The sequence below is a fragment of the Tachyglossus aculeatus genome, chromosome 17 (assembly GCF_015852505.1).
Source record: "Tachyglossus aculeatus isolate mTacAcu1 chromosome 17, mTacAcu1.pri, whole genome shotgun sequence".
Lineage (NCBI taxonomy): Eukaryota > Metazoa > Chordata > Mammalia > Monotremata > Tachyglossidae > Tachyglossus > Tachyglossus aculeatus.
In genome coordinates, this window is record NC_052082.1 from 55,519,377 (window position 1) to 55,588,666 (window position 69,290).

Sequence of the window (69,290 nt, forward strand, 5' to 3'; positions counted from 1 at the left end):
CCAAGCTAAACAGTCTTTCCCTCTGGCCGGGACGGACCCGCCGGGGACCCCCCTGCCCCCGACCACCTCCCAAGCCTGCACTGCCCACAGCCTTCGGACAGCGACGCCCCCGGTCCCGCCTCACTGTCCGGGGGCCCCCTCCGGCCTTCGCCCCCCGCCTCCTGGGGCCAGCCCAAACCCCACGCCACCGACCACCGCGGCCGAGCTGCCTTTCGCCACAGGAGCCAAAGCAATATCCGAAAAGCCCCCAATACCACGGGGCCGGGGGCAGAGAGAAGCTCAGACGCCAATTCCCCGGAGGCCCGGCCTTTCAGGTGACCCTAACTACCTCAGGTTTGCAGACCCTGGACTAAGCTGGTTACTCACGGGGACAAACCGAGGGGTTTCCGTTCCAACCGTCGTCTCCAAACTCAGAACCCCTTCCCTCTTGTCTTTTTCTTTTCTCTTTCCGTGCGTTTTCTAACCTGTCCCAAGGGTCCATTGGGACCGTTCCCTATCTTCCTCGGCAGGCACCTGCCTCTTTCCCAGGGCTGACGGTCCTTTACCATTCGGCTCCCTCTCCCCGACATGAATTCTAATTATTACGGTATTAAGATCTTTTCCCCCCCTTTGTATAATGCGTCGTACGTGTTTCCGATTTTTAAATAAACATTTCCACCCAGCTAGAAGGTGTCTCCGTCTTTCTCAGAAAACCATGGGAGGGATCCGACCCCCAGTGATGGTGTTGGTGCCGACAGTTAGGCCCTGAAATCGTTCCAGAAATTTACAGCTTATCAATCCAGATTATTGACTCGATTAATCAATCAAGAGTATCAATTGAGCGCCTAGTACTTCCCAAGCACTTAGTACAGTGCTCTGCACACAGTAAGCGCTCAATAAATACGATTGAATGAATGAATGAATGAACTAAGCACTTGGGAGAGTCCAGTGCAACAGAATTATTAGACACACTCACTGCTCTTAAGGAGCTTAAAGATTAGCGGGGGCGGTGACAGACATTAAAATCAATTAGGAAAGTACCTACTCTGTGTGGAGCACTGAACTAACAATTGAGAAAACAATAATAATAATTATGGTACTTGTTAAGCGCTTCAAGCAGTGCCTAGCAAGGTCTTAAATGCCAAAATTATTATTATTATAGACACTAATTGGAAGTGGGAAGCCTAGTAGGAAGAGCACGAGCCTCCCTCGGAGTCAGAGAATTTGGGTTCTCATCCTGGCTCCTCCACTTGCCAACTATGTGACCTTGGGCAAGTCATTTAACTTCTCTGTGCCCCAGTTTCCTCAACTGTAAAATGGGGATTCAATACCAGTCTTCTTTCCTACTTACACTGTGAACTCCATGTGGGACAGGGACTCTGTCCAATCTGGTTATCATGTATCTAACCCAGCATTTAAAACGGTTTTTGACATACAGTAAGCATTTAATAAATTCATTCATTTGTATGTAATAATAATAATAATGGCATTTGTTAAGCGCTTACTATGTGCAAAGCACTGTTCTAAGCGCTTGTGGGGATACAGGTTGATCAGGTTGTCCCACATGGGGCTCACAGTCTTAATCCCCATTTTACAGGTGAGGTAACTGAGGCTTAGAGAAGTTAAGTGACTTGCCCAAAGTCACACAGCAGACATGTGGCGGAGTTGAGATTCGAACCCATGACCCCTGACTCCAAAGCCCGTGCTCTTTCCACTGAGCCACGCTGCTTCCTTACTTATTGAGCGCATATTGTATGCAGAGCACTGTAGTAAGTGCTTACCCTAAATCCCCTGATAATGACATTACAAAGCTGCTATCCCAAGAGGGTGCAAAATGAAGAGCATTATAGCAGTTGAATTCCTGCATTTAGTTAGTTCCTGCCCCCAGGATGCAACATTTCCCTTCAAAGCCCTACTAAGAGCTCACCTCCTCCAGGAGGCCTTCCCAGACTGAGCCTCCTCCTTCCTCTCCCCCTCGTCCCCCTCCCCATCCCCCCCGCCTTACCTCCTTTCCTTCCCCACAGCACCTGTATATATGTATATATGTTTGTACGTATTTATTACTCTATTTATTTTACTTGTACATATCTATTCTATTTTATTAATATGTTTTGTTTTGTTCTCTGTCTCCCCCTTCTAGACTGTGAGCCCACTGTTGGGTAGGGACCGTCTCTATATGTTGCCAACTTGTAATTTCCAAGCGCTTAGTACAGTGCTCTGCACACAGTAAGCGCTCAATAAATACAATTGATTAGTACAGTGCTCTGCACACAGTAAGCGCTCAATAAATACGATTGATTGATTGATTAATTGTGGGAAGGGAATGTGTCTACCAACTGTGTTATATTGCTGTATTGTACTCTCCCAAGCGCTTAGAACAGTGCCCCGCACACAGTAAGCCCTCAATAAGTACGATCGATTGCTATTTTCATCTGAATTTGGCTCAGTGGAAAGAGCCCGGGCTTTGGAGTCAGAGGTCATGGGTTCAAATCCTGGCTCTGCCACTTGTCAGCTGTGCGACTTTGGGCAAGTCACTTCTCTGGGCCTCAGTTCCCTCATCTGTAAAATGGGGATGAAGACTGTGAGTCCCACGTGGGACAACGTGATAACCTTGTATCTACCCCAGTGCTTAGAACAGTGCCTTGCTCATCAATCAATCAATCGTATTTATTGAGCGCTTACTGTGTGCAGAGCACTGTACTAAGCGCCTGGGAAGTACAAGTTGGCAACATATAGAGACAGTCCCTACCCAAGAGTGGGCTCACAGTCTAAAAGGGGGAGACAGAGAACAAAACCAAACATACTAACAAAATAAAATAAATAAAATAGATATGTACAAGTAAAATAAATAAATAAATAGAGTAATAAATCTGCACAAGCATATATACATATATACAGGTGCTGTGGGGAAGGGAAGGAGGTAAAATGGGGGGGATGGGGAGGGCGACAAGGGGGAGAGAAAGGAAGGGGCTCAGTCTGGGAAGGCCTCCTGGAGGAGGGGAGCTCTCAGTAGGGCCTTGAAGGGAGGAAGAGAGCTAGCTTGGCGGATGGGCAGAGGGAGGGCATTCCAGGCCCGGGGGAGGACGGCGGGACAGGCGAGAACGAGGCACGGTGAGGAGATTAGCGGCAGAGGAGTGGAGGGTGCAGGCTGGGCTGTAGACAGAAGGGAGCTGAGGTAGGAGGGGGTGAGGTGATGGACAGCCTTGAAGCCGAGGGTGAGGAGTTTCTGCCTGATGCGCGGGTTGATTGGTAGCCACTGGAGATTTTTGAGGAGGGGAGTAACATGCCCAGAGCGTTTCTGGACAAAGACAACCCGGGCAGCAGCATGAAGTATGGATTGAAGTGGGGAGAGACACGAGGATGGGAGATCAGAGAGAAGGCTGATGCAGTAGTCCAAACGGGATAGGACGAGAGCTTGAACGAGCAGGGTAGCAGTTTGGATGGAGAGGAAAGGGCGGATCTTGGCAATGTTGCAGAGGTGAGACCGGCAGGTTTTGGTGACGGCTCGGATGTGAGGTGTGAACGAGAGAGCGGAGTCGAGGATGATACCAAGGTTGCGGGCTTGTGAGATGGGAAGGATGGTAGTGCCGTCAACAGTGATGGGAAAGTCAGGGAGAGGGCAGGGTTTGGGAGGGAAGACAAGGAGTTCAGTCTTGGACATGTTGAGTTTTAGGTGGCGGGCAGACATCCAGATGGAGATGTCCTGAAGGCAGGAGGAGATGCGAGCCTGGAGGGAGGGGGAGAGAGCAGGGGCGGAGATGGAGATCTGGGTGTCATCAGCGTAGAGATGATAGTTGAAGCCGTGGGAGCGAATGAGGTCACCGAGGGAGTGAGTGCGTGTAGATCGAGAACAGAAGGGGACCAAGCACTGAACCTTGGGGAACCCCCACAGTAAGGGGATGGGAGGGGGAGGAGGAGCCTGCAAAAGAGACTGAGAATGAACGACCGGAGTAAGCGCTTAACAAATACCAACATTATTATTACTATAATTATTATTATCACTGGGAATTGGGAAGTATGGACGTGACCTCGGTGGTTTTCCCGGGGCGGATTTTCCAGGGCCCGCTCTCTCCTGCCCTCCCGTGGCCGTCGAACAGATTGCCCAGGGTTTTAAGGATGTTTCCGCGAGGACTCCGGCAAATAGTCATTCATTCATTCATTCATTCATTCATTCAATCGTATTTATTGAGCGCTTACTGTGTGCAGAGCACTGTACTAAGCGCTTGGGAAGTCCAAGTTGGCAACATAGAGAGACGGTCCCTACCCAACAGCGGGCTCACAGTCTAGAAGGGGGAGACAGACAACAAAACAAAACGTAGTACAAGTTGGCAACATATAGACGGTCCTTACCCAACAGCGGGCTCACGGTCTAGAAGGGGGAGACAGAGAACAAAGCAAAACATATTAACAAAATAAAATAAATAGAATAAATATGTACAAATAAAATAAATTCATTCATTCAATCGCATTTATTGAGCACTTACTGTGTGCAGAGCACTGTACTAAGGGCTTGGGAAGTCCAATCAATCAATCAATCAATCAATCGTATTTATTGAGTGCTTACTGTGTGCACAGCACTGTACTAAGCGCTTGGGAAGTCCAAGTTGGCAACATATAATAATAATAATAATGATGATGATGATGATGATATTTGTTAAGCACTTACTCTGTGCCAAGCACTGTTCTAAGTGCTGGGGTAGATACAGGGTAATCAGGTTGTCCCACTTGGGGCTCACACTTTTTTAATCCCCATTTTACAGATGAGGCCACTGAGGCCCAGAGAAGTGAAGCGACTCGCCCAAGGTCACACAGCAGACAAGTGGCTGAGCCGGGATTAGAACCCACGTCCTCTGATTCCCAAGCCCGTGCTCTTTCCACTGAGCTATGCTGCTTTATTTATTTTACTTGTACATATTTATTCTATTTGTTTTATTTTGTTAATATGTTTTGTTTTGTCGTCAGGCTCCCCCTTCTAGACTGTGAGCCCGCTGTTGGGGAGGGACCGTCTCTATATGTTGCCAACTTGGACTTCCCAAGCGCTTAGTACAGTGCTCTGCACACAGTAAGAGCTCAAAGTGAGCCCACTGTTGGGTAGGGACTGTCTCTATATGTTGCCAACTTGTACTTCCCAAGCGCTTAGTCCAGTGCTCTGCACACAGTAAGTGCTCAATAAATACGATTGATTGATTATACATCATGGGTTCAAATCCCGGCTCTGCCGCTCGTCAGCTGCGTGACTCCGGGCAAGTCACTTAACTCCTCTGGGCCTCAGTGACCTCATCTGGAAAATGGGGTTTAAGATTGTGAGTCCCACACGGGACAACTTGATCAGCTTGTATCCTCCCCAGCGCTTAGAAGAGTGCTTTGCGCCCAGGAAGCGCTTAACAAATAAGAAGAGCAGCACGGAGAACCACAGAGAAGCAGCGTGGCTTAGTGGAAAGAGCCCGGGTTTTGGAGTCGGAGGTCATGGGTTCAAATCCCAGCTCCGCCAATTGTCAGCTAGGGTGACTTTGGGCGAGTCACTTCGCTTCTCTGGGCCTCAGTTCCCTCATCTGTAAAATGGGGATTAAGACTGTGAGCCCCCCGTGGGACAACCTGATCACCTTGTAACCTCCCCAGCGCTTAGAACAGTGCTTAATAAATGCCATTAAAAAAAATACCAAAATTATTATTATTATTATATTGTCGCGTTGTCCTCTCCCAAGAGGTTAGTCCATTTCTCTGTACACAATAGGCGCCCAATAAATACGATTGATTGGTTCTCACCGTACCTCGCTCTCGCCTGTCCCGCCATCGACCCCCGGCCCACGTCATCCCCCGGGCCTGGAATGCCCCCAATCCCTCTGCCCATCCACCAAGCTCGCTCTCTTCCTCCCTTCAAGGCCCTACTGAGAGCTCACCTCCTCCAGGAGGCCTTCCCACACTCAGCCTCTTCCTTCCTCTCCCCCTCGTCCCCCTCTCCATCCCCCCATCTTACCTCCCTCCCTTCCCCACAGCACCTGTATATATGTATATATGTTTGTACATATTTATTACTCTATTTATTTATTTATTTTGCTTGTACATATCTATTCTATTTATTTTATTTTGTTAGTATGTTTGGTTTTGTTCTCTGTCTCCCCCCTCTCCATCCCCCCATCTTACCTCCCTCCCTTCCCCACAGCACCTGTATATATGTATATATGTTTGTACATATTTATTACTCTATTTATTTATTTATTTTGTTTGTACATATCTATTCTATTTATTTTATTTTGTTAGTATGTTTGGTTTTGTTCTCTGTCTCCCCCTTTTAGACTGTGAGCCCACTCTTGGGTAAGGACTGTCTCTATATGTTGCCAACTTGGACTTCCCAAGCGCTTAGTACAGTGCTCTGCACATAGTAAGCGCTCAATAAATACGATTGATGATGATGATGATGGTTGATTGATTGGCTGAGGGAAACGAGGCTCAGGTCAGGGCAGGCCTCGGCGGGGGGCGGGGCGGTCGCTGGTGACGGACGGCTGGGGCACTTCCGGTTGCCGCGCGCCCTTGCTGGGGGGGGGGGGGAAACCCCGCGGCGCGCAGGCGCGCTGGTGATGCTTGACAGCGCCCCCTCCTGGCTCTTTCCGGTCGCCGCTCGCCCCGCACCCGCCTCTGCTCCTCGGGCGGGGGAGGGAGGAAGAATCCTGCTATCAATCAATCAATCAATCAATCGTATTTATTGAGCGCTTACTAAGGCCCTGCTGAGAGCTCACCTCCTCCAGGAGGCCTTCCCAGACTGAGCCCCCTCCTTCCTCCTCGTCCCCCTCTCCATCCCCCCCATCTTACCTCCTTCCCTTCCCCACAGCACCTGTATATATGTTTGTACAGATTTATTACTCTATTTATTTTACTTGTACCTATCTATTCTATTTATTTTATTTTGTTAGTATGTTTGGTTTTGTTTTCTGTCTCCCCCTTCTAGACTGTGAGCCCCCTGTTGGGTAGGGACTGTCTCTAGATGTTGCCAACTTGGACTTCCCAAGCGCTTAGTCCAGTGCTCTGCACGCAGTAAGCGCTCAAAAAATACGATTGATTGTGCAGAGCACTGGACTAAGCGCTTGGGAAGTCCAAGTTGGCAACATAGAGAGACGGTCCCTACCCAACAACCAATCAATCGTATTTATTGAGCGCTTACTGTGTGCACAGCACTGTTCTAAGCGCTTGGGAAGTACAGGTACAGTGGGCTCACAGTCTAAAAGGGGGAGACGGAGGACAAAACCAAACATGCTAACAAAATAATATAGAATAGATAGGTACAAGTCAAATAAATAAATAAATACTAGACTAGCGTCTGCTAGACTGTGAGCCCGCTGCTGGGTAGGGACCGTCTCTCTATGCTGCAAGCTTGCACTTCCCAAGCGCTTAGTACAGTGCTCTGCAGGCAGTAAGCGCTCAATAAATACGATTGAATGAATGAATGAATCCTGCGGCCTGGGGGGGCGCGCACGCGCGCTGGTGATGATTGACAGCGCCCTCTTCTGGGGTTCTTCCGGTCGCCGCGCCCCCCCCCCTCCTCTGGCTGGGCGGGGGGAGGGGGCATCCTGCGGCCTGAGGGGGGCGCGCGCGCGCACTCGTGATGATTGACAGCGCCCCCTCCCTGGGTCCTTCCGGTGGCCGCGCGCCCCGCCCACCCCCCCTGCTTTTCTGCCTTTTTAGGCCCTACTGAGAGCTCACCTCCTCCAGGAGGCCTTCTCAGACTGAGCCCCTTCCTTCCTCTCCCCCTCGTCCCCCTCTCCATCCCCCCATCTTACCTCCCTCCCTTCCCCACAGCACCTGTATATATGTAGATATGTTTGTACATATTTATTACTCTATTTATTTATTTTCCTTGTACATATCTGTTCTATTTATTTTACTTTGTTAGTATGTTTGGTTTTGTTCTCTGTCTCCCCCTTTTAGACTGTGAGCCCACTGTTGGGTAGGGACTGTCTCTAGATGTTGCCAACTTGTACTTCCCGAGCGCTTAGTCCAGCGCTTTGCACACAGTAAGCGCTCACTAAATGCGATTGAATGAAGAGACTTTCCCAATATGTTGCCAACTTGTACATCCCGAGCGCTTAGTCCAGTGCTCTGCAGTCAGCGCTCACTAAATGCAATTGAATGAATGAAGTGACTTGCCCAATATGTTGCCAACTTGTACTTCCCGAGTGCTCCCAGTCAGCGCTCACTAAATGCGATTGAATGAATGAATGAATGAATGAAGCGACTTGCCCAATATGCTTCCAACTTGTACTTCCCGAGCGCTTAGTCCGGCGCTGTGCTCCCAGTCAGGTCTCACTAAATGCGATGGAATGAATGAATGAATGAAGTGACTTGCCCAATATGCTGCCAACTTGTACTTCCCAAGCGCTTAGTCCAGCGCTCTGCACAGTCAGCGCTCACTAAATGCGACTGAATGAAGTGACTTGCCCAACATGTTGCCAGCTTGCACTTCCTGAGCGCTCCCAGTCAGCACTCACTAAATGTGATTGAGTGAATGAATGACGCGACTTGCCCAACATGTTGCCAACTTGTACTTCCCGAGCGCTTAGTCCGGCGCTCTGCACACAGTTGGCGCTCACTAAATGCGACTGAATGAATGAATGAATGAATGAATGAAGCGACTTGCCCAATCTGTTGCCAACTTGTACTTCCGGAACGCTCACTAAATGCGATTGAATGAATGAATGAACGAATGAATGAATGAATGAAGCGACTTGCCCAATCTGTTGCCAACTTGTACTTCCGGAGCGCTCACTAAATACGACTGACTGAATGAATGAATGAATGAAGCGACTTGCCCAATCTGTTGCCAACTTGTACTTCCGGAGCGCTCACTAAATGCGATTGAATGAATGAATCAATGAATGAATGAAGCGACTTGCCCAATCTGTTGCCAACTTGTACTTCCGGAGCGCTCACTAAATACGACTGACTGAATGAATGAATGAATGAAGCGACTTGCCCAATCTGTTGCCAACTTGTACTTCCGGAGCGCTCACTAAATACGACTGACTGAATGAATGAATGAATGAAGCGACTTGCCCAATCTGTTGCCAACTTGTACTTCCGGAGCGCTCACTAAATACGACTGAATGAATGAATGAATGAATGAAGCGACTTGCCCAATCTGTTGCCAGCTTGTACTTCCGGAGCGCTCACTAAATACGACTGAATGAATGAATGAATGAATGAAGCTACTTGCCCAATCTGTTGCCAACTTGTACTTCCGGAGCGCTCACTAAATACGACTGAATGAATGAATGAATGAATGAATGAATGAAGCGACTTGCCCAATCTGTTGCCAACTTGTACTTCCGGAGCGCTCACTAAATATGACTGACTGACTGAATGAATGAATGAAGCGACTTGCCCAATCTGTTGCCAACTCGTACTTCCGGAGCGCTCACTAAATACGACTGAATGAATGAATGAATGAATGAAGCGACTTGCCCAATCTGTTGCCAACTTGTACTTCCGGAGCGCTCACTAAATACGACTGACTGAATGAATGAAGCGACTTGCCCAATCTGTTGCCAACTTGTACTTCCGGAGCGCTCACTAAATACGACTGAATGAATGAATGAATGAAGCGACTTGCCCAATACGTTGCCAACTTGTACTTCCGGAGCGCTCACTAAATACGACTGAATGAATGAATGAATGAATGAATGAATGAATGAATGAAGCGACTTGCCCAATCAGTCGCCAACTTGTACTTCCGGAGCGCTCACTAAATACGACTGACTGACTGAATGAATGAATGAAGTGACTTGCCCAATATGGCGCCAACTTGCGCTTCCCGAGCGCTTAGTCCGTCGCCCCGCACCCAATCAGCGCTCACTAAACGCGACTGAAGGAATGACGGGGGGGGGGGGGGTGTCGCCTATGCGCACGCGCGCGCTTGCCCTGTGACGCGCTGACGCACGAGGGCGTGCGTGGCCGCGGTGGCCGCTGGGATATTTAAGTCCTCCCCGCGGCGCGGAGCCGCCATGTCCGCGGCGGCCCGAGGGGGAGGAGGAGGAGGAGGAGCGGCCGGCGCCTCGCGGGGAGCGGGCCGGCAGCGAGGCGGCGGCGGCGGCGACGACCCCGGGGGCGGCGGTGGGGGTCCGGCCCTGCTGGGGCTGGGCCTGGTGGGTGTGCTGGTCTACCTGCTGCCGGCCGCCGCGGCGGCGGCGCTGGCCTGGCTGGGCCTGGGGGCGGCGGCCGCCGCCTGGTGGGGGCTCGGCGGGCAGGCGCGCGCCCGCCCCGCGCGCCCCCGTCGCGGCGCGCCCCCGTGTCACGCGCGCCCCCGTCGCGCGCCTCCCTGTCACGCGCCCGGCCCGTTTCCCGCGCGCCGCCCGCCGCCCCTTCTCCTCATGGGCGCCCACCTCGGAAAGCCCGCGCCCACCGCGACCGACCCCCGACGCAGCCCCAGGGCGAAGCCGCCCCCACGGTAAGTACCCGCACGGCAATCAATCAATCAATCAATCAATCGATCGTATTGATTGAGCGCTTACTGTGTGCAGAGCGCTGGGCTAAGCGCTTGGGAAGTCCAAGTTGGCAACGCATAGAGACGGGCCCTACCCAGCAGCGGGCTCACAGTCTAAAAGGGGGAGACAGAGGACAAAAACAAACACACTAACAAAATAAAATAAATAGAATAGGTATGTGCAAATAAAATAAATAAATGGAGTAAAAAATATGTACAAACAGTACATATGTACAGTCAATCAATCAATCGCATTTATTGAGCGCTTACTGTGTGCAGAGCGCTGGGCTAAGCGCTTGGGAAGTCCAAGTTGGCAACACGTAGAGACGGTCCCTACCCAGCAGCGGGCTCACAGTCTAAAAGGGGGAGACAGAGGACAAAACCAAACACACTAACAAAATAAAATAAATAGAATAGGTATGTGCAAATAAAATAAATAAATAGAGTAAAAAATATGTACAAACAGTACATATGTACAAACAGTCAATCAATCAATCGCATTGATTGAGCGCTTACTGTGTGCAGAGCGCTGGGCTAAGCGCTTGGGAAGTCCAAGTTGGCAATGCATAGAGACGGGCCCTACCCAGCAGCGGGCTCACAGTCTAGAAGGGGGAGACAGAGGACAAAAACAAACATACTAACCAAATAAAATAAATAGAATAGGTATGTGCAAATAAAATAAATAAATGGAGTAAAAAATATGTACAAACAGTACATATGTACAAACAGTCAATCAATCAATCGCATTGATTGAGCGCTTACTGTGTGCAGAGCGCTGGGCTAAGCGCTTGGGAAGTCCAAGTTGGCAACGCATAGAGACGGGCCCTACCCAGCAGCGGGCTCACAGTCTAGAAGGGGGAGACAGAGGACAAAAACAAACATACTAACCAAATAAAATAAATAGAATAGGTATGTGCAAATAAAATAAATAAATGGAGTAAAAAATATGTACAAACAGTACATATGTACAAACAATCAATCAATCGCATTTATTGAGCGCTTACTGTGTGCAGAGCGCTGGGCTAAGCGCTTGGGAAGTCCAAGTTGGCAACACATAGAGACGGGCCCTACCCAGCAGCGGGCTCACAGTCTAGAAGGGGGAGACAGAGGACAAAAACAAACATACTAACAAAATAAAATAAATAGAATAGGTATGTGCAAATAAAATAAATAAATGGAGTAAAAAATATGTACAAACAGTACATATGTACAAACAGTCTATCAATCAATCGCATTTATTGAGCGCTTACTGTGTGCAGAGCACTGTGCTAACCGCTGGGGAAGTCCAAGTTGGCAACGCATAGAGACGGGCCCTACCCAGCAGCGGGCTCACAGTCCAAAAGGGGGAGACAGAGGACAAAACCAAACATACTAACAAAATAAAATAAATAGAATAGGTATGTGCAAATAAAATAAATAAATGGAGTAAAAAATATGTACAAACAGTACATATGTACAAACAGTCTATCAATCAATCGCATTTATTGAGCGCTTACTGTGTGCAGAGCACTGTGCTAACCGCTGGGGAAGTCCAAGTTGGCAACGCATAGAGACGGGCCCTACCCAGCAGCGGGCTCACAGTCCAAAAGGGGGAGACAGAGGACAAAACCAAACATACTAACAAAATAAAATAAATAGAATAGGTATGTGCAAATAAAATAAATAAATGGAGTAAAAAATATGTACAAACAGTACATATGTACAAACAATCAATCAATCGCATTTATTGAGCGCTTACTGTGTGCAGAGCGCTGGGCTAAGCGCTTGGGAAGTCCAAGTTGGCAACGCATAGAGACGGGCCCTACCCAGCAGCGGGCTCACAGTCTAAAAGGGGGAGACAGAGGACAAAACCAAACACACTAACAAAATAAAATAAATAGAATAGGTATGTGCAAATAAAATAAATAAATAGAGTAAAAAATATGTACAAACAGTAAAAAATATGTACAAACAGTACATATGTACAAACAGTCAATCAATCAATCGCATTTATTGAGCGCTTACTGTGTGCAGAGCACTGTGCTAACCGCTTGGGAAGTCCAAGTTGGCAACGCATAGAGACGGTCCCTACCCAGCAGCGGGCTCACAGTCTAAAAGGGGGAGACAGAGGACAAAACCAAACACACTAACAAAATAAAATAAATAGAATAGGTATGTGCAAATAAAATAAATAAATAGAGTAAAAAATATGTACAAACAGTAAAAAATATGTACAAACAGTACATATGTACAAACAGTCAATCAATCAATCGCATTTATTGAGCGCTTACTGTGTGCAGAGCGCTGGGCTAAGCGCTTGGGAAGTCCAAGTTGGCAACACAGAGAGCACCTGTATATATGTATATATGGTTGTACATATTTATTACTCTATTTATTTATTTATTTATTTATTTTACCTGTACATTTCTATCCTACTTATTTTATTTTGTTGGTATGTTTGGTTCTGTTCTCTGTCTCCCCCTTTTAGACTGTGAGCCCACTGTTGGGTAGGGACGGTCTCTACGTGATGCCAATTTGTACTTCCCAAGCGCTTAGTACAGTGCTCTGCACATAGTAAGCGCTCAATAAATACGATTGATTGATTGATTGACATAGAGACGGGCCCTACCCAGCAGCGGGCTCACAGTCTAAAAGGGGTAGACAGAGGACAAAACCAAACATACTAACAAAATAAATAGAATAGGTATGTACAAATAAAATAAATAAATAAATAGAGTAAAAAATATGTACAAACAGTAAAAAATATGTACAAACAATGCATATGTACAAACAATCAATCAATCGCATTTATTGAGCGCTTACTGTGTGCAGAGCACTGTGTTAAGCGCTTGGGAAGTCCAAGTTGGCAACACGTAGAGACGGTCCCTACCCCACAGCGGGCTCACAGTCTAACGTGGCTCTGGGGAAACAGCCCGGGCTTTGGAGTCAGAGGTCATCATCATCAATCGTATTTATTGAGCGCTTAATGTGTGCAGAGCGCTGTGCTAAGCGCTTGGGAAGTCCAAGTTGGCTACAGATAGAGACAGTCCCTACCCAACAGCGGGCTCACAGTCTAACGTGAGAGAGCTACTAAGTGCTCACCTCCTCCAGGAGGCCTTCCCACACTGAGCCCCTTCCCTCCTCTCCCCCCTTTCCATCCCCCCCACCTTACCTCCTTCCCTTCCCCACAGCACCTGTATATATGGATATATGTTTGTACATATTTATTACTTTATTTATTTTACTTGTACATATCTATTCTGTTTATTTTATTTTGTTAGTAGGTTTGGTTTTGTTCTCTGTCTCCCCCTTTTAGACTGTGAGCCCACTGTTGGGTGGGGACTGTCTCTATATGTTGCCAATTTGTACTTCCCAAGCGCTTAGTACAATGCTCTATACACAGTAAGCGCTCAATAAATACGATTGATGATGATGATGATCGTTTACTGTGTGCAGAGCACTGTACTAAGCGCTTGGGAAGTCCAAGTTGGCAACACGTAGAGACGGGCCCTACCCAACAGTGGGCTCAGTCTAATGTGGCTCAGGGGAAACAGCCCGGGCTTTGGAGTCAGAGGTCATCATCATCATCAGTCGTATTTATTGAGCGCTTTCTGTGTGCAGAGCACTGTGCTAAGCGCTTGGGAAGTCCAAGTTGGCAACATGTAGAGACGGTCCCTACCCAACAGTGGGCTCACAGTCTAACGTGGCTCAGGGGAAACAGCCTGGGCTTTGGAGTCAGAGGTCATCATCATCATCATCAATCGTATTTATTGAGTGCTTACTGTGTGCAGAGCACTGGACTAAGCGCTTGGGAAGTACACGTTGGCAACATATAGAGACAGTCGTCATCATCATCATCAATCGTATTGAGCGCTGACTGTGTGCAGAGCACTGGACTAAGCGCTTGGGAAGTACACGTTGGCAACATATAGAGACAGTCATCATCATCATCAATCGTATTTATTGAGCGCTTACTGTGTGCAGAGCACTGTACTAAGCGCTTGGGAAGTACAAGTTGGCAACATAGAGAGACAGTCCTTACCCAACAGTGGGCTCACAGTCTAAAAGGGGGAGACAGAGAACAAAACCAAACATACTAACAAAATAAACTAAATAGAATAGATATGTTCAAGTTAAATAAATAGAGTAATAAATCTGTACAAACATATATCCATATATCCAGGTGCTGTGGGGAAGGGAAGGAGGTAAGATGGGGGGGATGGAGAGGGGGACCAAGGGGAGAGGAAGGAAGGGGCTCAGTCCCTACCCAACAGTGAGCTCACAGTCTAACGTGGCTCAGGGGAAACAGCCCGGGCTTTGGAGTCAGAGGTCATGGGTTCCAATCCCGGCGCTGCCACTTGTCAGCTGGGTGACTTGGGGCAAGTCACTTCATTCATTCAATCGTATTGAGCACTTACTGTGTGCAGAGCACTGGACTAAGCGCTTGGGAAGTACAGGTTGGCAACACATAGAGACGGTCCCTACCCAACAATGGGCTCATGGTCTAGAAGGGAGAGACAGACAACAAAACAAAACAAACTTCCTCAAGTACTGCATAATGGAGCCACAAAATGAAGTTTTACAATTACCTCCTAGTTTTCCTCTGACAGTATCCAAGGCTTCCTGGTACTTTCCCAAATGTTCCAGGATCCTATAATACAGTTCAACTTCAGCTTCCGCCTACACTTCTCTGGGCCTCAGTTCCCTCATCTGGAAAATGGGGATGAAGACCGTGAGCCCCACGTGGGACAACCTGATCACCTTGTAAATTCCCCAGTGCTTAGAACAGTACTTTGCACATAGTAAGCGCTTAATAAATGCCATCATCATCATTATTATTATTAGCCCCTTCCTCCCCATTGTTCATTCATTCAATCATATTGAGCACCTACCGTGTGCATGGGAAGTGCAAGTTGCCAACATAATAATAATGGTATTTATTAAGCGCTTACTAGGTGCATAGCACTGTTCTAAGCACTGGGGAGGTTACAAGGTGATCAGGTTGTCCCACAGGGGGCTCACAGTCTTCAGCCCCTTCCTTTCTCTCCCCCTCTCCATCCCCCCCCATCTTACCTCCTTCCCTTCCCCACAGCACCTGGATATATGTATATGTGTTTGTACATACATCACTCTATTTATTTTACTTGTACATATCTATTCTATTTATTTTATTTTGTTAGTATGTTTGGTTTTGTTGTCTGTCTCCCCCCTTTTAGACTGTGAGCCAGCTGTTGGGTAGGGACTGTCTCTATGTGTTGCCAACTTGGACTTCCCAAGCGCTTAGTACAGTACTCTGCACACAGTAAGCGCTCAATAAATACGATTGATTGATTGATTGATCAGGTTGTCCCACAGGGGGCTCACAGTCTTCAGCCCCTTCCTTCCTCTCCCCCTCGCCCCCCTCTCCATCCCCCCCATCTTACCTCCTTCCCTTCCCCACAGCACCTGTATATATGTTATGTTTGGTTTTGTTCTCTGTCTCCCCCTTTTAGACTGTGAGCCCACTGTTGGGTAGGGACTGTCTCTATATGTTGCCACCTTGTACTTCCCAAGCGCTTAGTACAGTGCTCGGCACACAGTAAGCGCTCAATAAATACGATTGATCCCCATTTTCCAGATGAGGTCACTGAGGCACAGAGAAGCGAAGTGACTTGGCCCAAAGTCCCACAGCTGACACCTGGCAGAGCCGGGATTTGAACCCATGACCTCTGACTCCTATCAATCAATCGTATTTATTGAGCGCTTACTGTGTGCAGAGCACTGTACTAAGCGCTTGGGAAGTACAAGATGGCAACATATAGAGGCGGTCCCTACCTAACAGTGGGCTCACAGTCTAGACTCCAAAGCCCAGGCTCTTTCCATTGTGCCACGCTGCCTCCCCAACAGAGACGGTCCCTACCCAACAGTGGGCTCACAGTCTAGAAGGGGGAGACAGAGAACAAAACAAAACATATTAACAAAATAAAATAAATAGAATAAATATGTACAAATTAAATAGAGTAATAAATACATACAAACATATATACAGGATATATACGTATTTATTACGCTATTTTACTTGTACATATTCTATTTTCTTTTGTTAATATGCTTTGTTTTGTTGTCTGTCTCCCCCTTCTAGACTGTGAGCCCGCTGTCGGGTAGGGACCGTCTCTAGATGTTGCCAACTTGGACTTCCCAAGCGCTTAGTCCAGTGCTCTGCACACAGTAAGCGCTCAATAAATATGATTGAATGAATGAATCCTGGGAATAAGAATAATAATAACGAGGAGGAGGATGGCATTTGTTAAGCGCTTACGATGTGCGGAGCACCGTTGTAAGCGCCGGGGTGGATATGAGGTCATTAGGTTGTCCCGCGCGGGGCTCCCTGTCTTCCTCCCCATTTGACAGAGGAGGTCCCTGAGGCCCAGTGAAGTGGCTTGCCCAAAGTCACCCAGCTGACAAGCGGCGGAGCCGGGATTAGAACCCACGACCTCCGACTCATTCATTCATTCAATCGTATTTATTGAGCGCTTACTGTGTGCAGAGCACTGTACTTAAGCGCTTGGGAAGTCCAAGTTGGCAACATAGAGAGACGGTCCCTACCCAACAGCGGGCTCACGGTCTAGAAGGGGGAGACAGACGACAAAACAAAACATATCAACAAAATAAATAGAATAGTAAATACGTACAAGGCCGGGCTCTTTCCACCAAGCCACGCTGCTTCTGGTGTTTGTTAAGCGCTGACTATGTGCCGAGCATTGTTCTTAGCGCCGGGTGGGTAATCAGGTTGGCCCACGGGGAGCTCACACCTTGAGGCATAGAGAAGGGGAGGCCCACGACGGCTCCCCATTCCCAGGAACGTCTATCACAGTGCCCACAAACCACCTTACAGTGGTCGCGTTCAGGGGGCACATGCTACTACTACTAGTACTAATAGTAATAATAATTATGGTACTTGTTAAGCACTTAACACTGTGCCAGGCACAGTACTAAGCAGCGTGGCCTACTGGCAAGAGCCCTGTCTTGGGAGTCAGAAGGTCATGGGTGCTAATTCTGCCTCCGCTACTTGTCTGATGTGTGACCTTGGGCAAGTCACTGCGCTTCTCTGGGCCTCAGTGACCTCATCTGGAAAATGGGGGTTAAGAATTCAGGTTGCTGGGGTCAGGATGGACCCCCAAACTTGATTTTTTTACCAAAATTATGTATATTAACGTCCGTCTCTCCCCCTAGACTGTAGGCTCGTTCTTGGGCAGCGAATGTGTCAGCCAACTCTGGTATTGTATTCTCCCAGTAATATCAGTACTTATAACATTGTGCCCCCCCCATTTATAATTTATTTTAACGCTGTCTCTACCACAGGATTGCAAGCACTTTAAGAGCAAGGTTCATATCTACCGAATGTACTTTCCCAATTATTAGTTCAGCACTCTGCGCTTCATATGCACTCAGTAAATACCAGTGATTGAAATGCAAGTCCCAGATCTTCAACAGATTTGCTTATCCCCCCCCTTCCCCCTGCCGCCAATCAAAGGCTCTAAATGGATTCCCGGCCTTGGCCTGCCCCCCCACCCCCACCCCCGGATTGTTTATAGACTTTTAATAGGAGGGTGTTCCCCCAGCAAGGTTCTTTGGGAATTAGAGGACTTTCCCAAGAGTTTCCCAAGGTACACTCTTCCAACTTGGCTACTGTAAACAGACTTCAAACTCACTCCAAAAATAGATTCTGGCCGTTTATACCCAAGGTCTTGAATGGCCCTTTTGCGTGTTTTACCTGATCTGGTATTAAAATTCAGGAGCCCCAAGGGATGAAATAATCACCCTCTTCCTGTACACTGGGGAGGTGAGTGGAGAAGCACCTGCAGTAAACCGGCACCCACGAGACTGACACATTTTAAGTAATAATTTGCATACGAAGAATCTAGCAAGCCAAACAAAACACGTACTCCAAAATCAGTAAACCGTCTTATCCTTTCCGGAACTGTTGGTCCTCTGGCTTTCGCTCAGGTTGGGATGGAGAGTGAATTTTAGAGCCAGCTTTTAGGTCTCTGAAAAGACTGCATGCATTCATGTTGGATAGAGAGAAGTCCAAAATGCTAAGGTTCTATAATCCTCAACATTGATTGCTACCCGGTGGTGGTATTTATTGGGCACTTACTGTGTTTGGGCAGAGCACTGCACTGGCAATCAGGGAAAGCACAACAGAAGTGATCCCTGCCCTCAAGGAGCTTGCAATAGAGACAGGCGTGAAAATAAATTGCTAGTCGGGAGGTAGCAACAGAACTTAAAAATGTGTACAGAAGTGCGCCTGCAGGATGCTGGAGGAGCTCCGTTTTTTCATCTCTGTTCCACAGTGCTCTCCTTCTGAACGGTTAGATTGTTGCGGGGGGACAGCTGGGAAACAACTGCTGCAACCCGCCAGCCCACAGAGCGGGCGATGGGGCATGTTGCCATCTCGGCAGCGTTCCCTTGCCCATTTTGCAGCGGGGATAAGGGAATCTGCCCTCGGACATGCATCCTGTCTCGTAAGGCTTTCTGCACCTTTCCCACTGAGAGGGGGCTGAGACTCAGGCGAGGGAGCCCCTGACTCCCCTTCTCCACGCAGGGACCACCTGGCTTTCCAGAATCGTCTGGCACTGTCGCCTCGTCGGCGATACCCTATCCAGCAGGCCCAGTATGCCTCCCTGGGGGCTCTCCCCACCGTGTGCTGGGACGGTTATCAGAGGAAGAACGTGCTCTCCGCCCGCAACTCCAACATGGTCTGCAGCCCCGTCACCGTCAAGATCGCCCGGCCGGACCACGGCCTGACCCGCTCTCCGGGGTGAGTACGTTTAGGCCACGGGGCGCGCTTGGCCTTGATGCTGATAGTAATAATAGTTGCAGTAGTAGCGTGTATGTTGAGTGTTTATTGCGTGGCAAGCACTGTCCTAAATTCTGGGGGAGATGCAAGATAATCAAAATGGACAGAGTCGCTGCCCACATGGGTCTCACAGTCTCGGGGGCAAGGGGATCAGGAATTGAGTCCCCATTTTACCGATGAGGAAATTGAGAAGTTCAGGGATTTGCCTGAGGTCACCCGGCAGGGAGGTGGCAGAGCTGGGATTAGAACTCATGTCCTCTGACTCCCGGGCTCTTATCGTTAGGCCGGGCTACCTTGCCGCATTGGAAACGTTTTGGGTCTTGTCTGAGACCCAGCCTGAAAGAGTCTAGAGGTCCAGTTTTTTTGTTTTTTGTTTTAATGGCATTTATTAAGCACTTACTATGTGCAGAGCACTGTTCTGAGTGCTGGGGAGTTTACAAGGCGATCAGGTTGTCCCACGGGGGGCTCACAGTCTTAATCCCCATTTTAAAGATGAGGTAACTGAGGCCCAGAGAAGTGAAGTAACTTGCCCAAAGTCACACAGCTGACACTTGGCGGAGGCAGGATTTGAACCCATGACCTCTGACTCCAAAGCCCGGGCTCTTTCCACTGAGCCACGCTGCTTCTCCGACAGCGGTGGGCGCCCTGGGCCTTGTGGCCATTTGACCCTACAAGGAGCCTTGTTTCTCAGCTCTTTGAAGCGGGCATCGAGCATGGCCGACTTGCCCCCGTGGCTGTTGGGCCTTCAGCGGGAGGCCATGGTGGCCGTGGGCTTGGGAGTCAGGAGACCTGGGTTCCTGTCCCAGCTCTGTCACTAGTCTGGGTGGCCATAGGTGAATCACTGAATCACACCACACCTCGGTTTCCTCAGCTGTAAAAAAATTTGGGGGGAAAATACCTGCCCTCCCTCTTAGATTGGTAGCCCCAGGTTAGATAGCGACCGTGTCTGCCCTGGTGATCTCGCCTCTATCCCAGCGCTTAGCACGTAGGAAATGCTTATTAAATACCATCACGTAGGTGGCTGACGCCACCGCCTCATTTGGTCTGGCATCCAGAACTCTTAAATCCTGCCTCTACGTTGCAGCCTGGAGCAGACTATTTCCTCGACGGTGTCTACGCCATCCGAGAGCCCTCCGGACCCGTGCGCGAAGGAGACGGTGCTCAGCGCCCTCAAAGAGAGCCGGAAAAGAACCGTGGAGGAGGAGGAGGACGACGACGAGGAGGAGGGCGACCACCGGATCGTCACCGAGGGGCTGGAGAGTAAGCGACGGTAAGGCCTTCCGGGGAGACGCCGCCGCCGCTGAATGACCGTCATCAGGCAGTCCAGATGAGGGGGAATTCCTAGGCCTTCCGCCTTTCCTACCGCACCGAAACCTGGCCGAGAACCATTCGCCACTCTAACTCCTTTTCCAAGGAATTAGCGTGAGCGCTCTGAATTTAGTTTCCGGGGGAGGGGTTGTAGGTGGAATTTAGGGTTCCCTTTGCCTCCCCTGAGGGGATTCCTCTCTAAACCTCTAAAGGTGAGAATCCTGAGAGAGGCAGAGGTACCGGGTGGGGACAAGTTATTTGATTTATTCGCTTTCAGGGGGATTGAGGGGCTGCGTGATGGTGGTCAGGGCAGCCGGTGAGGCCACAGGGAGGAAAGAAGGTTCCCAGGAAAGCGAATCGGTTCTGTCGGTTTTCTTTGGCCGACAGTCCAAAGCCAAGGGATTTCCCCAAGCTGGCTGCCGTCTCCTGAAGTGTGTCCAACAGAGCCAGGTGGGGTGGGGGGCATCTCTGATACTGGAACTGGTTCCCCTCCATGCGATGTAGCTGGGGTGAGGCTGGGCGAGGGATAGGATAGCTTTTCCTCTCTGTGTGTGGAAATAACCAGAAGCTGTCTCCAAGGATGTGCTATTGGTGATCTTTCTGATGATGATAATAATAGCCATTGGGTCATCATCATCATCAATCGTATTTATTGAGCACTTACTGTGTGCAGAGCACTGTACTAAGCGCTTGGGAAGTACAAGTTGGCAACATATAGAGACAGTCCCTACCCAGCAGTGGGCTCACAGTCTAAAAGGGGGAGACAGAGAACAAAACCAAACATGCTAACAAAATAAAATAAATGGAATAGATATGTACAAGTAAAATAAATAAATAAATAAATAGAGTAATAAATATGTACAAACATATATACATATATACAGGGTCATTAAGCGCTTACTCTGCCCAGCACTCTACTAAGCACCAGGGTGCATAAAAGTTAAATCAGGTGGGACAGAGTTCCCGACGCAAAAAAAGCTCCTACTCCTGGTGGCCTTTCCCTTTAAGGAGGTGCTGCTGGTGGCAATTCTCTTCCTACCTTTAAAATGCCAAGAGAATTCACGGGTAGTTGCCGTTGAACTGAAACTGGGTGCAAGGTGCCATCAGCCTGAAAAAATGGCTGGTTCCATCAGGGTTCTTGACGCCGTCCCATATTTACCAGCGTTCTCTGTTCCCCACCCATGCCTGGCTTTCTAGGGCATCTGCGACTCCGGCCCGGGCCCACACATGCCCCCGACACTCCCAAGGCTCCCACTAACTCTTCTCAATTGTGTCTCCCCAGTTGGGCTAAGCTTTCCTGCTTCTCTCTCCCCAGGCGCCACGACAGCAGTGGGAGCGGACAGTCGGCATTTGAACCTCTGATGGCAAACGGGGCCCCAGCTTCGCTGACTTTCAAGTGAGTGAGCGGCCACCCCTGCCGAGAGTTGGGGTAGGACAGTTTGGTTCTCAGCTCTTCCACCTCGTGTTCTGGTTTGGGCCTTTTTTTTATGGTCAAGTACCGTTCTAAGTGCTGGGTAGATATAAGGCAATTGGGTTGGACGCAGTCCCTTTCCTTCTTGGGCCTCATGGTCTCCATCCCCATTTTACAGATGAGATAACTGAGGTCCAGAGAAGTGAAGTGACTTGATCAAAGTCACACAGCAGACAGGTGGCAGAGCTGGGATTAGAACCGTGGCCCTTCAGAGTCCCAACTCTGCTCGATCCACTAGCCCCAAACTCCTGGTTGAAGGATGACCCCCCGGGAGGTTTGAAAAAAGAAAAGGTCACGGTCTCGCTCCCCCAGTCTCACTTGCTCTGGTTTTCCTTAGCTGTCCCTCCCCTGACTCGCTTCCGGGGGATTAGGCGGGGCTCAGAGCGTGGCCTGAGGGAAAGCTTGGTTGTTCTCCTGCCCCCAGGCCTGGCTCCCTGAAGAGGAGCCTCAATGCTCAGTGCCCGGACGACAGCTGGAGCAAGCGATCCCGCAGCTCGTCCGTCAGTTCCCTGAGCCACACGTTCTCCGGCGGCATCCCCAGCTCCAGCCGCAATGCCATCACCAGCTCCTACAGCTCCTCCCGGGGCTTCTCCCAGGTTGGTACCCTGTGGGTCGCCGTGGGTGGTTTCAGGGATCGGGGGGAATCGGGACTCCGAGAACCGACTAACGTGGACGGGGTCGGCACCGCCTCTGAAGGTGGCATTGGGAGGAGTGGCCACCTTCCGTCCCCAGCTCTTGCCCTCTGACTCTGAGCCTCCCTTGCGGTGATTCAGGCTGGGCCTTCAGTCCTCCCCCCGGGGGGGCAAAGGTTCAGCCGGTCGACGGGCACAGTGGAGCAGCAGGTGGTTTCCCCATTTTCCAGATGAGGTGACCGAGGCTCGAGGAGGAAAGTGACTTGCCCAAGGTCACGCTGCAGACAGGTGGCAGCGTTTGATTAGAACCCGTGACTTTGTGACTCGCGGGTCCATGCTCTATCCACTGTGCCATGCTATGTCTGATTGGTTTGGGGCAGGCTAGGCCCCTCACCCCCACCCACAGTGGCTATTCAGGATGTGTGCTTCCAGCTCGCTGTACCGTCAGGTCTGGGTTTGCTGGCTCTTCTCTCTAAAAATCGGTCGCTCTCAGAACACGTGGCCTCACCCACTCCGAGCAGTAATGCTCCGGATTGGTGTGGGTTGTGATTGGGGAGTGGGCTTGATTGCAGCCCCCACCTGACATTGGCAGGGGAAGCCCTGGTAAACATGGCATTGGTCCCGCAACCATACTAATTAGGCAAATTGATGTTTCCACCGGTACGCCGCCGCCGCCTCTGCTCCCAGGCTCCCTTCCGCCCAGACTCCTAAAATAGATTACGACTGGTGCGCGCCGTTCCACTTGGTTAATTCTTGGGATGACAACCGGAGGGGGAACCACACTCTTGATCCCTTAATGCATCTTCTCCCTGGGAGCTCGGCGTGGGTTCTAAAACAGGAAGGACACGGAGATGAGCGAGGCCCCGTAGGAGGGTGGTGCCCAAGTTGGTGAAGCGTTGCTTGTTTTCCCAGCAGCCCGACGGGCACCTTCCCCGCTCACGGGCTGGTTCCCGTGCTCGGCCCTCGGGGCCGTACAGCTATTGGATTGGGCAGCTACTAAAACGCGAAGCCCCGGTTCTCCCACCGTGTGTACATAATTGAAGTCTCCCTGTCTTCCCGCTGGACCGAGGAAAGGGATCGTGACTTTGGCTTCTGGGGCTCGGACCACCGCCCCGACCTGTTGGTGACTTTGGCAGTCCTTCCTTAACCTTAATAGCCTTTTGGGAAAGGGGTCCAGTAATCACTCAGCTGGTAGGAGGAGTTGGAGGGGATGGGCGGAGGGAGCCCTCTGTTCCGAGTCTTGGAAAGCGTGACCAGCTGTGGAGAGAGCCCCCGGGTTTCTCCTGGATCCGGGTCGGATTCGTGTTGGCCAGTAGCCCGCGGCTCCTTGTTCTGCGCTCCATCTGGCCCGGGCCCAAGGTGCCCCCTGGCTGGCGGGAGTCACGGGGTGGAGGCGAGCGGCCTCTCATATTGTGCCTCGACGGGGTGGCTCCTGCATCCCTCGCCTTCCCCCAAGGCAGATGGCCATTTGTGCAGGGGGCCGAGGGGTCTCTGCCCGGTGGCATCCAACTGACACTGGCTCTCCGTTCGGCTTCCAGCTGTGGAAGAGAAGCGGTCCCAGCAGCTCCCCACTCTCCAGCCCAGCTTCATCCCGCTCCCAGACGCCTGAGAGGCCCGTGAAGAAAGCCAGGTGACTCCATTGGGGGACGTGGGAGGCGGGGGGCAGTGAGGTCAGTCCAGGGCCACTGGTCCGGAAAATCGTCTGTACCGGTGCTTCCTCGGAGGGCTGGTGGTTTGCGCTTTGCTCAGGGGCTGAACTGGCTCAATTCAGCTGGTCCTCAAACCTCCCCTTCGCCTCAAGGAGCCACTTGAGACTGCATCTCCTTCCCCTCCCTGGGAACTCTATTATCTATTACTCTATTTATTTATTTATTCATTCATTCATTCATTCATTCATTCATTCATTTACTTATTTTGCTTGTACATATGTATTCTATTTATTTTATTTTGTTAGTATGTTTGGTTTTGTTCTCTGTCTCCCCCCTTTAGACTGTGAGCCCACTGTTGGGCAGGGACTGTCTCTATATATACTTGCCAATTTGTACTTCCCAAGCGCTTAGTCCAGTGCTCTGCACACAGTAAGCGCTCAATAAATACGATTGATGACGATGAACTGTCAGCTTGGACTCTAGTCGGGAAGACTAGGACACTGAGCAGCCGGTTGAGCCTGCCCGGCCACTGTAGACTTCTAAACCTTAAGCTCGTTGTGGATGGGGAATGGATCTATCAACTGTATTGTGTTGTACTGTCCTAAGTGCTTACTACAGAGCTCTGCCCACAGTCACTGCTCAGTGAATACTGCTGATTGATTCCAACCAGGGCACAAGCCATGCTGAGAACCATTCGGGCTGTGGAAAAAAACCATAATCACCTTTTTTTGGGCTCGGTTCTCTGGGCCAGAAAGTGCCTTGAGCCCACCCCTCGCAGCTGCACGAACAGATATTTGCTTTATCTTGTCTTATGCTGTCTTGTCTTCTCCCCCTCTCCCCCTTGTCCCCCTCTCCATCCCCCCATCTTACCTCCTTCCCTTCTCCATAGCACCTGTGTGTGTATATATATATATATATATATATATGTACATAGTTATTACTCTATTTATTTATTTTACTTGTACATATCTATTCTATTTATTTTATTTTGTTAGTATGTTTGGTTTTGTTCTGTCTCCCCCTTTTAGACTGTGAGCCCACTATTGGGTAGGGACTGTCTCTATATGTTGCCAACTTGTACTTCCCAAGCGCTTAGTACAGTGCTCTGCACACAGTAAGCGCTCAATAAATATGATTGATGATGATGATGATGATGATGCTGTCCAGTCATCTCCAGCCTATAGCGACTCCATGGACACCTTTCTCCCAGAACCACCCTATCAGGGCCATTAGGGGTTGTGTATCAATCAATCGGTGATATTTATTGAGCAGTTATGTGCAGCACACTGTACTAAGCCCTTGGGAGGGTACAAGTACAACAGAATTAACAAACACGTTACCTGCCCCTGACAAGCTTACAAAAACCGCTACTCTATGACTGCTGCATCCAGCCTGGGGCCAGGGCCAGATCAGTTGGCAATGCATCGGTGGTATTTTGGGAGCACTTACCACATGCACTGAGCGCTTGGGAGAGTCCAGTACAGTAGAGGTGGTAGATGCCGCCCCTGCCCTCCAGGAGCTTGCAGTCCCTTCCACAGGTTGGGGGGCCGGTTACTGAAAGCCGTCTGCTCTCTCACAGGGAAGAGGAGACGCAGCCGTCCGGCTCTTCGGCCGCTCTGATGTCCGACAAGGAGCTCCTGGCCAACACCTGTGAGTTAAGGGGTGGGAGCGGGCGGGAGTGTTGGGTGAGATGGCCCAGCTTTCCCTGCGGGGGTGAGCTCGGGCAGCGTTCATATTTAGTGAGCACATGCTGTCTGCAGAGCACTGTACTGAGCGCTTGGGAGAGCACAGTAGAACAATAAACGGACACATTCTGTGCCCACAAACAGCTTACAGTCTAGAGGACTTTAAGCTAGAAGCGTTCCCCCTGGCCCTCTTCTCTCTGGGTTCCCAAAAGAGTGGGGTGGATTTTGAGAAGCTCCAGGGTAATAATAATAACTGGGAGGTTTAAGGGCTTACTATGTGCCAAGCACTGCCCTAAACGCTGGCGTAGATGTAGGATAATCAGGTCCCACTGGGGCTCACAGCCTAAGTAGGAGGGAGTACGGGTATTAAGTCCCCGTGGTGCAGATGAGGGAACTGAGGCACAGGAAATTAAGTGCCTTACCCAGGGACACACAGCATTCAAGTATGAGCCAGATCCTCTGACTCCCAGGCTTGGGATCTTTCCAGTAGTCCACACTGCTTCTCTAAGGGGTGAGCTTCAGAGCTAGACAACCGCAGGGCTGGGGCGGAGCGGGGGAGTCGCCTGCCGAGCCTTCGAGATGCTCTTCTCGGAGCTGGTTGGGCACGGCTTGGCGTTTCAGCCAGGTCAGAGTGAGGTGGGGTTCCCAAGAGGAAAGGGAAATCTCTCATGTCCTGTGGCGTCTTCTCACGGCCCGGCTTCCTTCCTTCCAGCCCTGGACACCCCCATGAGTAGGAGACAGAATTCCTGGAGTTCCCTGACAGCTTCCAGCGGCAGCGGAAAGCGGAAGCGGAAGATCCCGCTGCTGGCTTCCCGGCGAGGGGAGCAGCTGGTCCTGGTAGGGCTTCTCTCTGCCCTCTTTCCATCTCCTCCTCCTTCCTCTGCCTGAGGGCCAGGTCCAAGGATCCCATGAGCTCCTTTCTGGGCCAACCACAAAGAAAGCTGCCATTTTTCCCCGTCGGTATCGAAGCGGGGGATAGGCTTAAACTCCAGAGGCCCAGGATGGGGTGGGGAGAAGGGACGCCCGGTAAGTCCAAAGCCTTAGTCCTCTCTTCCCTGGGGCCTCAGCTTCCTGGTCACTTTGAGTAGGGATCCCTCCCCACCGGGCCACAGCACCCCAAAGCTCCCCGACCGTGCTCTCTCGTCGGCAGCCCCCGCCTCCCCAGCTGGGCTATTCCGTCTCGGCCGAAGACCTGGACTTGGAGAAGAAGGCGGCGTTGCAGTGGTTCAACAAAGTCTTGGAGGAGAAGTCAGGTGAGGATCATGGGAGCCCTGCCTACCTAGAAGAGACAGTCTTCACCCTCCCGTCTTTCTGGAAAGGGGACCCTCCTGGCTCCCACTGGACTTTAATGAGTCAGTGGTATTTACTGGGCGCGTACTATGTGCAGAGCACCGTCCGAAACGACGGAGCTGGTAGGCGCGGTCTCCGCACTGTCTCACTGCATCCAAACTCTTGCTCTTTTGCAGTAGATTCCACCCCCAAGTCGGTCCCAGAGGTCCCTCCCGCCACCCTGCAGTCTTCTCTCTCCTTCACCCTGTCCCCCGCCGGCCCCACCGCCTCACCGGCCGTCGCCCCCAGCCCGGAGCCTGCCGCCGCCCCCAACCCACTGCTGGAGAGTCTGAAGAAGATGCAGAACACCCCGAGCCCACCCATCCTCACAGGTGGGCATCTTGCGGGGCGGGGAAAGGGCCAGAGGGGTTCGACGAGGCTCAGCGGGCCCTCGGGGGATCTTAACAGAAAGAGGGTGAGGTGTGTTCCCCAGGCAGATGCCCTCTGGAGCCGGGGGTGCCCATCTCTTAAACTTTTTTCTCGAGTAACGCGGTCCAGTGTGGAAGGCCACTCTCCACTCCCTTCCTTGCTGAGAGGGGGTGAGGGCAGGCTGCTGCCTCATCCCCTTGGGTCTTCCCAGCGGTAGGACGGGGGTGGCCATTTCCACGCCCCACCCCGGGAGCTGCCAGAGTGGGGAGGGGGGAGTCACGTGGGAGCCACCGTATCACCTCTCCCTCACAGAAGCTCCGGCCGCCCCCGCCACTGCTCCGGCAGCGCCCCTGGCACCCGCCCAGCTGAAGACCCCGGACCAGCCGCCGTCCCAGGCGCCCTCGGAGCCGGGGCCCCTCCCCTCCACCTCCTCCGACTCGAAGCCTCCCCCTACCTTTGTCCTGGCCCCCACCACCACACCCCTCGGCAACCCCCTCGGCAAGCCGTCCCCCGCCCCTCTGCCCGAAACCCCGGTCAAGCTCGCTGCCTCCCTCAAGCCTAGCATTCTTTTCGGGATGCTGAGTGCCCCAGGGGCCGTGCCTGCCCCGGCTGCCGTGCCCACCCCCGCGGCTGCTCCGGCCCCGGCCCCCGCCCCAGCCACTCCCGCCCCTGTATTCAAGCCCATTTTTGGGGCCCCTCCCAAAAGTGAGAGCGGGCCCCCGTTGGCCGCCGGCTCTTCCACCCTGGCCTCTTCCACCCCCACTTTCAAGCCCATCTTTGGGAACGTGGGGCCTCCGGCCGCTGGGCCCTTGGCGGGAGTGGTGGCGTCCCCCTTTGCCTTCAAGCAGACGCCCCCGGCGGCCCCGGCCCCCGCGGTGACCAGCGCGGCCCAGCTCTTCGCCGGCCTCCCCGGCTCCACCTCCAGCAGCGCGGCTCCCAGCACCGCGCCGAGCACCAACCCGGACCCGGCCACCAAGTCGGCCTTCAGCTTCAGCCTGACCAACTCCGCCCCCGCCCCCGCGGCCCAGCCTTTCCTGTTTGGGGGGACCCCCGCTGCCGGCTCCATGTTCCAGTTCGGCAAGCCCCCCGCCACCACCGCTCCCACCCCGGCCTTCAGCCAGGCCCCCTCAAGTGTGGCTCAGGTGGCTCCCAGCGGGCCGGGGGGCTTTGGGGGCTTTGGGGTCCCCCTGACCGCCCCCTCCACCACCGCGGCGGCACCCGCACCCACAACCGCCACCACCACCAGCCAGGTGACGTTGACGTTCGGGTCCGTCCCTTCCGCGGCCGCAGCCGCTGTGGCCACTGCATTTGGAGCTGCCTTCAGTGCCAAGCCACCGCCCCCACCGTACCCGGGCCCGGCGCCCCAGGCCGCCTTCGGGGCCGCCTCCGACGGGCAGAAGCCGACCCCCACGCCGAGTTTCAACACCACCTTCGCCTTCGGGGGTGCGATGGCCCCCCCGGCCGCTGCCCAGCCGGCCTTCGGGTCCTCCACCCAGCCGGCCTTCAGTGGGACCGGCTCGGCCCCTGCCCCCGGCGCCCAGCCGGCCTTCGGGGGCACCCCGGGGGTCTTCTCCTTCGGCACGGCCGCCTCCACCAGCGGTTTCGGGGCCGGGACCGCCGCCGCCGCCACCACCACCACCAGCAGCGGAGGGACGGCCGCTGGTTCCGTGTTCGGCGGGGCCACCGCGAGCCCGTTTCCGTTTGGGGTCCAGGTGGCCACCGGCGGAGGTGGCGGCGGTGGCTTTGGGATGAGCACTCCCGCCCCCGGAGCCGGCTCCGCCCCCGCAACGTTCAGCTTTGGCGGCGGGCCGAGCGCCACGGCCGCACGGGCACCCCCCTTCGGGGGCACCGCCAGCCAGAACCCACTGGGCGGCCCACCCGGGCCCAGCGCTCCCTTCGCCTTCAACGTGCCTGGAGCCGGCGAGAACAAACCTGTCTTTGGAGGTAAGCCCTGCCCCCGGGAGCCGGGGCAAACCTTCGTCCCCTGGCCGTAGGTGGTAGGGGGGGCATAGGACCCACCCCCCAACCTAGACGGCCGTTGAGAATCCGAACCGTGGGAGAGGAAGGGGATAGCGATAGGCAGCCTTGGCTCCATGCGGAGGCAGGAGTTGAGGGAGCAGGCCCAGGTTAGAATGGTTTAAGTTTCGCCCCCCGCCGCCCTGTTAGGCCCAGGAAGTGGGGGTGAGGGGTAGTGAGGGCAACCGCTGCAGCTACCATTTCTCTACGTGGCCTGCGGGCACCTGGTTATGAATCTGGGTGCCTCAGTAAGGAAGGAGGAATCCTGCCTGCTCCTAGCATTCTCCTCTTTCCCAGGTACCTCCGCTCCCGCCTTCGGCCAGAGCGCACCAACCCCCGGAGCTGGCGCCGCGGGCAGCACCCTGACCTTCGGGACCCCCGCCGCCCCGGCCCAAGGCTTCGTGGGAACCGGACCCACCTTCGGTAAGCAGCCGGGCGGGTGGGTCCAGGGGGGCTGGCCATCTTCCCGGGGGGCCCAGGTCGACCCGGGCGGGAGGGCTGGGGTCCCTTGGCTCCAGCAGGACGGGGCACTCGGTGGGGAGGGGGAAGCCAGCCGGTCCGCTGAGAGCCCGTCGGATCTGGACGTAGGCTCGGCGACCCCGTCCTTCTCCATCGGAGCCAGTTCCAAGACGACGGGCGCCCGGCAGCGGCTGCAGGCCCGCAGACAACACAACCGCAAGAAGTAGACCCCCGGCCTTCTCCCGTTGGTCGAGGCGGCCCCTGCCCCCGGCGGCCCGGGTAGGAGGGACACAGACCCTTTATACTTGAACTGACGGCGAAGACTGGACCGGAAAGACTTGTGTACATACGGGGCATCATCAGCCTGTCCTCCCTTCCCCCCCACGCCCCCCTCCACCCTGTGTGTGAGCCTGGTTCTGCCACAGCTGCCCCCTCATTTGAGAGGGAGGGGGGCGGCTTCCCCATCCCCAAGCTTCTGACACCTACCTCGTGGAGCTCCGGGGGGCCTGCGGCCCCCGCGGCTCCCTTCCCTGGCTGCCCGTGGGCACCGTCTCCTCCGTGTCGGTAGGAGCATCCCTGCCTGGCCTGCTCAGCCTCTCCTCCCTCCCCCTGTCCCTCCCAGCCTCGGTGGGCCGCTCCTGGAACGGGACAGGAGGGGAGGGTTTTGGACTTGAAGGGTTCGCTGGGCCCCAGGACCAGGCCTGCCTCCCCCTCCCTCCACCTCACCTATGTGTTGTCCCTCTCCCACCCCAATCACCCACGCCCACCCACCCAGCTGCCAGGCTGCCCCGCCCCCCGCCCTGTGGGAGAAGCCAGCGTGGGTGTTGGGTGACCTGCCTAATTCTAAATTTACAAACAGGAACAAGATATTTAAACATTTTTTAACAAAATAAATTTATTTTTGTATTTAAGCTAAATTGCCTTTGACTTCCTTCAGGCTTGGTTCATTGAGGTGGTACAAGTTGGGGGCTGTGGTGGTGGTGGCGGGGTGGCCCTTGACACTTGGGGCAACAGCACAGTGTGGGAGGGCATGCGCGCGCCTGCGTATGCTGCTGCTGCCAGCCCAGCCCTGTCAGGGATTTTGTTTTGGAGGTGTGGGGTGCTCTGGTCTTGGCCAGGGCAGGATAGTCTCTGCCCCTCCTAGAGCGGGCAGCGGTTCAGGAGGTGGGCCCAGCTGCACACCTGCTGGGGGCTGGATTTCAGCTCCCAGACACTTGGATCATTCCTGGATGCCTGGTGGGAAATGGTAGTGAGAATGCGCAATTTTTTCCCCCTTTGCTTCTTATGTCCTTGATTTAAAAATAAAAAACCAAACTGTGATCACCCAGCTCTTGTTCTTGTCTTTCTCTTCACCTCCCGGCACCTGACTGCAGTTAGGCAGGAGAAAGTAACGGCGGGGTGAGGGTGGGGGGGCGGCTCCCTCCGTCTCCTAGCTGCTGCTCAGGCCAGTCGGGCGCACGGATGACGATCACAGCTCCGCCCCGGCTCGGGCTCACACCCCTACTCACTGCCCCCAACTTCCTGCTGCCGCTTCTTCCTCTTTTTCCTCTTCCTCGTGCCCGGAGGGCCGGCTGTAGGGCCCCCAGCCGGGGCTTCCGGCGCTGGGCTGGAGCTAGGAGGAGGAGAGCGCGGCGGGGGGGGTTGAGGCTGGACCCCTCCCCTCCCCCTCCGCCCGTCCCCGGGGTGGGGGGTCCCGGCACCTACCTCATCCCCTCACACCGCTCCAGCACGGCCACAAAGAAGCCTCCCGTTAGCGTGAGCTCAGGGGACGCCCGGATGCAGCGGGCGGCATCGGGGAAGGTGCCCAGGCCCCGGTGAGGCCACGCTGGCAGCGCCTCGGCCAACCTGCGAGGAAGGTGGGGTCAGGGGTCGCACCAGCGACCGGCAACCCCGCCCCCGACCAGGGGTGCCGGAGCCCCGTACCGGAAGGTCCCAGCGCTCTGCTGCAGGGCGGCCCACACCACGTCTTCGTTCTCCTCCTGGCACACGGAGCAGGTGGAGTAGACGAGCCGCTGGAGAGCGGGAAAGCTCAGTGCATGGCGCAGGGCTTTGAGCTGGAAGGCGGCGAGGGCCTGTAGGCGCTCTGGGCCGGGACCATCAGCCCCCGGCTCCTCCAGCCGCCTCGATACCATCCCTGGGAGAGAGAGAGAGGACAGGGAGGGGGGGTCATCCTCCGGCCGGCCCAGGCCTCCGAGCCGCTCCCCCGCCGCCCACTCCCCCTCACCGGAGCCGCTGCAGGAGGGGTCCAGCAGGATGTACCGGACGCGGCCGTAGCGGGGATCCGTGGGCGGCACCGACAGGAAGTCCTCGTTGGCCAGCTGGCAGCACGACACGCCGGCCCGGGTCAGCAGCGTGGCCATGGACGCCAGGCGCCCCGCGTCCAGGTCGAAGGCGAAGATCTTGCTGGGGGCCGGAGGGGAAGGCCCACGAGAGTCAGGACCGCGGAGGGTGGGACCCGCGAGCCCCCGGCCCCCGCCCGGGCTGCCGCCCGCTCACCCCTGGTTGTTCAGGAGGGCGGCCAGGTGGCTGGTCTTGTTGCCCGGCGCGGCACAGGCGTCGATGACGTGGGAGCCGGGGGGCGGGGCGAGGAGCGTGGCCGGGAGGCAGCTGGCCTGCCAGACGGAGGAGCCGGAGCCCGAGGGTCCGTCGGCCCCGGCCAAGCCCACCCCCTCCTCCCCACCCGGGATCCCGCCCCCCACAGACCTTGTCTTGCAGGATGAGGTGCCCGGCCCGGTAGAGCGGGTTCTCGTGCAGATCCGTGCCGGCGGGGAACACCAGCAGCTCGGGCAGCAGCGGGTCCAGGAAGAAACGCTTGCCCTCCAGCGCCCGCAGCTCCTCCGGCCTGGGGTGGGGAACGGAGGGGTCACCCGGGGAGGGGCCCCCCCAAACCCCCCGTGCCCACCCACCTCCCGGCATTCACCTGGAAGCCCGGCCCTGGTAGGAGAAGCCCTGGCGCTTGAAGTAGTCGACGGCGTCCCCCGGCCGCGTCTTGAGCGTGTTCACCCGCACGTAGCGCGGCACCTTGGATGCTGTAAGGAGACGGGGTGTGACGCCCGCCCGCCCGCCCGCCCCGTCCCCGGGCCCGTCCTCCTCCACCCGCCCGGAGCCCAGCTGACCGGGGCCGGCTCCGTTCGCGGGCTCCAGCAGGTCCTCGTTGCGGCTCACTCGGCGGCGCACCTTGAGGCGGGCCAGCTCCGCCTGCAGCCGCGCCCGGTGCCGGGCCAGCAGGGGCTTCCAGGGGCCCCCGCCCCGCAGCCCCCGGCCCAGCAGCAGCTCGTACACCAGCACCTGGGGGGGGACGGGGGGCGGGGAGGGAGGAGGAGGAGATGAGCACGCCGGGAGGAGAGAGACCCGGAGTTATACTAGCCCCAATCCCGAGCTAGCTGGCCCACGCCGGGTCCGGCAGCACCGGCTGCTGAGGGAGCCGCACTCTGCCCCTGCCCAGCCTGGCATCTGCGCCACCCCCGCCTTGCCCCCATCATTCAAGAGCAATGACTGAGCACCTTCCGCAAGGGAAACACTGCACTAACCATTTGGGAGAGAAAGAAGCAAAAAGCCCCTTCCCCTACCCTCAAGTAGCTGACAATCTAATGGGGCCCACGTCATCCCCCGGGCCTGGAATGCCCCCAATCCCTCTGCCCCTCCGCCAAGCTAGCTCTCTTCCTCCCTTCAAGGCCCTGCTGAGAGCTCACCTCCTCCAGGAGGCCTTCCCAGACTGAGCCCCTTCCTTCCTCTCCCCCTCGTCCCCCTCTCCATCCCCCCATCTTACCTCCTTCCCTTCCCCACAGCACCTGGATATATGTATATATGGTTGTACATATTTATTACTCTACTTATTTATTTATTTATTTATTTTACTTGTACATTTCTATCCTATTTATTTTATCTTGTTGGTATGTTTGGTTCTGTTCTCTGTCTCCCCCTTTTAGACTGTGAGCCCACTGTTGGGTCGGGACTGTCTCTATGTGTTGCCAATTTGTACTTCCCAAGCGCTTAGTACAGTGCTCTGCACATAGTAAGCGCTCAATAAATACGATTGATTGATTGATTGATTGATTGAAGACACAGACTGACATTTCTCAACAGCGTCATTCATTCAATCGTATTTACTGAGCGCTTACTGTGTGCAGCGCACTGTACTAAGCACTTGAGAGAGGACGATGCAACAGAATTAGTGGCCACGTTCTCCGCCCATAACGAGCTCACAGAAAGAGCAGCCCAACCACACAAACACATAGGCGCAAGACTAAGTGCCGAGGATAAGAATCGCATCGGGGTGAGTGTACGCACGAGCTTAGGGTGTTGAAAATGAATCTGGGAAGGCTGCTTAGAGGAGGTGGGGTTTTCGGGCGCCTTTGAAGATGGGGAGAGCTACAGTCGGGCGGATTTGAGAGCGAGGGAGGGTTTGGGAAGGGCTTGAGGGGGCGGGGGGGGTGAAGAGGCAGGTACGGGGAGTGTGAGCCCGGGAGGAGCGAGTGAACACGGCAGCTACGCAAGGTGGTGAGAGCTGGCCAACAGCCTCAAGTTTTTGCTCGATGCTGTGGAGGGTTTTGAGGAGAGGAGGGATGTCGGTCAGTCGATGGCATTTATTGAACGCTCACTGTGTGCACAGCACTGTACTAAGAGCTTGGGAGAGTACAATAGAACAATAAACAGACACATTCCCTGCTCACAATGAGCTTAACAGCCCAGGGAAATGCCGGGGAGGAGGACAGCAGTGTGGTCTAGCAGAAAGAGCCCCGGCCTGGGAGTCATCATCATCATCATCATCAATCGTATTTATTGAGCGCTTACTATGTGCAGAGCACTGTACTAAGCGCTCGGGAAGTACAAATTGGCAACATATAGAGACAGTCCCTACCGAACAGTGGGCTAACAGTCTAAAAGAGTCGGAGGACCTGGGCTCTAATCCGCCACTTGTCTGCTGTGGGACCCCGGGCGAGTCCCAACTTCTTGGAGCCTCAGTTTCCTCCACTGCAAAATGGGGATTCAATACCCGCTCTCCCTCCTACTTAATAATAATAATGATGGCATTTATTAAGCGCTTACTATGGGCAAAGCACTGTTCTAGGCGCTGGGGGGATACAAGGTGATGAGGTTGTCTCACGGGGGGCTCACAGTCTTCATCCCCATTTGACAGATGAGGGAACTGAGGCCCAGAGAAGTGAAGTGACTTGCCCAAAGTCACACAGCTGACAAGTGGCGGAGGCGGGATTTGAACCCATGACCTCTGACTCCAAAGCCCGGGCTCTTTCCCACTGAGCCACGCTGCTACTTCAACTGGGAGCCTCATATGGGACAGGGACTGTGTCTGGCCTGACTGATCTGTATTTACCCGGGTGATAAGGACTCCTAGTAAGTGCTTAATAAATACTATAAAAAGAGAACCGCCCCCGCAGCCCCCCATACCCCACCGCCCCGTTGTCCTTCCCCTCATCCTGCCTCACCTTGGCTAGGTGGGGCCGCAGTTTCTTCTCAGCCTTGAGGAGCCCCGCGCTGTCGATGATGGAGTCCAGCACGGACGAGTAGCGCTGTGTCTCGCACACTAGCGCGTACAGCTGCTTCACGTTCTGCAGGGCGGATGGCAGCCCGTGACACACCACGCTCCCCAACACCCGCACACTTCCCCCACAATCTGCGCTATTTAGCGAGCGCTTACTGTGTGCACAGCACTGCGTGCTGGGGAGAGTACAATGGAGTTGGTTGACAGAGCCCAGAGCACCGCACTAAAGGCTTGGGAGAGTCAATCAATCAATCAAATCGTATTTATTGAGCGCTTACGGTGTGAGAGCACTGTACTAAGCACTTGGGAAGTACAAGTTGGCAACATATTGAGACAGTCCCTACCCCACAGTGGGCTCACAGTCTAAAAGGGGGAGACAGAGAACAAAACCAAACATACAAACAAAATAAACCACATGAGTTCATAGATATTTTAGAGAAGCAGAACAGCTAGGGGATAGAGCAGGGGCCCAGGAGTCAGTAGGTCATGGGTTCTAAACCCAGTTCTGCCACTTGTCTGCTGTGTGACCTTGGGTAAGTCACTTTACTTCTCTGGGCCTCGTTACCTCTTCTGTAAAATGTAGATTCATTCATTCAATCGTATTTATTAAGGGCTTACTGTGTGCAGAGCACTGGACTAAGCGCTTGGGAAGTACAAGTTGGCAACATATAGAGACGGTCCCTACCCAACAGTGGGCTCACAGTCTAGAAGCGGAGATTGAGACTGTCTACAAGGATTGTCACTGTCACAGTCTAGAAGGATTGAGACTGTGAGCCCCAGGTGGGACAGGGACTGTGTCCAACCCCATTTGCTTGTATCCACCCCAGCGCTTACTGCAGTGCTTGGCACTTAAGTGCCTAACAAATACCGCAATTATTATGAATATGTAGCCCTCAAGGTGCTTATCACCTAGCAGGAGTGAGAGACACTAAAATTTCAGAAAGGAAAGGGGGTCCCTGCTTAAATGGGGGGGAGGGGGGACTTCCCGGAATCTGGGCCACCAAACCTCAACCCTCCTGGGTTGCCGGGGCTCTATGGGCTTGAGGAATGGGAAGGAGAGTGGTGATTGAGGGGAGAGTCAGGTGGGGAGGAGGCTTTAGGAGGAAAGATTCGGTTTTGGACGTAGGCAGCTTGAACTGTTGGCCGGGCATCCGTGTAGAGGTGGCCGGTGGGCAAGAGGGAACGTGTAAAAGCCCAGAAGGAGAGAAGTCGGGGCTGGTGGGGGTAAATGTGGGCGTCACCTGCATTGCCCACATGTGGCAGTTAAAGCCGCGGAAGCGGCTGACCTCCCCAAGGGAGTGAGGCTAAAGAGAGAAGAAAAGGGGATATAGAACTGAGCCCCGAGGGACACGCAAAACTTCGGAGTGGGAAATGCACAGCCCAGGGAATCAAAGGACCTGGTTTCTAATCCCGGGTCTGCCACTCGCCTTGCTGCATTGCTCAAATTTTCTGGGCCTCAGTTTCTTCATCTGTGAAATGGATATGGGAATATCTGTCTCCTACTTAGACTATTTATTCTATTTTATTTTAATATGTTTTGTTTTGTTGTCTGTCTCCCCCTTCTAGACTGTGAACCCGCTGTTGGGTAGGGACTGTCTCTCTCTGTTGCCAACATGGACTTCCCAAGCGCTTAGTACAGTGCTCTGCACACAGTAAGTGCTCAATAAATACGACTGAATAAATGAATGAATGAATGTGGTACAGGGACTGTGTTCGACAGTAATAACAAAAATAATAATAATTGATATTTGTTATGCACTTACTACATGCCAGGCACCGTGCTAAGCACTTGGATAGATACAAGATAATCAGGTCCACATGCGGCTCGGTCTACATGGGAAGAGGGTTACCTTGATCTTCTTGGAACCCCTGCATTCATAAAAGTGTTAGGCACATACTAAATGCTTAACAAAGGCCACAACTCTATTACTATAGTAATAGCTTGGGAGTCAGGAGGTCATAGGTTCTAATCCCGGCTCCGCCACTTGTCAGCTGTGTGACTTTGGGCAAGTCACTTCGCTTCTCTGTGCCTCAGTTCCCTCATCAGTCAAACGGGGATGAAGACTGTGAGCCCCACGTGGGACAACCTGATCACCTTGTAACTGAGCCCCCCCCCTTCCTCTCCCCCTCCTCATCTCCCCCCCCGCTTTACCTCCTTCCCCTCCCCACAGCACCTGTATACATGTATCTATGTTTGTATGTATTTATTACTCTATTTATTTATTTAATTTGTACATATTTATTCTATTTATTTTATTTTGTTAATATGCTTTGTTTTGTTCTCTGTCTCCCCCTTCTAGACTGTGAGCCCAGTGTTGGGTAGGGACCGTCTCTATATGTTGCCGACTTGTACTTCCCAAGCGCTTAGTGCAGTGCTCTGCACACAGTAAGCGCTCACTAAATACAATTGAATGAAATGAATGAACGAAAGTAAAAGCTCACTAAATACGACTGAGTGAAATGAATGAAAGTAAGCGCTCAGTAAATACGATTCAATGAAATGAATGAACGAAAGTAAGCGCTCAATAAATACGATGGAATGAATGAAGTGGTAAGAGCCCGGGCTTGGGAGTCAATCAATCAATCAATCGTTTTTATTGAGCGCTTACTTTGTGCAGAGCACTGTACTAAGCGCTTGGGAAGTACAAGTTGGCAACATATAGAGACAGTCCCTACCCAACAGTGGGCTCACAGTCTAAAAGGGGGAGACAGAGAACAAAACCAAACATACTAACAAAATAAATAGAATAGATATGTACAAGTAAAATCGTCATCATCATCAACATCATCAATCGTATTTATTGAGCGCTTACTGTGTGCAGAGCACTGTACTGAGTGCTTGGGAAGTCCAAGTTGGCAACATATAGAGACAGTCCCTACCCAACAGTGGGCTCACAGTCTAAAAGGGGGAGACAGAGAACAAAACCAAACATACTAACAAAATAAAATAAATAGGATAGATATGTACAAGTAAAATCATCATCATCAATCGTATTTATTGAGCGCTTACTGTGTGCAGAGCACTGGACTAAGCGCTTGGGAAGTACAAATTGGCAACATATAGAGACAGTCCCTACCCAAGAGCGGGCTCACAGTCTAAAAGGGGGAGACAGAGAACAAAACCAAACATACTCACAAAATAAAATAAATAGAATAGATATGTACAAGTAAAATCATCATCATCAATCGTATTTAGTAAGCGCTTACTGTGTGCAGAGCACTGGACTAAGCGCTTGGGAAGTACAAATTGGCAACATATAGAGACAGTCCCTGCCCAACAGTGGGCTCACAGTCTAAAAGGGGGAGACAGAGAACAAAACCAAACATGCTAACAAAATAAAATAAATAGAGTAATAAATATGTTCAAACATCTATACATATATCCAGGTGCTGTGAGGAAGGGAAGGAGGTAAGATGGGGGGGATGGAGAGGGGGATGGGGGGGAGAGGAAGGAAGGGGCTCAGTCTGGGAAGGCCTCCTGGAGGAGGGGAGCTCTCAGCAGGGCCTTGAAGGGAGGAAGAGAGCTAGTTTGGCATTCCAGGCCAGGGGGAGGACGTGGGCCGGGGGTGTCAGAGGTCGTGGGTTCTAATCCCGCCTCCGCCATTTGCCCGCTGTGTGACTCTGGGCAAGTCACTTCACTTCTCCGGGCCTCAGTTCCCTCATCTGTCAAATGGGGATGAAGACCGGGAGCCCCACGTGGGGCAACCTGATCACTGTGTAGCCCCCTCCCCCCCCAGCGCTTAGCACAGTGCTTGGCACCTAGTGAGCGCTTCACAAACGCCATCATCGTTGCTATCGCTATTACCTGGAAGCGGCTGCTGTAGACGAGGGTCTTGAGCGAAGCCTGCCGGGCGTCCAGTCCGCTCAGCACGGCGGCCGCCGCCCCATACAGCGCCATGGCCGCCTCCTCCTGGCCCGCCCTCCGGGTCGCCGCCACCGCCGGCGCGCATGCGCCCGCCCGTGCGCCTGCGCCTGACGGCTCCGCCGCGAAACGCGCTGCCTGCTTCACGGCGGCGCCCAGCGACCCACCTCCTTCCGGCCCCAAGCTCTGTCGCAAAACGCACCGCCCCCCTCGCTGCCTGCTTTACGGCCGCGCCCAGCGACCCTCCTCCTTCCGCTCCGCAGCAACAGGCGCCCCGCCCTGACCTCATCATCAATCAATCAATGAATAATAATAATAATAATGATGGCATTTGTTAAGCGCTTACTAGTACAGTGCTCTGCACATAGTAAGCGCTCAATAAATACGATTGATGATGTGCAAAGCACTGTTCTAAGCGCTGGATCAATCAATCAATCGTATTTATTGAGCGCTTACTGCGTGCAGGGCACTGGACTAAGCGCTTGGGAAGTCCAAGTTGGCAACATTTAGAGACGGTCCCTACCCAACAGTGGGCTCACAGTCTAGAAGGGGGAGACAGAGAACAAAACCAAACATACTAACAAAATAAAATAAATAGAATAGATAGGTACAAGTAAAATAAATAGAGTAATAAATATGTACAAACATATATACATATATACAGGTGCTGTGGGGAAGGGAAGGAGGTAAGATCAATCAATCAATCAATCAATCGTATTTATTGAGCGCTTACTGCGTGCAGGGGACTGGACTAAGCGCTTGGGAAGTCCAAGTTGGCAACATATAGAGACAGTCCCTCCCCAACAGGGGGCTCACAGTCTAAAAGGGGGAGACAGAGAACAAAACCAAACATACTAACAAAATAAAATAAATAGAATAGATATGTACAAGTAAAATAAATAGTGATAAATATGTAAAAACATATATACATGTGCTGTGGGGAAGGGAAGGAGGTAAGATGAGGGGGATGGAGAGGGGGACGTGGGAGGGGAGAGGAAGGAAGGGGCTCAGTCTGGGAAGGCCTCCTGGAGGAGGTGAGCTCTCAGTAGGGCCTTGAAGGGAAGGCCCTTGAAGGGATATTTAATCAATCAATCAGTTCATATTTATTGAGCGCTTACTGTGTGCAGAGCACTGGACTAAGCGCTTGGGAAGTCCAAGTTGGCAACATATAAAGACAGTCCCTACCCAACAGTGGGCTCACAGTCTAAAAGGGGGAGACAGAGAACAAAACCAAACATACTAACAAAATAAAATAAATAGAATAGATATGTACAAGTAAAATAGAGTAATAAATATGTACAAACATATATCCATATATACAGGTGCTGTGGGGAAGGGAAGGAGGTAAGATGCACTGATCTAGTGCTTAGAGCACTGATCTAAGCGCTTGGGAAAGTACCATACAGCAATAAAGAGTGACAGTCCCTGCCAGAAACAAGCTCATAGTCTAGAAGTCTTGAGTTCTAATTCCGGCTCCGCCACTTTGGAGGAAGTGTGACTTTGGGCTAGTCACTTCCCTTCTCTGTGCCTCAGTTACCTCATCTGTTAAACGGGGATTAAGACTGTGAGCCCATGAGGGACAACCTGATAACCGTGTATCTCTCCCAGCGCTTGGAACAGTACTTGGCACACACAAATCGCTTAACGAATACCATTATCATTATTATATATTATTAGAGGAGGGGAGATGGACATCAACAGAAATAAACAGACATTATTATTATTGTATCTCTTTTTAAAAGCCAATGGATGCAAATCAACACTGAAGACTTCAACAATCAGTCAACCAACCCCATCCTCCCAGAATCAAGTCAGCCAAGAAGAAATCTGTAGGTCAGCCATAACAGTTCTACCTCAGGAGGAAGGTTTGGGTCCGGATTTACCCATGACCACTGTGAGCCCACTGTTGGGTAGGGACTGTCTCTATATGTTGCCAACTTGTACTTCCCAAGCGCTTAGTACAGTGCTCTGCACACAGTAAGCGCTCAATAAATACGATTGATGATGATGACATTTATTAAGCGCTTACTATGTGTCAAGCACTGCTCTAAGTGAAGGCTTAGAACAGCTAATCAGGTTGAACACAGTCCCTGTCCCTCCTGGGCGGGGTCGGAGGGCGTTCCAGGCTCCTGATTGGTTGGACGGCCGGCCACCGAGGTGGGGGCTCCGAGGAGGACGGGACCTGATTGGCTGCCCCCGCGGGGCCTCGTGCGATGATAGGGTGACAGACGGGGAGTGGCCGTTGGGCGGGGTCGGGGGGCGTTCGAGGCCCCTGATTGGTTGGACGGACGGACGCCGAGGTGGGGGCTCTGAGGAGGCCGGTATCTGATTGGCTGCCCCCGCGGGGCCTCGTGCGACGAGAGGGTGACAGGCGGGCGTTCGAGGCCCCTGATTGGTTGGTTGGACGGACGGACGCCGAGGTGGGGGCTCTGAGGAGGCCGGTATCTGATTGGCTGCCCCCGCGGGGCCTCGTGCGATGAGAGGGTGACAGGCGGGGAGCGGCCGTTGGGCGGGGTCGGAGGGCGTTCGAGGCCCCTGATTGGACGGACGGACGCCTAGGTGGGGGCTCTGAGGAGGACGGGATCTGATTGGCTGCCCCCTCGGGGCCTCGTGCGATGAGAGGGTGACAGGCAGTGAGCGGCCGTTGGGCGGGGTCGGATGGCGTTCGAGGCCTCTGATTGGTTGGATGGATGGGCGCCGAGGTAGGGGCTTTGAGGAGGACGGGATCTGATTGGCTGCCCCCGCGGGGCCTCGTGCGATGAGAGGGTGACAGGCGGGGAGCGACCGTTGGGCGGGAACGGAGGGTGTTCGAGGCTCCTGATTGGTTGGGCGGCACGTGCGGCCGCGCTTGGCGCCTTGGGGCCGGCTCGCGCGCTGATTGGCTGCCCCCGCGAGGGCTCGAGCGCTGAGCGGGCTAAGGGGCGCTGAGGGGGCCGTTGGGCGGGTTTGGAGGCGCCATGGCCTGCCCTTTGAACGGGCCGTTGCCTGCGGGGTTAGGGCGGCTGACACAGGTGAGGGCCCCGGGATGGCGGGGTTATCGCCTGCCTGGACCTTCGTCCACTTCCGGGCCGAGGCAGAGCCCTGGGTGTCGGGGCACCCGCTCTGCCCTTGGCAGGGGTGGAAATTGAGGGCGAGGCTGAGGCCTCGTGCCCCCCATCGGGCCTGGCAGGTGACCTGCTGACGGAAGGAGTCGTTGCCTCAGTGTCCCCTCAGTGCCCCCTCAGCACTGCCTCAGTGTCCCCTCAGCACTGCCTCAGTGTCCCCTCAGCCTGCGGGCTGCGGGACTGTAAACTGGCTGTGGGCAGGGAATGAGTCAGACAACTCTGTAATTATTGTGGTATTTGTTAAAGCGCTTACTATGTGCAAAGCACTGTTCTAAGCGCTGGGGGGATACAAGGTGATCAGGTTGTCCCACGTGGGGCTCACAGTCTTAGTCCCCATCTACAGATGAGGTAACTGAGGCACAGAGAAGAAGAATAATAATAGTTGGCATTTGTTAAGCGCTTACTATGCGCAAAGCACTGTTCTAAGCGCTGGGGAGGATACAGGCTGATCAGGTTGTCCCACGTGGGGCTCACAGTCTTAATCCCCATTTTACAGAGGAGGTAACTGAGGCCCAGAGAAGTGAAGTGGCTTGCCCAAGATCACACAGCAGACATGTGGTGGAGTCGGGATTCAAACCCATGACCTCTGACTCCAAAGCCCGGGCTCTTTCCGCTGAGCCACGTTGCCCAGAGTCACACAGCTGATACCTGGTGGAGCCTGGATTAGAACCCATGACCTCTGACTCCCCAGTCTGGGCTCTTTCCACCAAGCTACGCTGCTCAGTTTCCCCTTAGCCTGCAGGCTTCGGGGACTGTAAACTGGCTGTGGGCAGGGAATGAGTCTAACAACTCTGTAATTAATTATTGCGGTATTTGTTAAGCGCTTACTAATAATAATAATGGCATTTGTTAAGCACTTACTATGTGCAAAGCACTGTTCTAAGCGCTGGGGGGGATACAAGGTAATCAGGTTGTCCCATGTGGGGCTCACAGTCTTAATCCCCATCTACAGATGAGGTAACTGAGCCACAGAGAAGTGAAGTGACTTGTCCAGAGTCACACAGCTGATACCTGGTGGGGTCAGGATTAGAACCCATGACCTCTGACTCCCCAGTCCGGGCTCTTTCCACTGCACTTCGCTGCTCAGTGCCCCCTCAGCCTGCGGGCTTCGGGGACTGTAAACTGGCTGTGGGCAGGGAATGAGTCTAACAACTCTGTAGTTAATTATTGTGGTGTTTGTTAAGTGCTTACTAATAATAATAATGGCATTTGTTAAGTGCTTACTATGTGCAAAGCACTGTTCTAAGCGCTGGGGAGGTTACAAGGTGATCAGGTTGTCCCACAGGGGGCTCACAGTCTTCAGCCCCTTCCTTCCTCTCCCCCTCGTCCCCCCTCAATCCCCCCCATCTTACCTCCTTCCCTTCCCCACAGCACCTGTATATATGTAGATATGTACATATTTATTACTCTATTTTACTTGTACATATCTATTCTATTTATTTTATTTTGTTAGTATGTTTGGTTTTGTTGTCTGTCTCCCCCCTTTTAGACTGTGAGCCAGCTGTTGGGAGGGACTGTCTCTAGATGTTGCCAACTTGTACTTCCCAAGCGCTTAGTACAGTGCTCTGCACACAGTAAGCGCTTAATAAATGCGATTGATTGATTGATTGATTCTAAGCCCTCGGGGGGGATACAAGGTGATCAGGTTGTCCCAAGTGGGGCTCACAGTCTTAATCCCCATTTACAGATGAGGTAACTGAGGCACAGAGAAGTGAAATGACTTGCCCAACGTCACGCAGCTGATACCTGGCGGAGCTGGGATTAGAACCCATGACCTCTGACTCCCCAGCCCTGGCTCTTTCCACTAAGCCACGCTCTTCAGTGCTCCTTCAGTGCCCCCTCAGCCTGCGGGCTGCAAGATTGTAAACTGGCTATGGGCAGGGAATGAGTCTGTGAACTCTGTTGTAATTAATTATTGTGGTATTTGTTAAGGGCTAAAACCCAAGGCTCTTGACCCCCAATCCAACGCTCTTCCTTCGTAGATCATCAAGAGTCAGAAGGTCATGAGTTCTAAACCCGGCTCCACCACTTGTCTGCTGTGTGACCTTGGGCAAGTCACTTCTCTGGCCTCAGTTCCCTCAATCCGTAAAATGGGGATTGAGACTGTAAGCCCCACATGGGACAGGGACTGTGTCCAATCCGATTTGCTTTTACCTATCCCAACGCTTAATAATAATAATAATAATAATGATAGCATTTATTAAGCGCTTACTCTGTGCAAAGCACTGTTCTAAGTGCTGGGGAGGTTACAAGGCAATCAGGTTGTCCCACAGCAGGCTCACGGTCTTCATCCCCATACAGTGTCTGGGCATATAGTAAGCGCTTAACAAATACCACAGTTATTATTATTATTGTTATCAAATCCTCCCATATTGATTGTGTTCAACCAGTGTGCAGGACTGAACTCTTCAAGTTCCAGTAATGTTCAAGGAAGGGAGAAGTGCTGCTTCGGTCCCGCTACAGATGGGGAGCAGCGGCCCGGCCAGGAGTCAGCCCCGTGCGTCCTGAACCAGATTTCGGTCTCTAACCAGCCTTACCAGAGGCTGGGACGGTGGATGGAGGACGTGACCGGAGATCAGGGGGTGTTGAAGGAGATTATCCGTGAGGGGGCTGGAGACCTGGTGCCCCCAGACGCTTCCGTTTCAGGTACGGCCCACCGCTCTCAGAGGTTGATTTGGAGGGCGGAGCGAGAAGGGGATTTATTTACTTGAACCTAGTGTCATCCTCTCCAGTTGTTGTCACCCTTAGAGAGGAGCCCGGGTTGTCATTACATGGTTCAGATGGGGCAAGGGCGGGAGTGTGAGAGAAAGTTCTTCCCATCACATCAGTCAGTTGTGCTAGAATCCAATCCGCAGTTGGCGCAGGAAGTTTCATTGGAGGACGAAATGGGGGTGGTCCCCACGTCGTACCCAACGTTGTGTATTACAGTTTTACAGTGTCAAATTCCTACTATCAATCAATCAATCAATCAATCGTATTTATTGAGCGCTTACTATGTGCAGAGCACTGTACTAAGCGCTTGGGAAGTTCAAATTGGCAACACATAGAGACAGTCCCTACCCAACAGTGGGCTCACAGTCTAAAAGGGGGAGACAGAGAACAGAACCAAACATACCAACAAAATAAAATAAATAGGATAGAAATGTACAAGTAAAATAAATAAATAAATAAATAGAGTAATAAATATGTACAACCATATATACATATATACAGGTGCTGTGGGGAAGGGAAGGAGGTAAGATGGGGGGATGGAGCCCTCCACACAACCCAGCCCTCACACTTTGCCCCTCAAATGGCAACATATTCATTGTACCTCGATCTCATCTATCTCGCCACTGACCCCTAATCCGCGTCCTCCCTCTGGCTTGGTACTCCTCCCCCTCCATGTCCGTCAGACCACCATTTCGTCACCTTCAAAGCCTTAGTAAAATCACATCTCTTCCAAGAGGCCTTCCCCAACTAGCCCCTTATTTCCCCAGCTCTCTCTCGCTTCTGTGCATCATCTGTGCATTTGGATCTGCACAGAAGAGAAGCAGCGTGGCTCAGGGGAAAGAGCACGGGCTTTGGATTCAGAGGTCATGGGTTCAAATGCCGACTCTGCCAATTATCAGCTGTGTGACTTTGGACGAGTCACTTAACTTCTCTGTACCTAAGTTCCCTCATCTGTAAAATGGGGATGAAGACTGTGAGCCCCCCGTGGGACAACCTGATCACCTTGTAACCTCCCCGGCACTTAGAACGGTGCTTTGCACATAGTAAGCACTTAACAAATGCCATTATTATTATTATTATTATTATTATTATTATTACCTGTCCCCTGGAAGTATCTGACATTCACCTCACCCTCAACTCCACAGCACTAATGTGTATATATATATATATATATATATATCAAATCAAATACGGAGATATATAGATACAGATATATCTATAGATCTTTATCTATATCTATATATCTCCGTATTTGATTTTCATGTCTCACTCTTCCACTAGACTGTAAGTTCCGTGTGGGCAGGGAACGTATCTCCCGACTCTGTTGTATTGTTCTCTCCCAAGCGCTTAGTACAGTACTCTGCACACAGTAAGCACTCACTAAATACCAGTGATTGGCAGGGGTGCAAAGCTCCCTGCTCATGTCAGGCATAACAGCCTTTTGGGAATCCATAAAGAAAAATGCCAGTTACGGTGGTGTTTTTTAATTTATTTATTTTTTGCCCCCTAGCCCCATCCCATTCATCTCTAGCAAATCAAAGGTCGCTACAATGTTATTTTCCCACAGCACAAGGTTTTTCGAGAACACAGCTCCCACCTGAGAGCTGAAGTGATTGTATTTTATGTAAGTGAGGGGCTTTCTGTGGGGGTCTCCGTGGTCAGGGACAAATCAGTCGTATTTATTGAGCACTTACTATGTGCAGAGCCCTGTACTAAATGCTTGGGAGAGTATGATATAACAATAATCACTAGTCGAGCTAGGGACCAGAGGGCTTTTTAGGATCTAAAGCAAACTGTTGCCGCTCGGGGGAATACCTCACCAGGGTGACCCTACCGGCACCCCAATCCTCCCACCTTTGACCTGTCTCCTCCAAGGACAGGCAGGCTGCTGGGCGGTCAGGTTGCCCCGGTCCAGATTACCCCTGGCCCATGTGTGGTCTCCCCATGGCGACTGTGGTCCTCTTTTCCTAGTAAAGTACGCTGGCTACCTGGAGCACATGGATCAGCCCTTTGACACCAACTGGTATAGGAAGCTCCCTCGGCTGATGAAGCTCGGAGAAGGTGAGTCCCGGGGCGGGGCAACATGCCGGGTTCCCATTCTGCCGGCCCCTCCGTTTGTTGACCCCGTCCAGTGGGGCCCCAACCCCTTCCCCTGTCCCGAGCAGCACGGGGTTGAGACCAGCTCTGGTCTCCTGTCCCACAGAGATCACGCTGGGAGGCATGGAGGTGGGCCTCCTGACCATGCGGAAGGGAGAGCTGGCCCGCTTCCTCTTCAAACCGGCCTACGCCTACGGCCGCATGGGCTGCCCGCCCCTCATCCCCGCCAACACCACCGTCCTGTTCGAGATGGAGCTGCTCGACTTCCTGGACTCGGCGGAGGCAGACAGGTTCTTCGCCCTGCCCGTCGTAAGTCGGGGTCGAGAGCGGGCGGCGGGGCCGGGACACTCCGGGCCGGGCTCCTCTTTCTCCCGTAGATCCGGGCTGTGGCCAGACGTTCCGCCTTGGGAGGGCTCTGCAGGTCGGGTGTTACACTTGCTGAGTGGCCCAGCAATGCTGGCCAGGCTCCGCTGCTCTCTCTCCCTCTAGACTATAAGCTCGTCGTGGGCAGGGAATGTGTCTGTTGCTTGTTCTGTTGAACTCTCCCAAACGCTGAGTACAGTGCTCTGCACACAGTAAACGCTCCATAAATATGGTTGAATGAATGAATGGAGTGGCTGAAATCAGGGACACCGCCCTCTCAGGGCAACCCGCTTCCAGTCAGAATGGGCTGCCGTAGCAGCTGGGAATTAACTGTAGACCCATCTCCCTCATGGCTTACGCCCCCGCCCCTGCTCCATCCCCCTCCGCAACCTCCTTCCTCCCTCCAACAGTTGCTTTTGACTTCCCAGTTGGGTCTCCCTGTGACCCGCCCCCCTGGTTTATGATTCCAGGAGCAGCAGGACCAGTTCCCACTTCAGCAGGTGCTGAAGGTGGCAGCCACCGAACGGGAGTTTGGCAACTACCTCTTCCGCCAGCATCGCTTCCATGATGCCAAAGAAAGATACAAGCGGGTAACAAGGCCAGCGAAGCCGGCTCCAGTCACCACACTAGAACCGGGGGCGGGGGTGGCCGAGTCCGGACTTCCAGAGCTCCTGACCTGTTGTCTCCTGTCTGCCCTCCCTCTCCCCGCCCCGGGCAGGCCTCCGTGATCTTGGGCCGCCAGTCGGCCAGCCCCGAGGAGCGGGACCAGGTGGAGGCTGCCAAACTGCTGGTCCTCCTCAACTTGGCTTTCACTTATCTGAAACTGGAGCGGCCCGCCCGGGCCCTGATGGTCGGAGAGCAAGCCCTGGCCATCGACCCGAAGAACCCCAAGGCCCTGTTCCGGTGCGGGCAGGTAAGCCAGCGCTGGGTCTTGTCGCCCAGGGCCGGGGTGGGGACCACCCGGCTGCTCCTCCGTCCGCCCCCTTTAACTTCTCCCCTCTCGCCTGGCAGGCCTGCCGCCTCATGACCGACTATGAGCAAGCCCGCAACTTCCTGGTCCGAGCCCAGAAAGAGCAGCCCTTAAACCACGACATCAACAACGAACTGAAGCAACTGGCCAGGTGAGGATGCCGGAGGTGGATGGGGGAAGCTTAGCCAGTGACCAGGCTAGGATTCCTTGACATGCCGCCGCCTACAAAAGCATTCCAGAGCTCTGGGAGGGGGAAGTGGGGGGGAAAGCGACCTGAAGGCGCAGCATGGGGCTAGAAGTGCCCATTTTGGGGAAACAGTGTGGCTCAGTGGAAAGAGCACGGGCTTTGGAGTCAGAGGTCATCATCATCATCATCAATCGTATTTATTGAGCGCTTACTATGTGCAGAGCACTGTACTAAGCGCTTGGGAAATACAAATTGGCAACACATAGAGACAGTCCCTACCCAACAGTGGGCTCACAGTATAAAAGGGATATGTACAAGTAAAATAAATAAATAAATGAATAAATAAATAGAGTAACAAATATGTACAAACATATATACATATATACAGGTATACATATATACAGGTAGACATGGATGTGGGGAGGGAGGGCATTCCAGGCCAGGGGGAGGATGTTGGCCGGGGGTCGATGGCTGGACAGGCAAGAATGAGGCACAGTGAGGAGGTTAGCGGCAGAGTAGCGGAGGGTGCGGGCTGGGCTGTAGAAGGAAAGAAGGGAGGTGAGGTAGGAGGGGGCGAGGTGATGGAGAGCCTTGAAGCCGAGAGTGAGGGGTTTTTGCCTGATTAGTAAAACCTCACATATATTCTGGTCCTCTTCCTCTCCAGGGTGAAACCTGGCATCTCTCCACTCTGTGTGAAATGAGGACAGTTGCATTCTACCTTAATCAGATCAAATTAGGGCAGGTGATAACCCCTGCAGGCAACATAATTATGAAAAATTATAAAATTATATTATATTATATATTATATTATATTATATATTATTATATATATTATATTATATATATTATATTATATTATATATTATTATATATATTATATTATATATATTATAATTATAAAATTATAAAAAAAAAAGGTCAGGGGTTCAAATCCCGGCTCTGCCAGTTGTCAGCTGTGTGACTTTGGGCAAGTCACTTCTTCTCTGTGCCTCAGTTACCTCATCTGGAAAATGGGGATTAAGACTGTGAGCTCCCCCGTGGGACAACCTGATCACCTTGTAACCTCCCCAGCGCTTAGAACGGTGCTTTGCACGTGGTAAGCGCTTAATAAATGCCATCATTATTATTATTATTATTTTGTAAAGCCCAGCTCAGGAGTGGTCTGTGCAGCCAAGGCAGGAGTCATATTGCATTCTGTTCTCTGTGCTTAGCACATAGTAGTGCCATTATTATTGTCATTGATCTGTGGGCAGAGGCAGCAGTAGCAGCAGCCTCCCCTTCTTCATTGGTTCAGAGTCCCACTGCTAGAGTGCTCTGCATTCATTCATTCATTCATTCAATCAATTGTATTTATTGAGCGCTAACAGCGCTCAATAAATGTGATTGAATGAATGAATAGGGATTGGGAATCATCTCTGCCTGCCCCCATTGAGCTTGCAGTCCAGTGTTTCATTAGACTCTAAGCTCCTTGAGGGGCAGGGCTAGGGTCTTCTACTTCTCTCCCAAGTGCTCAGAACAGGGCTCTGTGCTCCAGGAATATTCTCGATTGGTTGATTTGCGGTGAAGGGGTGGGGTTGGGGGGCGTTTAGCCTTAGAAGGCAACCAGGGTCAGGCGGGTCACCCCAAGAGGGACAGACGGTTTTATTAACACTGGGAAGTGCAGTTTGATAACAGACAGAATTGGGCCAATTGGAAAGAAGAGGGTTCAGTCAGTCATTGTCGTATTTATTGAGCGCTTACTGTGTGTACTGTGCACTGTACTAAGCGCTTGGGCAGTACAAGTTGGCAACATTTAGAGATGGTCCCTACCCAACAACGGGCTCACAGTCTAGAGTGTGGAGACAGACAACAAAACAGAACATGTGGACAGGTGTCAGGTCATCAGAATAAGTAGAAGTAAAGCTAGATGCACATCATTAACCAAATAAATAGAATAGTAAATATGGACAAGTAAAATAAATAGAGTAATAAATCTGTACAAACATATATACAGGTGCTTTGGGGAGGGGAAGGAGGTAGGGTGGGGGGGATGGGGAGGGGGGGAGGAAAGAGGGGGCTCAGTCAGAGGGTTGAGCGGCCGCCTGGGCCGGGCCTGTCTTGCTGATGGTCGGCTAATTGGTCTGGGTGCCTCCTCCCATCTTAGACCGCTCAGACCTGGAAGGGCACAGTGGGCAGCTGCCAGACCCGGCGTCGGTCTAGGCTAGGCCGGAAGGGTCCTGGGCCGCACCAGTCTGCCATGGATTCCTCACCTTAGGGCTCTAGCATCTCCTCTCCTGGCCTGCTGCCCCACCTTCAGACCTCTGATACTTCCAGGGGGCCATCATCTTCCACCCCTACATCCACAGGCAGGCCTGATCGCCCCAGCCCGGGGGAAACAGTTTTAGGTGGGCCACTCTCCCCCTGATGGAAAGGCGGATGGGGGAGGCCGGGCTTGACCAGCCACGCAGTCCCACCATGTCGGTGTCTTATGTTTCGCTTTCTAGCTCTTACCGGGACTACATGGATAAAAAGAAGGAAATGTGCGCCCGGATATTTGCGCCCCTAAACTCCTCCCCAGAAGGACGGGACTAGAGGTGAGCAGGGAGCTGGAGGCGGGTGGGGAAAGCTGCCTCTGTCTGGGATTGGGGTGCCGAGGGGACAGAGTTAAGGAGACGGGGAGTGCGATTGGTTTCCAGAATATTTCCATTGGCAAAACCAGCTCCAGTGCTGGGGGTTGAGCAGTTGAGGGGTGCTGTGCTCAGAGACTTTTTTCATCCATAAAGGGAGGAGCGGTGCCAAGGGGAAGGGAGGGTGCTTGGACTGGTGACCGAGTGAGGGAAGAAGTGCCATTCTTGTGGATTGGTCAGAGGTGTTGGCGTGAGACCGCAAGAAAGGAGCCATCAGGAGAGTGGCCAAGTCAGACTCATTTTCGGGTGCTGAAGCTGGAATGGTTGGGGAGAGGCAGGCGGCAGCATGGGTCTGAGTTCGCGTTGGGACTTGGATGGGTTGTGGGGGCTTCTGGCTGCAAGTCGTCCGTCCCCCCCCGGACACAATGAAGTAGGGACAGGAAGAGAGGTTCCCCTCTTCCTCTGGGTGGTAGGGACCCTAGTGAGAAAAGAGACCCTCCTCTGGGGGGGTCAGAGTGGGTTCCAGTCAGCTGGGCAGTCTGTCCTGTGCCCCCGTGCCTGGCCCCGTCATCACTAGTCGAGTTCCTGGATTTCGCTGTGGGAAGCTTTGTCCTCCTTGTACAGGGACCTGCGTCCAAGCTGGATGTGAGGTTCTCCCCGCTTCCGCCCCATCCCTCAGTCCTCAGGTACTTTCTCCCCACCCCCACCCCTCGCCTGGAGACTTGGGAGTGACCCAGCGGCTCGATGGAGGCAGTTGCTTAAACAAAACCCCGGAAGAGAAATGACCTGTCCCCAACACCTGCTCCCCAGTGTCGATAAGCCTGTTTCTTCAGAGAGAAAGGAAGCCCGGCAGGGCCAGGCTGGCGACAGGTGCCGACCTGCGGGCCGGGCCGGCCAAGATAAAGCGCTCCTTTGTGGCAGGCGGAGTCTGTCCCGCGATGAAGTTCAGAGGGGCCATTCGGCATCGGCTTATTTAAAAGCCATCCATAAGGCCGCCTGTGGGCCTGGCAGGTGGGGCCGGCGGGCACCTTCCCCTTCAGCACCAGCTTTGGACTCGGTCTCGCTCAACTGCAAGCTGGCCGGAGAGCCCTGAAGTACCCCTAGGCTGAGGAACTCGCAGAAGTCTTGTAACGGGACTCTGGTGGAGAGGGCGCAAGTTGGGGAGTGGGGAGACCTGGGTTCTAGTTCCGCCGTTGCCTGCTGGGTGACCTTGGGCAAGTCGCTTCCCCTCTCTGAACTTCAGTATCCCCTTTTGTGAAATGGCGATAGGATATCTACTCTCCCTCCTTCTTAGACTGTGGGACAGGGCCTGGGTCTGATTTATTTCATACTTACCTCAGCAGTTAACACAGCTCTTGGCACATCGTATGAACTTAAGATTGTTTAAAAGGGGTTTTTCTGTTGTTGTTTTTTAAAAGAAAAAACCTAGCCCCAAGGTGCGGTGGATGATTGATGGCTTGTTTGCCTGGCTTCCTGAGCCTCTCAGCAGGCCTTGTTGTTCCTGCTGAGAGACTTCAGTGGTTAGCACAGCCCTTGGCACACAGTACGTGCTTAAGACCGTGTAAGAGGAAAAAAGCCCAGCCCCTGAGGTGCAGTGGATGATGGATGGTTCGTTTGCTCGGCTTCCTGAGCCTCTCGGTGGGCCCCGTTCCCGCCGAGAGACCCTGGCACCAGCTGGGCCGCGGCAGCCCCTGAAACATCACCAGGCAGAGGAGCCGAGCTTCATCCGACCCCGGGATGACCGTCCCACGCGAGGGCAGCTGCAGCCGGGGCCGTGGCCAGCCTGCCGGGTGACCGGGCCAGGTCCTGACCGCAGCCAGCTCTGGGACACACACTCACACCGCTCAACGGGAGAGGAAGAGCCAGGCGAGACCGGCCCCCTCTCTCCTCGCCTCCAGTTCACGCCTTAGGAGGAAAGGAACCCCGCCCGCCCCTGCAGAAGGGAAATGTTTCCCATGACTGCCGCCAGCAACTCAGCAGGCTCCAGCCCCCCCGGCTGAAGCTGGAGGGAGAGGCAGGTGGGAGGAGGGAGCTTTGAGTAGGGAGAACCAAGAGACCCAGATCTTAGTCCCAGAGAAGCAGTGCGGCCTAGTGGGAAGAGCATAGACCCAGAAGTCAGAGGACCTGGGTTCTAATCCCAGCTCTGCCGTGTGTCTACTATGTGACCTTGGGCAAGGCACTTCACTTCACTGTGCGTCGGATTCCTCATCTGTACAATGGGGATTAAACCCTGCTCCTTCCTGAGAGCTGTGAGCCCCATTTGGAACAGGAACTGTCCAACCTGATAAATTTGCATCTATTTCGGTATTTACAACAGTGCTTGGCACACAGCAAGTATTTAACAAGTACCATTAATATTACTTATTATTTTTAGTATTATTATTGGCTCTGCCAAGGACCTCGAGCCTTCTCTGGGTGTGTTTCCCCATCTGTAAAATGGTGTTAGAGATAGATTGTAAATGTGGCACAGGGACAGTGTCCGGCCTCAGAACTTTGTAAGCATCCTGGTTCCTAGCCTGTAGTATCTGTTGTATAATTGTGAGACTTGTGTAGTTATAATTAGTCTTTCCCTCAGGCATTTCTTCCCACAGGGTTGGGGAGAACAAGGCACACGCCAACACCCCTGCACACACACACACACCCCACTCCTTTCCCATCTGTGGGGTGTGTTGGTGAAAGGATTTAGCATGGGGACAACTCTGCCCCCAAAACATACCTGGGGGAGACCCAGGGGTAGATGGGGAGAGGGTAGAAGGAACCATTTCTGCCCCTAAAAGGGAGCCGAGAAGGGTGTATTTGGGTATTGACACGGGCTTGTGCGGAGGCGTGCGCGTGAGTAGTTTGGCACATTTGCCCAGGGACCTGAGCGCATATGGTCCTTTCCATTCATTTCAAGTGAAAGTTTTTTTTTCTCAAGGCTGCTCTGTCTCCCACAGTCCGGTGGCGGGAGGATCGAGGCACCCTGTCCCCATCTTGGGCAACAACTGTAACACCAACCATTGAGTCATTTGGCCTGGCCCGGCCTGGCCTGGCCCCAGGAGCACGAGGTTCTTGGTCTCTGAGAGGAACAGTTCCGGCTCCGCAGCCCGAACCCCCTCGGAGTTTGAGGAGGTGGGAGCAGCGCGTCCGTTCTTGGCGGCCAAGCCTCCGGGGGGGCCATCCCTGGGGGCTCCGGACAGCCCGCCTGCCTCTCCGTCAGCCCGGTGCGGGGCCAAAGACAACTCACGGCACCGGCCCCCGCCTCTCCCCTGCCGCCCCCACCGAAGGCCTTTGAGAACCAGGACCGGAACCACGGCTCCAGAGAGAAGGGCCAGGGCCGGGGACCAGCCTGACCAACCCCCGGAGCTCGGAGAAGGCGGTGGGGGCGGGAGGGAAGCCCGCCCGGGGCCTGGATCGGGGCTCCAACTTGGCCAGCCTCTGTGACAAACAAACAGTGGCTTGTCCAGACGCTTGGCTTCCTCTGTCCCCTCCGACTTGTTTGTCTTTCCCCTCTTGCACGCTGCTCTCCCTGCCCGCCCGAAGGCCTCTCTGGCCAGCAGGACCCGTTTATCGAAGGAAGCCACGTGAACTGAACTCATCTGACCCTGATGGCCTCCAGGCCCCTGCCTGTGGCCTGCCTGTCAAAGAACGACAACGTCCTGCACCGCTTCAGGAAGGCCGTCCAAATCCTCTCTGGCTTGTGTGACCATAAATTGTCATTCCACCCCTCCCCTAGAAAAACTCTCCGCTCTTCTCTCCCCGTCCCCACTCAAGGTGGTTCCTCCATCCTCCTCTCTACCCTCCTCACTTGGCCTCAGGTTCAGGTTCGAGTCCTTAATTTCTTCCCCCGCAGGCTTCCCACCCCAGGAACCCCGAGATCAGTATGTCTCTGTTTGCTTGGGGTTACATCCATCACGAAGCAGGGCCGAAGCCCCAGATGCCATGGAGCCCAAGAAGGCCAAGATGCCACGCCGCCATCCTCAGGGAAACGAAAGATGGGTTTCTTGGGTCGAGCAGATGCCAGCCATGGGCTTGGAATGCTTCGGAGACTACAGCAGCAATTTTTTTTCTTTCCTCCACCTCTTCCACCTTCAGGAGGGGAGGAACTCATCTCTCATTGCTTGGTTCCATTTAATTGTTTTAGAAAGAGATTTTCCACCCCCAAGTCCATGGGTTGGACACCGTCCGTAGCCCCCACTGGATGCGACTGGGTTGATCGGTGTGTGCCGGTTGAAGAGTTGGTCGAAGGCCCTCGCTTGAAAAGAACAGCACCGGAAGCCCCAGATGGTGGCCGAGAAGCTAGAGCCAGTCCAGCCCCAGAGTTCGTGCCACAGACAAGAAGCTGCCTCCACAGAATGGTAGGATCAGATGGCTGAAATGCCCTTCTTCCCTCTTCTTCTCTTCTCCTGTCCCAGACAGGCCCAGAAACAAACCAAACAGAAACCTCACCATTTTGGAAATGAGCAAACGCTCCGTTGCTTAGCCTTGGCAAGCAGAATAAAGCAATCTCTCAGCCCCCATCTGCTCTAGGCCAATTCTTGGTTTCACCAACCACATTTCCTCCTGTCTTTCCACCCTCTTAAAATATGAGGACAGGCCTTTTGGGGGGCCCAAAATCAATCAGCAAAGGTCCAGCTCTATTCCTGGATTTGCAGGTGAATGAGATTTTCACCCCTGCAAGGACCTTCTCAAGATTGAGGGCATTAAGAGAGCATGCATAGGAGGGGAGAAAGGAGCCAGCTGTGAACATGCAGATGGTCTGGGTTCCCTCTGCTAGAGTAATTATAGAAAACACTCTGTCCCTTAAAACATTTCGTCCAACTTGATTTTTCCCTTCACTCTTACTTGCCAGTGGGTGTCTTGGTTGGAGTTGATGGACAGCTGTTGTTCCATTTGGGGGTGTGGGGACAGACTCCATGTCACCCCTCCCCAGTTCCCCCCACCCCCACCACCTCAGACTAGTAGACCGAGAGTTCATGGCCCGGGCCTCCACTGAGTTGTGACCCAGTGAATTGCCCCCCAGGTGAGGTGGACTGGGGAGGCATAGAAATGGTCCGGTAGCAAATAGCATTTGCATTTCCATGTTTGAATCAGGAATGGCTCCCTATGGCCATAATGGAGCCCCTTCACCTCGTTCCCTGTTCTAGAGGATTCGGTCCTCTCCTCTTGCCGAAACACCTACCATAGTGGCGCCTTTGATGAAAGTGATTTTTGTTTCCAGTGAAAATCTCCTCTCCCCTGTTAGGGTAGCCAAGAGGCTCTGTCTTGTAGAAGGCGAGAGACCTTACCTGAGGTGCAGTAAAATGCGATTTCACGTCGCAGTGGCTCTTACTGAGCGCCTGGGGAAGTGCAGCCGACACACGAGCCGCATTCCCGGCCCACAAGGAGCTTTCTGGGTTCACGTTTCCCATGACGGTCCCTGTGCACATGAGGAGCCTGCAGAGGGGGAGGAAAGCCAGTCGCCGAAACCAGCGCTTGAGAATCGCTTTACCTCCAGAATGCTGGGGAACGGCCTCTCCACCAGGACTTATCGCCAGGATGGGATTGTTGTCCCAGGAACCATCTTACCCGCCTGCTCACCTCGGCTCCGTGGGCCTCCTTCCTTGCTCCCGGCCTAAACCAAACTGCTGGGCCAGATACATTAGGAGGCCGCACAAGCCGGGGCCCGTCCGCTCCCGTCAGGCCCTTCTACCCTCCTTCCTACAGCAGCGGAGGCAACTGAGGCACAGTACCATCTCTTTAGAAACTTGCCAGGGGTCATGAGCTTGGCCGGGGCCAGACTCAGAAATTGAATGTGGGCTTTTCACTCCCTGCAGTTCCGTCTTTTTTTTTTTTCTTCCCTGGCGTTCAGTGAGTAATGTGAGTGGGTTTGGAAAGAAACTGCAAGGTCCTCTGGAAACTGACAGGGAATTTCAGACAGCAGCCAGTAAGGACATGTTTCTTCAGAGATTCTGGCCTGAAAGAGGCCGCACTGCCATGGGGAAAGAGATTGGACCTCACACCCCTAAAATGACCTCTCTCCGCCACCCTCCAATTTACCCTCAAGCATCCACAAATAGTGGCATCGGTCAATCAGGAATATTTATTGGGCACCTAAGGAGGGCAGAGCGCTGTTTCGAACAGTCATTTGCAAGCACTCTGGAGAGGCCAGTAGAATTAGAGAAGCAGCGTGGCTCAGTGGAAAAGAGCACGGACTTTGGAGTCAGAGGTCATGGGTTCAAATCCCGGCTCTGCCAATTGTCAGCTGTGTGACTTTGGGCAAGTCACTTAACTTCTCTGGGCCTCAGTTACCTCATCTGTAAAATGGGGATTAAGGCTGTAAGCCCCCAGTGGGACAACCAATCACCTTGTAACTTCCCCAGCACTTAGAACAGTGCTTTGCACATAGTAAGCGCTTAATAAATGCCATCATTATTATTAATTAGGGATCCCTGCCTCCAGGAGATTTACTAGGTGGAGAAGAGAATAATGAGAGACCCTGGGAATTGCGGGCTTTCCCGTGAGCGAGTTTCCAAACCTCTGTGAGATGCCACCCCACCTCAGTTGTACAGCTTGGTCCAGAAATATCCCCCTGCTTTAGTAGAAAAGTTCTGATGCAGTAGAAGGGAGGAAGGCCGAGGGCATCGGAAGCAGGTCAGATTTCTCCAGGGAAAGCCCCCGCCCCACAGCTGCCCGGGAGGCACCTACCGGCATAACGCCATTGGGTGCTGGTAGCCGAACGGGGCACCCGGAGCCCCAGGGCAAAGCTCGTACAGAAGGGAGCCGTCTCTGCCCTCTGCCTCTTGGCCGCATCCAAGTCGGCGGCACCCCCTCCTCCCAAGTGAACTTTGGGGCACGTGGGGAGAGACGAGACCTCTTTCTCAAACCGAGACCAGAACCGAGGACTCGGGGGTCGGTTTGAGATGAGTGTTCATGACAAGTAGAGCTGGGTGTGGGGACTTCACGTGTGTGTGTTGTGCCAGCAGAAGCCTGAAAGGCGAGGCCCTCGGTGATCCTAGCCGTGCCCCTGATCTGGTGGCCTACCGGCGGGACGGGCAGAGTTTCCTCAGCCCCACGCGTCTTGTTTTCGCAGGTGTCCCGTTTGGCATTTCCGTCTCTCAGCCGTGAGGGAGGAAACGTGGCCCGCTCGGCCGGTGACCGGTGAAAAGCGGCTTCCCTGTTTTGGGCCCGCTTGGCGGCTAAACTGAAGGTTGATTTGTTCCCGGAAGGTGGCTCTCCGTACCCCCTCCCCAGTGGCCCCCTCCCAGCTCTGCCCGTGGCTGATGGGACTGGGCACAGAGCTGCAAGCCCAGCTTGCTTTAGGTGTTCCCCCGAGAGTCGCCCTTTATTTTTATTTTTTTTTATTTGGGGGGTAATTCTGTTTAATAGTGTTTGTGTTGTAAAGAAATAAAACCAGTGTTTCCCCGTCCCTGGGATGCCATCCCAGCCTAGCCCGGAGTCCATCTGTGGTAAGAGGGATGGATCACAAGAGCCGCCACGGGCCAGGACACGTGAGCTCACCCGAAGGGGCCCCGCACTCACTCCCCAGATGGGGCAGCCACTCCAAAGAGTTGGCATGGAGCTCGGGTGTTACCCCCACCCACTGGGTCAGAGGAACACCCTCCACCCCCGACTGCCTCTTTCCCAGCCCTGAGCTGGGCACCCGGAGGAGAGGTGTCTTGTGGCTTACTGTCCCCATGGGCAGAAGTAGGTGGGAGTCGATCCACACCCACGCTAGGTGGGATGTGGGTCAAACCAGGGGACCGGGGGTGTCGGATTTCGTCGGTGAATGCAAGTTCCCTGGGAAAGGGGCACCGGGGTTGGGAAAGGAACCAAAAGCCCATTTCGTCTCCCTTTCTCCTGGCCTGTCATCCCTCCATCCTGCCTGGGAACAACAAGAGAGAACCCTATCTCCCTCTTTGTTCTTCCCTCCGGCCCCTCCACCCGCTCCCCCCACCCCCCCACCTCAGGGCTGGGCAATAAACCCTTTGGAAATAAACAGATAGAACCATTGTCTCATCTGTGAACTCATCAGATGGGTCCCAGAGGTATAGATCCTCTTACTCTTTTCCCCCCACCTCCCTCCAAAACATACACACTCTTTCCCCCCCTCCCCCCCAAAAACACACAGTTACTGTTCTTTGGTGAGGGTGGGCAACAATACGGCGGGCAGGATGCAGGCGGGTAGAATGGAGAAAGATAGGGATCTGAAACCCAAACCAGGCCTGGTCCGGGAGGAAACCTTCTGCCTCCTCCTCGCAGGTGAGGCCGGCGGGTGGTATGGGGGAAGCAACCGAGCTCGCCCAGAGGCCCCAGAAAGACCCTGGCCTGCAGGAGCGGGCCCCGGGAAGCAAGTTGTCTCCCTGGATTTACCCCTAGGGCTTGGCTTCCGGGGAAGTTCTCCCTGAGCTGCCGCCACCATCGCCAGCTCAAGTTCAGGGATCGGGAGGAAACTGGGGACACTGACTCACCTTCTCCTGAAATTGGGTTTGGGGGAGTCTGAGCCCTAGACCCAGCCCAAGCTTTAAAAGGGCAAACGTTGTGGAGGCTCTGAGTCAAATGACTCCTTTGCCTGATAGAACCAGGTGATTGAAGATGTTTGGGGCACTCCAAGAGTCTCGCCCCGTTCCACCACTTGAAAGTCAGACTCGGAGACCTCCCCCCTGCGGCCCCTGGACTCCCATCCAAAAAAATCCCGCTTGTGCCCAGGCTGGTATTGCGCCGGGAGGGACGAGAGAGAGGCCGGCCTCCAGTGCTGCTTGCAGGCCCTCTCCTCCCTAGGAGCCAGCAGAGACGGAAACCCCGCGGGAAGAAGCAGATGAGGCTCTTCCCGTGAGAATCGTCCCAATGAGCCTTGCAAGTTAAACTGAATGAACACCACCAGGTGGCAACCCATCCATCCTCTTTAGCCTTATTCTGGGACTCGAGGGCCACCCAAAAGAGCCATCCCCCAGCACAGGGGGACTCGGCCCTCCCTCGGGATCGAGAGAGGCATACAGGCATTGGCCTCCACAGCCGAAGATTAGTCTCTCCCCGCCGCTTTCATGAGGTCACGGTTGGTTACGCCTGGGCTGGGAGCCTAACCCTGGCCTTCACAGCCACACCTCCAAGGGTCAATTTTAAGGCTCTTCGTTCTGGGCTTACCTTTCGCCCCTCTGCCGCCGGGCGAGGCTCTGACTTCCTTCCAGGTGAGGAGATTGGGGGTGTTCCCCCGGGACTTCCGTAAACCTGCCTTCTCTCCACTGGGCCGGCGTATTTCCGAGTCATCGGGCCGGCTGCTGTTTTGGGGTCTTGATTCTGTGGATCAGAATCATACCGCACCCTGGCACACAAAACGCCACCCAACTTCTGATCGCCACCCACGAGACTTTAGGATGGGAGAGTCCCATGCGGACATGGCTGTGGGCTTGGCCCCCGGACCACCAGAAAGGTCATCAGAAACGACACCAGACTTGGCTCTGGGTAAGGTGGTCTGGATCTATACCACCTCTCTTTTACCCCGAAGTAATCACCACAGACTTTTGAACATACACCATGCCTGGGGCATTTCTAAACAAATCGCCTCTCGTGCCCTACTGTTTAACTCCTTATTCATCTGCGTTGCCATTTGTCTTCTCTTTCTCTAAATTATTTTGTGCCTGTTTCTCCCACTAGACAGTAGGCTCCTTGAGGGCCAGGACCATGGCTTCTAACTCTAGTGAGCTCTTCCAAGCCCTTTGTAAAGTGCCGGCCCGAATTTGGCCCTCAATAACTTGCTAGACTGATTGTTTCCCCTTCCCCCACCATGCTTGGCTTCCTCTGGCCCCATCACTAAGACTGGTACCAACTGACCACCTCACAGAGCCATTGAGTTGGAGATGAGCCAGTCTGAGGCAGAAGCGGGCATTTCAGCCCGCCCAAGGCCATAGCTGGTCTAGCCCAACGGGTGAGATTGGGCTTCACTGAACGGTCGCTCCTCTCCAATGCCAACAGACGTGGGGGGTGGCCGAGCCCGTTTTCACCAACAGAAAGCAACTCGCGTGCCATCTGGCCTTGGAGTGACCCCAAGGGGTAAGGGGCTTCTTGCCTGTGCTCTTCTAGATTCGGCCCCTGAAGCTGCCAGGATGGAAGTCGAGGTCCCAGCATGTTCCTGGTGACTTCCGCACATGTGTGATTCTCTGGGCTTTAGTCCCGGGGGACCACAGGGTCCTGCCAGCCTAAGGATGCCATGAATCGAAGGTGGGGTGTGGCGGGGAGGATTGTAGGGGGCCAGACCCTCACCTCCCCCACCTGCCTTGCCCCACCCTGCCTGTCTCTCATTGACTGATTGATTGATTGATAGATTCCTTCAGGCCTTTCCCAGAGGCAGTCAGTGCTCCAGCTCCAGCTCACTCGATCCTGAGACACAACTCAGGGCCCAGGAGAGGTCGGGCGAACAGCATCTGGCCATGTGAGTCGGTGTCCTGAAGCAACAGGGAAGTTTAAAGCCTGTGGGACCCCCATCTCGGGGACGGCACTGACTAGGCTAGAGCATAGAAGGCCCAGGGCGGCACACATGGCCTCCTCTAGACTGTAAGCTCGTTGTGGACAGGGAATGAGTCTGTTATTTTGTTATATTGTACTCTGCCAAGCTCTTAGTTCGGTGCTCTACACACAGTAAGTGCTCGATCAATATGATTGACTGACTGACTGACTAGCCCCTGCCCTGGCTGTGGGGGAGCTGACGTGTCCATCATAAGGTTAACTTGCCCTCTCGAGCCCCCTGGGCACATACCCAGAATCCAGCAATGCTGCTCCCTGAGTATGTAAGTGCCCCGCTATAGAAGTTTCTAATAATAATCACTGTGGTATTTGTTAAGCATTTACTATGTTCCAGGCAATGTACTAAGCACTGGGGTGGAGTCAAGCAAATCAGGTTGGATACAGTCCCCGTCGCATTTAGGGCTCACAGTCTTAATCCTCATTTTACAGATGAGTGAACTGAGGCCCAGAGAAGTGAAGTGACTCGCCCAAAGTCACCCAGCGGACAAGTGGCGGAGCAGGATTAGAACCCAAGTCCTTTGGATTTCCAGGCTCTGGCTTTATATACTAGGCCACACTGCTTCTGTTCCTTTTTCATCCATTCATTGTGCTGTAAAGATCAGGGTGGGGAAAGTGGTGCGGGAGCTGACGGGATCCAGATTTTTCAGGTCAAAAGCCCAAGTGCCCCTAGAAGGGCCAGGTGATTTTTTCCCAGGGGGAGGGAGGGGACTGGAGGAATCAATCATCAGTCAGTGGTGTCTGTTGAGCACTTACCTTGGGCAGAACATTGTAGTAAGCGCTTGGGAGAGTACATTCTAATAGAGTGGGTAGACACGATCCCTGTCCACAAGGAGCTTACAGTCTACAGAAGGAGACAGGTAGGGAAAATAGTAGAGTATGAGGATATATGTACATGATTGGGGTGGGGTTAGGGTGAGGATCAAAGTGTCAAATGCATAGTTCCTTCACTCATTCATTCAATCTTATTTATTGAGTACTTACACTGTACAAAGCGCTTAGAAAGTACAATTCAGCAATAGAGGCAGTCCCTCCCCACAACGGGCTTTCAGTCTAGAAGGGAGGAGACAGACAGCAAAACAAGTAAACAGGTAATAGTTGATTGTTGATGCAATGGTTGATGCAGAAGGAAGAGCCAGTAGGGGAAATGAGGTCTTAAGTAGAAGAGGGTTTTTTTTTTTATGGTAATCCCATCTTTTGGAAGAGATGTGATTTTTAAGAGGTTTTGAAAGTGGGTAGCGGGGTGGACTGTCAGATATGAAGGGAGAAAGAGTTTCAGGCCAGAGGGGGGGACTTGGGCGAGGGGTCAGTGGGGGAATAGACGAGTCTGAGTACAGAGAATAGGTTGGTGTTAGAGGAGCAGAGTGTGTGGGTTGATGGGCTGCAGTGGGAGAATAGCAAGGTAAGGTGGGAGTTGGGAAGAGCTGGTTGAGTGTCTTCGAGCCAATGGCAAGGTGTTTCTGTTAGATGTGGAGGCGGATGGGCCACCACTCGAGGTTCTTGAGGAGTGGGGCGATGTGGACCCAAACGCTTTTTTAGAAAAATGATCCAGGCAGCAGAGCTAGCTATGGATTGGAGAGGAGAGAGACGGGAGGAGGCAGGAGGCCGGGAATGAGGGAGGAGGTGTGAATTATGCTAATGCTCCATGAAGCAGTCAAAACCCACACCCCCTTCCCCTCTGGACTCAGCTCCCCCCTACCCCCCAACCCCGGGGAGCCTCCGGCTGGACGGGTGTGGGCCGAGAAGCCGGCAGACGCCTCGGCCTCCGATTTCCGCTGCCATTTTCGTAGACTCAGCAGAGCGGAAACTGTCTGCAGGCACCGGCCCAAAGGCCTAACGGGCCGTGAACCCCAGGACTGGCTCCGCCGCCCCTCCGCCGCTGTTTTCTCGGCCTGTTCTGTTCTGTTCTCCGCTCCCCGGCCGTCTCCCCCCCGCCACCCCACCCCATCCCCCAGCCGCCGTTTGTGTTGGCAGCCGCCGGGTAGCCAAACCGATTTAATTGGCTGCTGAGTTTGCGGCCTGCGTGTTATGAAAAGGTTTTCTGTCTGTCTCTGTAAGTTACCCTGACTCTGTTTTCATTCTTAATATAATATTCACTTCATTTTTAACTGAATAGAGGTTCTTTGGGAATTTTTTTTTCCCCCTGCTTCTTCCAAAAATACATAAAATAGGCCCTTCATGCCGCGTCATTATGAAAGTTGGGATTGTCCCGGCGAAGGGAAGTGAGAAACCCGATGCTAAATGGGATTTAGACAGAAATTCCTTTCTTTCCCGGGGCCGGTGGAACGGAGCGTCGACTCTCCCGCTGCCTGTAAAAAGGTTCCCCGTATTGTTGTTCATCGCCGCGCGTGCTCCGGAGCTGCCTGTGTGTCCCTTCCCCGTGATGGATGAGGTGATTTCCGAAGATGGAGTCAGTGGAGAGCCGTGAAACGCACTCTCGACGACAAGCTCTAGTCACCTCTCTCTCCCTACACTGACTCTCCCGACTCAGTCCCCAACCCCGGGCTGGATTCTCGCTGACCCCACGAAGGCCCCGGGATGGCTTCCCGCCTGACCAGGAGCAGTCCCTGGGACATTTCAGGCAGTGGTATTTATTGAGGGCTCCCCATGTGCAGAGCACTATACTAAATGCTTGGGAGAGTCCGCTACAATTAGGGTTGGGAGACACACTCCCTGCCCGCAGGGAGCTGAGGACCAGATTGGTTCAATCGATCGATGGTGTTTAGTTTGCAGAGCACTGTACTGTCAGTCAGTCGTATTTATTGAGCACTTATTGGGTGCAGAGCACTGTACTAGGCGCTTGGGAGAGTACAACAGATCAGAATGGCAGACACATTCCCTGCCCACAACGAGCTTACAGTCTAGAGGGGGAAACAGACATTAATAGAAATAAATTACAGATATGTACTTATGTGATGTGGGGCTGGGAGGGGGAAGAAAAAGAGAGCAAGTCAGGGCGATGCAGAAGGGAGTGGGTGAAGAGGAAAGGGGGCCTTAGTAGGCAAGGCCTCTTGGAGAAGGTGAGCCTTCAATAAGGCCAAGTACTAAGGGCTTGGGAGAGTGCAAAAGATTTGGTAGAGACGGTCCAGGCCCTCAAGGAGCTTACCGTCAAGCAGGGGAGACAGACGTTAAAATCCATCCGAGACAGGTTCTCCCACAGGCCTAAAGATTCCATGCTTCCAAGATTTAAACTCTGCCTCTCTCCCCGGGAGTGCCATTAGCTATTTCACACCGCCAGGGAACCGCCCACACTTGGAGATTGGTGGAGGCCATGGGTATCTAAAGGCTCAACAGCATTTCCCCAACTGGCCCGGAGTTGGCCTTCTGAGAGCCAGGGAGCAGCGGATTCTGAGGGTCTCGCCCACCTGGTGGGCTGGGCTCGTCTCCTGCGTCCCTGTTTCCCAGCATCCAGGAGCCCAGAGAAGCGCCAGAACCTCAGCCTCACTCGGCTCATCAGAGGCCAAGCTGAGGGTGGAGCCCCGGCCTCCCCGGGGGGGCGGACCGGGTTGCCCCAAATCCCTTGTCCCTCTTGCTCGAGGGCCAAGCGGCAATGGGTAACGGAGGGAAACGGAGAGTCGAGGTGAGCCCTCGTGGTGGACGTCTTCAGCCTCCCTGGCTCCGAGCCTTGCCGCCTCCGGTGAGCGCCGGGCATCAGCTGGAGGAGGATGGTCGTGGCACAGTCCCTGACTGTGCCACGGTGGCAATGTGGAGGAGGGGTGAGGGGAGGACAGGCCTTTGGGGTTCAGGGTAACCAGAAGCCCCAGATCCAGCACCCGAGGAGCTGGTTGGCTACAGTTGTTCCCATGAGGAGGCTGTCTCAATAGAGCTCATTGTTTCCCCAAGGATGGCAGCGGTGAGATCTTGCTCTTTATCTCTGGGCTGGGTACGACCCTGACTCTTTCCGGGGCATGGATAAATATTGAATAATAAAAACCATCAACGAGCCCTCATGTGCCTCCGCAAGACAAGCAGTCTGAATAGAAGCAGCACGGCCTAGGGGAAGAACACGGGCTTGGGGACCAGTGGATGTGGGTTCTAATCCCGGCTCCGCCACGTGTTTGCTGTGTGATCTTGGGCAAGTCACTTAACTTCTGTGGGCCTCAGTTCCCTCATCTGTCAAGTGGGAATTAAGACTGTGAACCCCGTGTGGGCAGGGACTGTGTCCAACCTTATTAGCTTGTGTCTACCCCAGTGCTTGGAACAGTGCTTGGCAAATAATCATAATAATAATAATAATAATAATAATAATGGCATCCGCACCTACCGAAGACGGCGGTCAGGAGAGCCCGATGCAGTCAGTAAGCACGGTTTTACCAGGGCATCACACCTGGAGCAATTCAGGGAAGAGTGGCCCATGGCCGAGGCCTCGGTTTCCAAGGAAACAAAGCCAGATGTAGAGGGGGGGGGACCTGGCCAGGATAGCGTGCCAGCGGGCAACAGGAAATGAGGGAGACCTGTTCTGGTCTGGCCCCTACCCTCCTCCTAATAATAATGGTAATAACTGTGGTATTTGTTAAGCGCTTACTATGTGCCGGGCACTGTACTATGGGCTGGGGTGGATATAAGCTAATCAGGTTAGCCGCAGTCCAAGTCCCTCGTGGGGCTCAAAGTCTTAATCCCCATTTTACAGCTGAGGGAACTGAGGCACAGAGAAGCGAAGTCACTTCCCCAAGGTCACACAGCAGATAAGTAGTGGAGGCGGTACTAGAACTCAGGTCCTTCTGACTCCCAGGCCTGGGCTCCATCCACTAAGCCACACTAGGGAGGCGGGGCTGTGTGGCATTCCTTCCAGGCCAGGGGTAGGCTGGGCCCCAAAGAGGAGAGGCCGTAGGCTCTGTGGCCCCAGGAAGCGAGGACTCCCGGCCCATGGTATCCAGCCACAGGGCTGGCAAGGAGCCAGAAATCAAAAGTGGGAGTCCTGACTCTGAAAGAGAGGATAGGAAGGGAGGTGGCAGGCGAGAGGGAGGAAAGCAGGTGAGCTGCCCTGGCGGGGTCGAACGGTCAGCCCCCGGGGTGAGGAGCCCGGGGTGGCCGAGAGTGACCGACCGACGGCCGTGCGGAGTGGAACGAGGGTGCAGAGGACGCGGGGAACCAACGGGGCAGGGCTGGTTCCTCGACAGTCGAGCCCACTTTCTGGAAAGCCGTCTATCACACTGGGGTAACTGTGCCAGTCAGATCCGGCCTGGGACGAATCAAGCAGCAGGGCGGGGACTCCACCCCCTTGGCTGATGGGCCGGGCTGAGAATCCGGGGTTTGTGGTGGAATCTGAATATCAAAAGGTGAGCCCACGCCTTTCATTAGAAAAACCCTCTGCCAGGCCAGGCCGTCGGGCACCCCCACGAACCTCAGAGCCCACACCTCGTCCTACAAGAAACGCGGCTTAGTATTCCCGGCTTCGCGTAGGACGGGGGGGGACTCCCACCCCGGGCTAAGGGGGCAGTGGGGCGGGCAGAACTGATTCCAGGGCACCAGTGCCAGCTCCCACGAGAGCCTGGGGAACACAGGGCACCTCACAGCCCAGCCCTGGCCTCGGCCTCCCGTCTGCCTGCCTCCCCAGGATGGAATGGGGGCCAGGTGGGGAAGGGGGCCCCTACCCTCCTCCCCACATTCCCCACTGTCCTCCCCCAAGGAGCTCCAAATGGCTCATCCTCCAGCCCCGGGCAAGCTCAGGAGGGCAGCAAAGCCCTGGCATATAACAGCAGTACCAGTAGCTTCAGCAGTATTAGTAGTAGCAGTAGCAATTACAATAATTGTGGTAGTAATCACAGCATTTATTGTCTTACTAAGAGAATAGTAAGACAATAGTCCCGGACTATGCCCTCATTTTCCCACACTCCTCCCTTCTGCATCACTTAGGCACTTGGAACCGTCCCCTTTAAACCGTTGATAGTCACGCCACCCCACAGCACTTACGTCCACATCTGTAATTTATTTTAACGTCTGTCTCCCCCTCTAGACTGTAATACTGTACACTGTACAGTATTACACTGTAACACTGTAGTACAGTGCTCTGCACATAGTAAGCGCTCAATAAATACGATTGATTGATTGATTGATTGATTGTAAGCTCCTCGTGGGTAGCAAATGTGTCTACTGACTCTGTATTCCCCTGAGCGCCTAGTACAGTGTTCCACACATAGTAAGCACTTAAATACCATCGATTGATAAATCACTGAATGGGCAATTGAATAAATGGACAGGCAGAAGAGCTGAAGATGAGTATAAGACGATAAATGGGAAGCAGCGTGGCCTTGTGGAAAGAGCCCAGAAGTCGGAGGACCTGGGTTCTAATCCCGGCCCTGCCACGTCTGCTGTGTTAAGTGCAAGTCACTTAACTGAAGTATCTCAGCTACCTCATCCATAAAATGGACCCCTTGTATCGACCCCAGCACTTAGTACAGTGCCTGGCATATAGTAAGCGTTAAACAAATTCCGTAACAGAGAGTGGTAGAGGTGGCTGGTAGCTTTCTCCAATTGGAGATGCTCGGAATCAAGGAAGGCGTTTTGGAGGGGGTGGGCTTTCAGGAGAGTTGAGACCTAATGGATTTTCAGGTGGGGAAAGAGTTCCGGGCCGGGGGGAGCGGCATGAGCCAAAGGCGGAGGCGGGATTTGGGGAGAGGGGTCCAGTGAGGAGCTGAGCTTGGTAGGAAGGAAGAGAAGAGAGGGGGCGGGTTGGGGGTGAAGAGAGCAGAGCGGAGAAGTGAAGCCGAGGGGGACGGGGTTTGGCTCGATGTCGCGGTGGCAGGTTTTGAGGAGCGAAGAGCTGCGTGCTGAGCGACACTGCAGGCAGACGGGGCTTGCGACGAAGCTTGGGAGGCGGGGAGGTGATGGGGGTGAGCTGGAGGCAGGGAGATGGAAACTATTCTCCAGAAGCCCTGGGGGAAGGGTGGCTGTGGTCCAGGGGGCCCCTGCTTGGGATGCCATTGGCTATTTTTACTCCTCCCAAGGAAATAATGTTATTTATGTATACCCTTCCCCCCTCCCGGGCCGGGGTATAAATACACCTGGCCCCACTCCCCAGGATAGAAATAGTGGGAGTAGCTCAAGCAGGGGTCACCTCTCCGTGAACCAGGCAGGCTGGCTCGGCCAGCGCTGCTACTCGAGCCCTCCAAGGCCTTTGCTTGGCCGGGAGGGGAAGGGGGGGGTCCGGGGAGAGGGGCCGGCTGGTAAGCTCCAGCTGGGGCTGGGCTCCCCTCCCTCGGCGAATATTTGAAATCCCAA

At 53.5% G+C, this 69,290-nt stretch overlaps 3 protein-coding genes across 5 annotated transcripts; 2 read left to right on the plus strand and 1 right to left on the minus strand.

Annotated features, from left to right (window-relative positions):
* Positions 1-10,300: 10,300 nt before the first annotated feature.
* On the plus strand, positions 10,301-31,100 carry LOC119939266 (nuclear envelope pore membrane protein POM 121-like). 2 transcript variants are annotated; one of them, XM_038759170.1, is made up of 13 exons: positions 10,301-10,417; positions 19,017-19,232; positions 20,356-20,541; positions 21,895-21,975; positions 22,475-22,646; positions 24,221-24,312; positions 25,911-25,981; positions 26,729-26,853; positions 27,167-27,269; positions 27,483-27,677; positions 28,027-29,658; positions 30,028-30,153; positions 30,319-31,100. In XM_038759170.1, the coding sequence occupies exons 1-13, from the start codon at positions 10,341-10,343 to the stop codon at positions 30,414-30,416; spliced, it is 3,174 nt and encodes a 1,057-aa protein (XP_038615098.1). In that variant the 5' UTR covers positions 10,301-10,340; the 3' UTR covers positions 30,417-31,100. The 2 variants fall into 2 exon arrangements, with proteins under 2 accessions (XP_038615098.1, XP_038615099.1); XM_038759171.1 differs by having other exon boundaries at positions 27,486-27,677.
* On the minus strand, positions 31,065-39,611 carry NSUN5 (NOP2/Sun RNA methyltransferase 5). 2 transcript variants are annotated; one of them, XM_038759172.1, is made up of 10 exons: positions 39,498-39,611; positions 35,637-35,759; positions 33,306-33,477; positions 33,110-33,218; positions 32,893-33,031; positions 32,686-32,801; positions 32,414-32,592; positions 32,113-32,323; positions 31,894-32,034; positions 31,065-31,801 (listed from the first exon to the last, which is right to left on the minus strand). In XM_038759172.1, the coding sequence occupies exons 1-10, from the start codon at positions 39,588-39,590 to the stop codon at positions 31,690-31,692; spliced, it is 1,395 nt and encodes a 464-aa protein (XP_038615100.1). In that variant the 5' UTR covers positions 39,591-39,611; the 3' UTR covers positions 31,065-31,689. The 2 variants fall into 2 exon arrangements, with proteins under 2 accessions (XP_038615100.1, XP_038615101.1); XM_038759173.1 differs by lacking the exon at positions 35,637-35,759.
* FKBP6 (FKBP prolyl isomerase family member 6 (inactive)) lies at positions 39,589-58,992 on the plus strand. The gene is made up of 10 exons (XM_038758851.1): positions 39,589-39,823; positions 42,474-42,565; positions 45,049-45,304; positions 47,342-47,431; positions 47,574-47,776; positions 48,301-48,420; positions 48,549-48,743; positions 48,842-48,951; positions 51,471-51,560; positions 58,645-58,992. Exons 1-9 carry the CDS (start codon positions 39,589-39,591, stop codon positions 51,556-51,558), a joined length of 1,389 nt encoding a protein of 462 aa, XP_038614779.1. The 3' UTR covers positions 51,559-51,560; positions 58,645-58,992.
* The last annotated feature ends 10,298 nt before the right edge of the window (positions 58,993-69,290 follow it).

Excerpts from the sequence above, each read along its gene's own strand:
- FKBP6 (XM_038758851.1), top strand. The coding sequence starts at position 39,589 with ATGGCCGCCTCCTCCTGGCCCGCCCTCCGGGTCGCCGCCACCGCCGGC. Across the intron at positions 42,566-45,048 it reads GGTTAGGGCGGCTGACACAG|TGTGCAGGACTGAACTCTTC; the intron begins GTGAGGGCCCCG and ends GTGTTCAACCAG. Across the intron at positions 48,952-51,470 it reads GAACTGAAGCAACTGGCCAG|CTCTTACCGGGACTACATGG; the intron begins GTGAGGATGCCG and ends TTCGCTTTCTAG.
- LOC119939266 (XM_038759170.1), top strand. The coding sequence starts at position 10,341 with ATGGGCGCCCACCTCGGAAAGCCCGCGCCCACCGCGACCGACCCCCGA. Across the intron at positions 26,854-27,166 it reads GAGGGGAGCAGCTGGTCCTG|CCCCCGCCTCCCCAGCTGGG; the intron begins GTAGGGCTTCTC and ends TCTCGTCGGCAG. Across the intron at positions 27,678-28,026 it reads GAGCCCACCCATCCTCACAG|AAGCTCCGGCCGCCCCCGCC; the intron begins GTGGGCATCTTG and ends TCTCCCTCACAG.
- NSUN5 (XM_038759172.1), bottom strand. The coding sequence starts at position 39,590 with ATGGCGCTGTATGGGGCGGCGGCCGCCGTGCTGAGCGGACTGGACGCC. Across the intron at positions 32,324-32,413 it reads CCCCTCCTGCAGCGGCTCCG|GGATGGTATCGAGGCGGCTG; the intron begins GTGAGGGGGAGT and ends TCTCTCTCCCAG. Across the intron at positions 32,035-32,112 it reads CAGAGCGCTGGGACCTTCCG|GTTGGCCGAGGCGCTGCCAG; the intron begins GTACGGGGCTCC and ends CCTTCCTCGCAG.